General features: G+C 45.7%; 1 protein-coding gene across 1 annotated transcript; it reads left to right on the plus strand.

The window, feature by feature from the left end:
• Window positions 1-21,098: 21,098 nt before the first annotated feature.
• Window positions 21,099-47,608, plus strand: DMBX1 (diencephalon/mesencephalon homeobox 1). Its single transcript, XM_085067681.1, has 5 exons — window positions 21,099-21,220; window positions 34,820-34,985; window positions 38,430-38,608; window positions 39,784-40,138; window positions 40,942-47,608. Exons 2-5 carry the CDS (start codon window positions 34,832-34,834, stop codon window positions 41,340-41,342), a joined length of 1,089 nt encoding a protein of 362 aa, XP_084923807.1. The 5' UTR covers window positions 21,099-21,220; window positions 34,820-34,831; the 3' UTR covers window positions 41,343-47,608.
• Window positions 47,609-71,048: the final 23,440 nt, after the last annotated feature.

Consider the following 71,048-nt stretch of genomic DNA (forward strand, 5'->3'; position numbering starts at 1 on the left):
CCCAGGCGGAACAGCAGAGTCAGGGCTAGAGACAAGCCTGGCATATAAATCTGTGCCAATCTGCCCCCACCGCCACCCCAAATGCTCCCACAAGACCTGGAAGCTGGCACAGCAAGAAAGAAATTCCAGCACGTGCCACGCCGGGATCTCAGTCCCAGCAGCTGGAGGAACCCCCTGCTCTGCAGGAAGACAGCACAGCCACCCGTCTGCCCATTCAGCAATCCACGCTTCAGCATCCACATCCCACAGCTTTCCAAGGGGCTTTGCCAGGGCTCCCATCACCCACAGGGCTGCAGGGCTGGTTCTTGGGGCAGGAGGTGGTTTTTGGCAGGGGTACAATCCAAGTGGTGAAGGCTAAGCTGAGATAAGCATCTCTCTGGCTGTTAAAAAATAAAAGTGACTTAGACTGCACAGTGTGCCAGATCAGTGCCTGGGTCTCTGAAATTATTTAGATCTGTACTTAGTGCAAAATTCACTTTGTTTATATTAGTTCACCCTGCCATGAGCATCTCCCCAGAAATGGATGAAGTGAGACTCTATGTACTATCCAGCCATATTCTTTTATAAATATTGTGTATAGCATCAGCTGAACTTTAAGGAATCTAATGAGAAAGGCACTTTTTAAAAGTATTGAAACAGTAAAAACTGCAACTGTGAACTCTTCTGCTGAACAGCTTTGTGGAGTTACAGGGGAAAGAAAGCACAGGAGTATTAAGTGGCCAGACAGAGAGCATCAATCAAGTTTTCTATCCAAGATTTTTTCAAGAAATTTCTGAGGTTTAGACTGATGATTCTTTCTTTTTTCCATTTTTTTTTCTATTTTATCTCTTACTCCAAGTAGTCCAACTTTGTGTTTTGAGGAAAATATCCCCACACTCCTGGCTGGTGGATTGGTTCCTGCATGCAGAAGTCTTTACATTTCAGAGGCTGCTTCTAGAGGCAGCTTCCCAATTCCAGACACAGGCAGGCTATTGCAAAGCAAAGTGATTTTCATGCTTTTGTGTGCTCTGTCTGTCATGGGAACTCAGCTTTTTTTTTCTCTTGGAAGGACTCTGCTGTGACTAAAAATCTCTGCTATGAGCTCTTATGATTTGAGTCCCTGGCTCTCATCTCTTCAAACCTCAGCTCCTGTGAGACAGACAATACAGCTTGCTTGGGTCTACCCCTTTCTTGTCCCTTCACTGTCCCCTTCCCCTTCCCTTCTTCTTCCCCTTCTCTTTCCTCTTTGTTTTACTCGTGGTTGTCAAAAAAAGCCTTGCAAACATGACCTGCACACAGGACAGAGCCTCAAAAGCAGGTGACAAGGCAAAAGAGACCTTACTACACAGTATTTTTATAATCTCAAGATTCATTTTGAGACAACTTCATGTCACCAGCAGCAGCTCCATCACCAGAAGTTAGTATTACAAGTGGATACAGGTATTAAAATATAAAACTGCTCTTCATGCATGGAAAAACCCACCAAAACCTCTTAGATCTGCCTTAATATTTTCACCCCAAAACATTTGAAGTCCCATAAATGTCACGAGAGGGATTTCACAAGATTCTTTCGTTCTTTAAATGTGTGCTTAGGAGAACAAGGAGATGATCCTGAACCTCCAAAACTAGGAGCAGCTTAGCTCCCCTTGGGCTTCTCCAGCTCCCTTTCCACCATTCCCTGTGGATGCTCCAGGCTGGATGGAAACAGCTTTAAGTCACACTTTTTTACCTCTAATTTTTGGAGAGATGTTGGTTCACCTTCCTGCAAAAGAAAACACCCAGGCCAGCATGGCTCCACATGGAACAGCTTTGATGTGTCATTGTTTCTGTACAAGGAATGAGGCAAAATTAACAGAATGCAGCACCACACCCAAACGCTGAGACAGCAGGGGGAAATCAGCACCATGCTCCCTCTGACAGCACTTCCCTCCCTTCTCCTCTTCCCCTGCTCCCTCCTCCTGCAGGTCCCCCCATCCAGCCCCTCCAGACACGTCCAGAGGGATCTTTAAAACTCTATAAAAAACATAAGAAGCTGTTTTCGACTATTAAGAGAGACTGTTGATAACACAGTCCCAATAAAAAAAAGTCTATATATGTGCTTTCTACAGCTTCCCTCAGAAAATAATTCATTTCTCCCTGCATTATATTTCATGGCAACCTAGAGACTCAATATGTTCTGGATTACTGCATCCATTTCTGTTTCTGCTCTAATGGCCCACCAGAGTATGAACCTTCCAACCAGAGTCCCCTAAATCTGGTGACTGGGGAGCGAGTTGTACTTTCTTGTTTTCCACTTGATAACTAGCCCCTTCCAGCATTGCTTTTATGGCAGTAATCTTCCTAGGCTGGTTGCAGATTGCTTGTCCTGGCTTTTTTTCTTGCTTGCTTTTTTTTTTCTCTTGTCCTCCAGCCACTGGAGCCAGTGGTCACTGTGGACTATCCATCACGTTGTTTTTTATGTCAAAACTGGAGTTCCCCAGGTCTGTTTATTCCATTTTTTTTTTTCCTCCTTCCCATCCAAATACCACTGCAGTCTGGCATTTGCTTGTGTCAGTGAACTGCCCCTTCTATTTAGGGGAAGGGATCTGAGATTGCCAATGCCTGTCCTAGGCCAGTCCTAGAGATATCCTGGGTTTGATTTTATGGCTTCATATCACAAATGATGGGGCAAACAAAGGAGGCTAAGCAAACACCTCTTTCCGCTTGCTGCTTCAGGAAGATGTTAGAAAAAGCATGAAAGGTATGGAGGAAATAAATAAAAGCAAGCCCTGGCTGCCCATGGGTACAGCCTTGCTCAGGACCAGGAGACAAACCTCATCCATGAGTCCTGACTGTGACATGCAGTCCAGGTGTTGTCCATTATTTCTTAGTGCCTTATTTCTCCCTTGAAGCTCAAATATGAATCCATAATTTACATTTAAAATTTATAGGTAAAATACTTTGTCCCCAAATATGGGAGAAAAGAATATCTAAACTTTTCAGAAAATTAATTCAAAAGCGTGCAGCTTAGCATTTTTTCTCAGAGGCATTTCTAGGAGAATGAAAACTATTTCTTCTACAGCTCTTTTTAGCCTACAGATGTCACAACCCTTTGCCAGTCACCACAGATTGTATTTGTTTCACGTTTCCAATCCAGCAATAATTCAGATCTGCATCACTTTTACTCAATTTTAAGGTCAATTCTTGGGTTTGGCTTCTCCAGTCTCCTAATCCTGGTGCTTTTCCTCCTCAAGACACTTGCACGGGAAGTGTTTTCTCTGCCTTGCTGCCATTTAATTGTGCAGCAGAGAATCAGCTGAACTCCTGATAGCCTTGCTCATCTCTCTGCAGATTTGCCTTCAGGTCCTGCCGAGTTAAAGGTGTAAAAAAGGCCTTTGTGCAGCTCTTCCCGAGGCCAATTCCTAAGGTTAGACTGATCTTAGCATCCGTACCATGTTTACAACTTCCATTTTCTAGAACAGGTTGGGTTCATTGGCATTAAAAACTCTCTATAGTGCATCAGTCTTAATCCAATTTTAAAAGGCAAGGCCAGCAACTGTGTTAAAGGGATTAACTCTTATTAAATATAGTGTATTTGAGTAAGCCCTCAGGGAAGGACTCCAGTTGCTCCTGTTTGCATGGATGGATGCAGTCATACCAAGTTACATCCTAGGGACCTGGCAGCAAGCTCAAGCTACACATTACATCATATTACAGGAAAGTAATTTGTAAAGTATTGAGGTAATTGGAAAGCTGTGTCCTCCCCAGGCTGTACAAACATTAAGAACCAAAACCTTCCTCTCCTGTAAATCCACATGGGAGGAAAAAGGCAGGTGAGAAGTTGAAGTGCCATGGCAGAGAAGCTGCTATCCAGGTCTCGTTTTCAGACCAGACTGGCATTATTTTGGTATGTCCAAGTCTAGGGTTGGGAAACAAATTATGTGGATTTAAAGACAACCTCACATTGCCTAAGAAAAATTGACTTGGCAAGCTTGAATGTGTGAAAGTCCCTCTTATCCACCCCACGTGGTGTAAGCAGTACAAGGGAACAGTACTTAGTACCTCTAAAACAATGGTGAATTTCAGCCCCACTAACAAATCCCTGCTTATTAATTCCTAACGGGAGCAACAGAAGATATACGGATTTGTAAATATTTTAACCCAGCTAACAACTGCTGCCAGGGAGTTTCCAAAATCAAGGCCTTGGAGAATGACCTTAATTCTGATTCAAAAAAAGATTGCAGATTAAAGAGCAACTTGTCACCAGCTATTCCCTGTAATTAGTTTAATATGATCAGCTTTCCATGATAATGAAAGGCAGCATCAGAGCTGCCCAAAGAGAAACTTCCAGTGGATAATAAATACTGACAGATTTCAACCAGATGGCTTTACCAGACTGCAACTTTGCAAGTGATTTTGAAGCTCAAACATTAGTGCTTATTACTTAGGATCAGCCAATAGCCAAGAGAGATCTGCAAATGGTTCCAGCTGGGGCTTAAGGGCAGCTAAAACATATGGATAAAGACTTTGATTAAGGGGTAAAAGATCATTTTTGAAAATTACTTTCAGTGAGCACCCAAAGCATTGCAAGTACAGCACTCTCCTCTCCAGCCTGGGGCTTACCCTCTGTGTTTGGGGTCTTAACTGAGCACCCCAGTCCACTGCCAAACCCAGCAGGGGTGAGACAGTGCCCAGCAGCATCAGGGCTGGCCTCAGGGAGCACTGAGATGTCACTTCTAAACACCTTCACCAGATGGCTTGGGGTTGCCTTCAGTCCTGGGGAGGACACAAGGAAGGGGGAACAGAGGAGGGGACATTTCTGAGAGCCTCTTAAGGCAGAGGTACAGGGAGTCTGCACAGCAATACCCTTAGTGCCCACAAGTTGAACATCCTTGAAGACAATACCATATTACCTTGGAGTCGCTCCAAGAACAGGGTCACCATGAGAAACAGCCTGCAGGTTGGGTGTCAGCAGCAGAAAAACAATGAGTATAGGTCCAAAATCAGGGGTAGGAGATCAGTCTCATTTGCCAGACACAGCCACTGAGGGCTTAGTGCAGTTAACCCAAGCTCTGGGGCACTTCACAGAGTCACAGAATATCCTGAGTGGGAAGGGACTTACTAGGATCATCGAGACCAACTCCTGGGCCTGCACAGGACCATCTCAAAGAATCCCACCATGTGCCCAAGAGCATTGTCCAAATACTTCTTGAACTCTGTCAGGTTGGTGCTGTGACCATTTCTCTGTTCCAGTGAATTGGTGCTGTGACCATTTCTCTGTTCCAGTGCCCAACAACCCTCTGGGTGAAGAGCCTTTTTCTAATATCCAACCCAAGTCCACCTGGAGCAGTGGGGAGCTGGAGGCCCTGGAAGACCCACACTTGCCTCTCCCCAGCCCATCCTCAGTTTAACACATCCCAGTGCTCAAGCCCACAAGGTGCCACTGAGACAGGTATGGTGATCAGCTGCTGGCCAGGGAAGCTCCAGCTGCTTTCACTCCATGGGAACCTTGGGAATCACATGTTGCTGGTGACGAGAGTGACATCCACAACCCACACAAAAAAGGCAAAGGCTACACCCAGTGTGCCCCACCAGCACCTCCAGGCCAGATGGAGGACATACCTCAGACAGAGTGGAACCTGGTGGCACCAAATCCTCCATCCTGGCCACGCTGTGGGGACAGCCCTGAGCCACTGGCACACGTGCCACTGCTGTGCCAATGTGGAGAGATGGATGTGGGCAGGAGGAGGGACACCACAACAAACTAGTTCTGCCTGCCTGAGTTCAAAGATACATTTCAGCTGTCTACTTACTGCTCCACTCGGGTGAAAGCTCCCAGTGTCAGAAGGGGCTTTCTTGCTTCTCTCGGCATTATGGCCAAAATATCATTAAGACTTCTGTAGCTGGAACTGAGCTGTCAGTAAGAGAGAGAACTTGACTGAAGGCATTTTTGCAACCAAGGGATTTTAATTTTTCCCCCTTCTTTTGCCTTATCCAAGAGAAAGAAATATAACAAAAAACCAAGACAGGGATTTTTCAGCTAAATTTATTTCTTCCAGCATTTGCTGCAATGGGGACATGTTTGGGTTTGCTGCTTGCTTGCTGTTTGCAGGCGGTTTTGTGAGTTATTCACATCCAGTGTTAGGAAAAGCAATAGAAAGTAGAAAAGGCTGAAAGAGAGAGCTGGATGCTCCAGGCTTCAGACTCAAAACCTAGAGCTGAGAGTCAGCTCCCAGTCAATTTTTTAGGGTGAAAAGTAGAAGTGATATCCCAGTAGCAGTGATACGGTGAGCTCCATAGATTTCAGACAGGTTCATCTAGACAACAAAAAAGAGGATTTTACAATCTTACAAAATATCTCATCATGCTGAATAATTGCATTAAGCCTCAAAATGTTCCCACCAGGTTGTTCAGTGCCTTTGTTTATAGCTTGGACTTTAAAGTCAAGACATCATAAGAAAGAAAAATAAAGCATAATGTCACACATTTCCTTTCTGGCTTTTGGACTTTTGAAATGATACATAGGTCCCTTCCTGCAGCTTGATTAAAAGTCGAAGTGGAGAGTCTAGCACTATCACATGACTCCTGGACCTGGAGATTTAAGGATGGAGAACAAATGGGATTGCTCACCAGGCTGTAGGCTTTTGCAACTTTCTTTTCAGTGAACAGATTGATTACCAGCACTGAGCTCGAACTGGGTATTTCCACATCCCATCACTTCCCCCTTGAACAGAGAAAAAATACGGATTCAAATCTAAATCTAGGGGAAAAATATCCCCCACTCCCAGTCACTATCCAACTTCTGAAAACAAAGGAGATGCCCTCAGCCTACCAGATGCTTTTTGGGATAAGCTTTACCCAAAGAGCTGTCTTTTTTTTTTTTTTTTAATACAGATCAAACCCCTAAGACAGAGCCCCAGTGCAAATTCCCTGATGCTTGTTTGACTTCATTAGCACAAAAGCAAATGAAGGCGCTTTCCCCATTGTGCTGCTCCAGTGGAAGAGCACTGAAAAGGCGAAGTGCCAGTGACCTGTGGAAACTCTCCCAGGCTGCTCCATCAGAGGGACAGAAAACATCCCTTTCCCTCCCTGACTCTCAGTTGAGCTCTTTTGAACCCCCTTTACCTGTCAGCTTCCTGTGGCTGTTTTGGGAAGGGCAAAGTCCTCAGCCTCAGGGCTGCATCCTCCAGGGTCTGTGAAAATCACAGTTTTTCCAAAGGCCAGCAGGGAAGAGAAGCCTAGTGGGAGAAAAAATCCAGTTAGTGCCTTTCAAAAGCTCAGTCCCACCTGACATTTGATCTCCTGGGCCTGGGCTACAAGACCCAACCCACTGCCTCATTCCTGCTCTGCAGCATGGGGCTGGGGCAGGGGTGGAGCTGTATTTTCACTCTGCCTGTGTTCTGAGGTTTGAAGCATTAAAGTTTCCTGCTGATCATCGTCCTCCACTGGGGTTTCCCTATTCCATGTCTGGTGCTGAATACACAACAGATCAGCAGGTGACACGAGGTGCTATAAAATCAATCAGTCACTGAGCCGTCTAGTCCCGTGCTGGCCAAACCAAAGGCTTCTTCCAAAAAATCCCAGTCCTGTGCCATGACACTTCTGAGGGTCATGGTTACCTGGTGGAAAACCACTGCTACAGAGGGGAAAACAGGTCCATCAAATTCCCTTTGCATGAGCAGGATGTGTGCTCCACTCAGCACCCACCAACTCTGCTGCCTCCCCTTCCCCTCTAAAGAGGGAAGTGAAAAGCTCCCACCTTGCTTTGGGAGGAAGAAAAGAAAACAGCTTAGCTGCGGAGGGAAAGACAGCTATTTGCTATTCAAATCAGGAGTCACTTCTGGGCACAGGTCAATGAGAAAGGGAAACTTTAAGGCTGAAACTATATGGACTTTGGAGATTTCTGCCCAGAAATGGTGTTTACTGGTTTCATACACTGTCCATGGGCAAACACACCCCGCACTGCCGGGCAGACTTCAAAAGGGCTTTCAGTGTGGCTGAGCAGAGAGAGGCTGGGGGTCCTGGGGGAGCTTAGCCAAAGATTATACACGTCTCTCTGGTCGAGGACAAAGCCCCCAGGCAGCCAAGGGCCTCGGGGAAGCACACTCCTGTCACAGCTGCACAGGGAGTCAAGTGCAGCCAGCGGGTGCAGTGCCAGCACAGGGGACCAGGAGAACATCTGGGAGATCATCGGCGGCTTTCCTCAAATGGGATCCACAGCCCTTGGGGCAGGCTGGGCTGACTGGCAGGAAGAAGGGGTTTGGGGCTCCCCCACGAGCTGGATCCATGGGGAATGTTCCCAACAACTCGGGCAGAGCTGTTCCACATCTGGCTGCAATCAGACAACACGTGGCAAAAAGATGTCATGCTCGACAGCCTTTCATAACAGGAGAACATCCAAAGAATCTGCTCAGGCTTTCTCAGCATGCTGAGCATCAAAACTGCTTCATTTCAGCAAGTTTCCACACGGGGGGGAGTTTCCTCACTTTATTTAGCTTCTATATTTATACTATGTCAAAATATTCCCTCAACTTCAATTTCATTTAGTACCACGTTCATGCTGTATTTGGTGTTTGCTCACACCCTTTGACATCAGAATGCCAAAATCATCTACAGATAATTTTAACTTCCCAGTGGTATTTGCACCAAAGCACATTTCCGAGTGCTGGAATTCCCCTGGAAACAGAAATGTTACTTTGGGGTATTTTTTTGCTGCTCCCCAGGCATCTTGAAGGAAGGATCTGTGATGAGGAAAGGTCCCATCCCCACTCAGGAGCAAGGTCACAGCATGGGAGTAGATGGGTGAGCAACCCCATCCATCCCTCCCTTCCTACCCAGGTGTGCTGAGGGAACAGAGAAGTGCTGATGTTCCCTCCTCACATCAGCAAGGTGGTCAGGATGCACCAAACATGATGGAAAAACAAGGGTACAGATTTCTCTTACTCCCTAGGAGCAAAGCATGAGTGTGGATGGAACCATGATGCTGTAACAACCCTACTCTCCATCCTCCTCTCCCTTCAGGCAGATTGCTGGATGTCAGACTGGATGCTGATGGATAATGAGAATTCCTCATTCTATCAGGTGCCGAGACATAAACCAGAGGAACAAACCAGTGGATTTAACTGGTTTCCTGCAATGCCCAGGGAACATGATGGGAGTGAGACAGGCACCTGCTCACTGCAGAGGCTCAAACCAGCAGGGTCCCCAGGGAACCATGGTGGTTCCCCATGATTCCTCCAAGCCCAGAATTTTCCCACATTTGAAGCCAAGCAGCGCTAAGCCTCACGCTCACACTGAGCCCCCAAGTCAAACTGTAACACTTCTACACCCCACGAGCAAGAAAATTTTTAAAAGGAAGAAAAATTCAACATTTGGTTCATGTTTGGAGTGAAAGCTTGGCCTGACTGTTTAAGAGCTTGGTTTCTTCTCACTACCATACTTACACACACGCATCCTGAAATTAATAAAGAACTAACTCTAATGCAGTCAAAGTGGCTTCAGATGTGAGCCACTTCCACGGCCCATTATCAGCATCGTGTTTGTTTTTCCATATTGACCGTGTGTGTAATATAATCCTTGTTTATGATAATTGATTTTCCTTGGATGGCCTTCCTGGGAATAATATGCACACTTTTTAACTCTCTCTTTAAAGATCAAATGGCATTTAGGCCTGGTGATTTGAATCTGAGTTGGTCAGAGCATTTAATACAATAAAAGTGAGCTTAAAGGAAAGCAGTTAAACCCTGGATATTTTTCTTATTGCATAGCCTGAAAACCCTTGAATTGAGAGGAAAGTTTGCATCTATTTTCTTGTCTATTTTAAAAGCTGTCAGAGTTGGTTAGTCTCTCTTAAAATTAGTCCTTTGGATCATCTTCTTACTAAAAACAAAATCTGAGCTTTTTTTTTTTTTTTAAAGCGATAGCGGATTAGGGCAAGAAGCTTTGTTTAGCTAAAGCGAGGGATTAGAGGAGATTTGCCCCCATAAAGTTGTGGTTTGATGGTGCTTTTATCCCTGGATGTTGCTAAAGCTGTGTTGCTTCAGGATTAGGAGCATACAAAGAGTCTCCTTGTGCTGTTTCACAGCCAAGAGAAAGACGGGGGGAGAGGGAGAGACAGGGGAACACATGCAACAGAATTGGGAATTCCTTGGTCACACAAATCTAAAGTTTAAACCCCCTGACACAAACTTTGCTGGACACGTTGTGAATGTGAGATGGCCAGACCTGGAGTGGGAACAGTGGAGCAGAGAGGGTGAGGCTGACTGAGCTGCCACCTCCCAGGCTCCTGCCATGGATTCTCCTCCAAAATCAGCAAAATTCAGCTGGGGCTGGCAAGAGAAAAGTGGAGGGGAAGGCAAAGCCTCACCGGGGCTTGGGCAGCATTTCTCCTGAGTGAAACTTGGACCATCATCAGCAAACCGTGGTGAAAAGAAGCCACAGCACTGCTCCAGACATGCTGGAGCCCTGTGTTGGAGACAAGTGAATTTCATTTATTCAAACACCAGCCCGCTGGGTAAGGGAACAGTGATCCTCAGCCTTCCCACCTTTGGGAGATGTTTAAATCTTAGCATGTGCTGGTGAGATGTCCCCATCAGCCAAACCCAGCTCCTCTGCCATGACTCTGGCAGGAAGCAGAATAAACTGGAAAAGCCTCATGTAATGATATCCTTGTAAAAACGCTGTAAGTAAAATAGAAATAAATCAAGACCAAGTGGTGATGGCTCTTCATTTTCCCTGCCAACAGGATTTCCAAGCATTAGGAGACGACTGTGGGGGTTTTTGGCAGGAAACAGAGAACCTCCAAACCCCTAAGGTTTTACACTTATGGGAGATTTACCCCAACCCAAGTCAAAATACAAAGAGTCATTGCACTTGCCAGCATGACAAGATCATTTCAAAAGCAGGGATGAGGAGCAAGAAAAAAATAAAACCCAACTTAAATCCAGCAAAACTCCTGAATGACAACTTATTTCCATCCTGTGGCCATTTATATATGTCCCCTGCTCGCTCTTTATTTTGGGGGACATGGGATCATGCCTTGATACCCACAGCACTTGTAACAGAGCTGTGAGACTACAGATGTAACACCACGTTGGGCTGCAGGGTCTAGAGGATCCTCATCCTCTAAACCCCAGTGTGTGTGACCCTGTGCAGCTGTGCCAGAGTGAAAAAAGAAGTATCCTTGCTTTAATGGAGTGAGGGAATCAAGTTCTTCCATCTAAAATGGGAAATTATATCTTACTGAAAGAGATAATACCCATTAAAAAGAAACCTTAAAAATCCCTCTTGTCACAAGCAGACTATTATATCAGATTTTTCTGGAAAATTAAGTGACTCAGAAGGTGTTTGACTTCATCAAAAGACATTCCAGGTGATAAATGTTATCATCTAAAGACTGTAGGTCATACACTTGCACATGTATTTGAACATGGGTACACAAATATATCCATATGTACTTTTTAAAGTAAACACCTTTGCTCATTTGATACCAAATGGCTGATTGAGAAGTTTTGTTTGAACCAAAGGGATGATGAGCAAAAATCTGTTCTATTTTGCTTTTCCCTTTGCTTTGCCATAAGACAAGTCCTGTTCCTGCTGCTGGAAGGGAGAATGAGATGGGAGCAGGACCCTGGGTGGCCTGGCTGACACCAAAGTGACCACATGACAGGGTCTTGCTGGACCAGCCGCTTGCAGAGTGGCCAGAGGTAGTGGGATGGGTGGGAAGTGCATCCCAGGGTGGGTGGAAGGTGCTTGGAGAGATGGTTCTCTGGAGGAAAGGGTTTCCTCATCGTTCTTGATGGTGCCTGGCTGCTCCTCCCCACCTCTGCATGGGGGAATGTCCTTCTCCTTGGCTCACAGGAGGGCAGATAAAAGCCCAGGCTGATGTGGAGTGTAGATATTCAACTTTTTCTTGTACAGCTTAAGTCCGAGTTTTTATCCAAGCAGCCCTCACCTCCATGGATAGAGCAATGTCACTCATTCCCTCCGAATCCATCCTCCCAAGCATCAGAGCACGTGGATATTTCAGCCTGAGATTGTTTCCTTATTGATTAAGTGCTCTATCAGCTGCAAGAGGAGCCACAAACCTGAAGGATAACAAAGCCTTTGTGGATGGGTAGAAGAGGCAAAAGCCTCTCTCTCCTCTGCACCAGCCCAGTAGCATTTTCCTTTCCTTGTGGAGCAGCAGAGCACTGTGACTCAGGGATGAACCTCTTTAAACAAGCAGCATTTCCTCTCCAACATCTTTGCATCATATGACCTTCAAAACAAATCAGAAGGTAAAATAAACACATAAAAGCAGCCAGGGTATCTGGCCTGACTGAACTCCATCAGGGCTGTGGAGCTGGAGGAATGCATTATCAGTTCTGAGCAATTTTTGATTTTTCCCCAGTGTGGGACTGCAGAAGTGGCCTTATTGAAAGGCCAGAATCTGCTTCTATTTCAACTAGTGACAGGTACATTTATATTAAGTTGATTCCCCCTTGAAATTATCCAAGTTTAAAGAATTATCTGTCTGCAAGGAGAAAAAAAAAAAAGAGAAAAGAAAACTGTGCAACAGCAGTGGCTGCTCAGGATGATGTTCTGGGTTTGGAAATTACCTATTTAAGTCAATAAATGGGTTAGGAGGCAGAGAAGGAAAGGAAGGTAGAGTTTGGGGTTCTTAATCATAGCTTCGCAGGCTTTAGCTGCTCTCCCACTGTTGAAAAATGTTTCAAAAAGCAAAATAAATGATCTTCTAGTTACTAAAGTATTGATTTTGCCTACATCCAGTAATGAAGAGCAAGTCACCTGTAGGTAAAACTCTTGTAAAATATATTTGATACTATAATAGTCTGGAGATAGAGTTACATGCAGCTGAGAGAGGCAGAGGGATGACAAATCATTTCTAATAAGGTGTTTACCTAACATATTTCATGTCATGTGTTACACAAAACTGAGCAGGGCTCATTTTCCTTTCCCCTCCTCTGTCACCCCCGTGGAGAAACCCACTGAGGTGGGGTGCACAGGAGATGGCATGGCCTAGGCATCCCCAAAACTGGGACCAGTGCCAGGAAATTGGGTTGAAACCCTTTCTCCAGCTGCTCAAACCACCCAGCACAAGGGCTGCAGCCACTGGTGCACAAGTGCTGGTGGTGGTCATGCTCCTGATCTGGGAGGAAAACTTCCTTTTCCCCAGTCCTCTCATGTCCTTGAAATTTCTGCTGCAGAAAACACAGCCAGCCTGGCTGTGTGCCTGGGAGATGGATTTCATCCCCCAGGAAACGTATCTGTCATTTTGCTCAGAGGTAGGGACAAAATAAATGCAGTCATGCATTTGAGCATCCGTTACCGAAGGAGCGAACTTAGTGCTAAATGATGTAAATCTAGATAAATATCATCGCTTTTGAATAAATTACTTGGGGTTTACACCAGCAAAAGAGAGCTGAACTGCATGCAGCCTCACTGCCAGGACAGGCAGAGCCTGCTCTGGTGTCCAAGAGATCAACATTTGGGCTCCTTTCTGAAAAGATGGTTAGGAAGATCCAGCTCTGGGTCTGATCTGCTGGTGAGGGACTAATGGTCCCAATGGCAAAGCACATTATACAACAATGGCAAACCACAAATACAGCAGGGGCTCAAGGGTGCAGAAAAATCAGGGTCAGAAACACCTTCATTGCCCAAAACATGTTACTCAACTTGTGCCCAAAAAGGTGGGTGCACCATGTTGTTCCCAGAGAAAGCAAGTCTTCTTATGGATTTACTTTGTGCTCTTAAAAACAAACAAAAAGTCCCCCCAGCTATCAACAGCTGCCCAAATTATGGGATGTAGCAAAGAGAAGCCAAGCAGAGACTGACTTGCTACTTAACCACCTTTGCCACTCATATGGGAAGAGTCTCAAGCTAGAAAATCCAGTCTGTCCATGCCAAAGCCATGGGGAGGGCCTGAATTTAAGCAACTTTCTGGAATTTCTGTTCTGCTTGGATAACATTCCCAGCACCCCAGGAGCTGGAGAACCTGGCTCCAGGGTCTGTAACATCCCTGTCACAGCCTTCCTCCACATTCACATTTCTCTCCACGAGTCCCATCAGGGTTTGAATGACAAACCAGTTGCCACGTGGAGAGCTCTTCGCCTCTCAAACAAGCAAGGAAAGGCTTTTCTGGCAAGGAAACATTTGTAAGAGGAGAGGCAGCATCCCACTGTGCATCCCATGAGTGGGGAGAATATTAAAATTCCAGGCAGACCTTAGCCATAAAGGATGGTTGTGAACTATGGGACTGACTGAAAAGCGGCATGTTTTCAGATGTTTCATTGCCTTTTGTCTGTAAAACACAGTAAAATATATATTTTTTTCAAAATCAGCAAAATATGAATGTGAACAGTCTGCAATGACATTAAGTTTTCATTTCTCCAGCCTCACTGGGGGGGAAGAACATTTTTCTCAGAAGACCTCAAAACCAAGGAGCTACCAGGTCTTTTTGGCCATGTGTTGACAATTGGTCCTCCCACCCATGCAATGTCCCCCACATGACCTGGGTGCTGTCATCTGCAGAAGAGATGTTTCATACCCAAACTACAACAGCAAGGTCAACCCAGAACCACCCACATTTCTTCCCTGGTTGGATTTTATTTTCCAGGCTATTTATTTACTTGGAGGGTGCCCTCAATTTGCTGATGAAAACCCAAATCTTCTGTAAGGGGCACTTTTTAAAAACCACCTCAACTCATTTACACAACCTTTTTTAAGCAAATAATGACATTTCATTTGCTATAGACTGATGGATAAAAATTGCATGAGGATAAGGAGTAGCTTGGGCACTGGATGGCCCCAGACCAGCATAAAGCCACAGATAAAGGGCTCTGAATCCAACCAAGGTGTTAACACAAAGGGAATTTTTGGCGCATCAAGCCAGAAAATAAAATAAATAACATTTTAAATTAAACAGGAACCCTCCTGACATATTATTGCAAGATTTCGACTTTGCTGGTTCTTTCTAAGCAGCCTGTGAGAAGACAGGAGGTGAACCACCTGTGCCTTTGTGACAGAGCAGTCCAGAAGTGGAGTGTCCCCAAGGGAAGATGGACCCTGAAATCCATTTCCCCCAGGAGGGCAGGGACTGGGCTGAGGGAGATCTCTCCTCCCGACTCTGCCTCTGCTGGGCACATCATTCCTCTATTTATTTGCCTTTTCTCATCACCTTTCCTGCTTATCTCCTTTGCCCTGGATGCCCTCCTTCATCTGCAGCTCCTGGGCTGGAAAAAGCCCCCTGTTTGGCAGGAGCCTCTGAACACAGCTGGGATTCACTGAATAAATAAATAAGTAGATCTGCCTGTCATAACTATACTTTAAATTCCCTGCACGGAAGAGACTTCCCCTTTACATTCTCTCAGCTAACACTTTTACCAGGAACCACAGGCTGAAAAAATTGATCTTTTTGGCTGTTTTCACCTAATGCTCTTGGTAGATTTGATTCCTTACAGGTATTTTTTGAAAAATAGGCTAAACTAAGGAATGGCTTATTACAGTTACAAACTGCAGTTGATAGCAAAAAAAAAAAAAAAAAATTCCTCAGCTGCATTTGAGAGAAGGTTGAGATCAATGAGGGAATATGAAGCATTTTTTACTCAAAACCATAAAACTAGTTATTATCACAATTAAGGAAGAGCGGAAATGGGAGGAGGAGCTGAGCTTGCTCTGTATTTTGTAATATTCAGCTCACATTCTCCTCGAGGAGCAAAATTATAAACTCACATGCCTCTGTAGTCAAGGTATAAACTTCAGGTCTAGACAGAAGTGTTCTCTAACTCTTGTCAGAGGAATGAAGGGCTGGATGAAGAATTGGAGGAGCTGTAAGAAAGCAAGCAGGAGGGAGAAGGTGTTGGGTTCCCTTTAAAGCAGGTACCTAAATCTGAGGATTTTTTTTTTTTAAACCCTCTTTAAGATGAAGGCTCTGCTAATAACATGTCCAGAAGATGGCTCCTGGCAAATTGCTTTGTTATTCTTGTCAAAAAAAAAAGTCCCTTGGAAGCAGTCAATTTTAAACCATATATCAAAATGATTAATTGCCCTTAAATGAGCAGATGTTGAAGTACCCTTGAATGGGGCTAACGCTTTTTGGATTGCAAACATAATGTATTCATGGACTTGGAAAAATATCATTAGGGCTATTAATTAGCTATAAGCACCAAAAGCTTTGGTGACTCCAAGGTGTTCACTTTCTTTTTTTTTTCCTTCTTCTTTTTAAGACTTAAGGGGGAACAACTGGTTTTGCTGGAATAAGGTTAGCAGGTATTTTTTTGAATGCAGTGGAGAAAACCTTGTCAAGGAGCTTAAATTGGAAAAACTGTAAGAAATACTGGCTGACTTCTAAATATGGGCAGGAAACAGCCCCAACAGCCAGGACTTAAGGACGGAGCACTAGTGGGGCAAAGAAAAAGAAAGAAGGGAATAAAAGAAAGAAACCTGACATTGCAGGAGGCTGCTTAGAATATAATTCTGCCATCAGCCAAAGGAAAATGTGCTAAACCGCAAACATTGCATGAAGGTTTGAGTTGATCTGGGGGGGAAAGGTGCTTTGTGTCCTCTTAATTTGGGGAGAAAGAAACTTTTATTGCATACTTGACCCCAGAGGGAAAAAAAATATAAATTCCTCTTCCCACTAATCTCACTTTTCTCCAAACCTCCAAGAGCAAAAGGAGAAATGTAGCAAGCTGTGGCTTGAGACTTTTTAGTAACAGAAAATCCTTAACTGTGAGCCAACTGTGAGCCTGTTTTGGTCTCTTTTCAAATAGTGCATCAAATATATTTTCAATGAATTCATGGAGAAAAAAAAAAAAAAAGGAGGCAGAGAAGAGAAAAAAAACTTTTTAAATCTGTTTAAGTTTATAAACAAGATTAAAGAAACAATGTCAAGGGTCTTATGGAAATGGTGATAGTGCCCCTTTAAATAAGAGCAAGTGGAGATTTTCTATATCACTGTGCAGTTTAAATCTTTCTTGATGGACCGGACACTAGTCCTCCTTAAATCCTTCAGAAAGCTGCTTTAAGGAAAAAGGCTGCGAGGAATTTCTTCTCGCTTTAATTGCTTAAGAAACGGTTCCCACAATGAGCTGTGGCCTAGATTTGCCTCTCATTTAAGTTCTGATTTTTAAAAGTTCACAAGTTAATCCCCTTTCGGTCTCACACGAATGCGGTTGGCGTCGGGGACAAAGTACTGGACAATGTCTGGAACATTTCAAACCCCCAAAAGATGCCCCATACCAAAATAAAAAAAAAAATAAAAGAAAAAAAAACCGAGAGGTGTGGGGGGGTGAAAAACCCCAAAACAATCCAAAACAAAACCAAGCAGCAAAGTGGCCTTGATTTAGTTAAGTAGCTATTTTAAGACCTTGTTGCCATTATAATTTGAGGCAAGTAGAAATGTCTTGCACTGTATTTGCTGTAGATCTGGGGTAAGGAGGTTTGTCAGTGTTTCTGAGTTTTCTTCCTTGTTCAGCTTCCAAAGATGGAGCTTTATTTCTCTATATTCTACCTAAAATTAAATTTTCACTTCTGTAACACAGTTTACTGTCCTGGCGAGAGATATTATAAAATTCACCAAAAAAACCCAAAAAAACCCCACCAAACAAACAAACAACAAAAAAAAAACCAAAACAAAAAAACCCAAACACAAAGCGAGAGAGAGAAGGAGGGAGTTAATGCATTAGCTGTTTAAAACATAACCAGCTTGGCTTTGGTTTTAGTTGTTCTGGGGGAAACAGCCACGATTTCTGTGCAAATGCAAACACATAATGCTGTGTGGATGGGGATGAGGGGTGTGTGTTCAATACTCAAGATAGGGAAATTACATGTATTTCTAAATAAAATGAGAAGACCACAATTTTCTTCTACCATTATTCCCTGAGCGTTCCACCGTTTGTTTTGTTGTTTGGTTAGGGGTTTTTTGTTTTGTTTGGTTTTTTCCCCACAAAAAAAAAAAAAGCAGTTTTCAAGTTAAAAGTAGCAGCTGTCCTTCCCGTCATGCAGGTGAGGTGCTTAAAGTCTACGTGGAAACCTGAAATTCACGGTTTACTCAGGAAAGACATTAAAAATGGTCTTTGAAGGGGATTTTTTTTGTACATGTATAGACCCAGACAGTTTGCCAAAAATATTACCGTTAATATCACGGAAACTTAAAATATCCTTTCTACGTGGCGAACTAATAAATTCCTCCCACCCTGTCTCAAAGTCCGGGATCAAGTCTGGGTGGAAGATTTATTTATTTTCATATTTCATTTTGTTCTGTGAGGCAAAAGTTACAGCGCAAAAATTGCCCGATTTCTACCCTCTTCTCCCCCGTTGTTTTTTACTATTATTATTATTATTATTATTATTGTTATTCATTTTGGCAGGGGTAAAAAGAACCATTTCTCGCCCAGCCGAGCCGAGGTTTCGTGTCGGATCCGGTGCCAAACACAAGTTTGAGGAGCCCCGGGGTGGATGGGGAGGCTGTTGGGGGGAGCGGGGGGCTCCTGGCGATGTCCCCCCTCTGCCACCAGCCTCTTCCCGGGGCTGCCTTCCCTCTTCCTGCGCATCCCGCATCCCTCCCTCGCTTCCCCGCGTTTTGGAGGAGAAACCCCTGTGATCTGGACGCGACCGGTGCCGATTCCCTGATGCTTTGCCCCCATCGATACCTCGGGGCGGGGGGGAGATGTGATAAATCAGTTCTGCAGACAAACTGGGGTCACTTTTGCGAGCTGCGCTAAATGCGCTGTTTACTCGTTTCTGCGGAGAAGAGGTGAATTAGACGCAATAATTTATTGATGGGGGCCGGTTAAACGGCAGAAATCCCGTCGCTGGAGAGCTCGGGAAGGTATTCTGAAGACAGAGGGGAAACTCTTATTATTTCTTCGAGGGGTAGGGGGGAATTAAAACAGGCTTTTTCTTCCAAGTAATTTGCAAAATTTGCCGTGCTCTCAGCGAGCAGAGAGTCGAGACAATGGTGACACCGCGGTCGGAGGGGTTGGCAATTCGTGCCTGGCTGCAAGCGACAATTCAGAAACAACTGAGAAGAGGCGCAGCCCCCTCCCCGGACAGGCACAGCCCCCCCGGCACACGGGGAACCCCTTCGCGCTGCACGGAGCGCCGCAGCCCCGCCAAGTTTGCCGGCTTTGGAGGAGGTTTTTGCCCCCCGGGGTTGATGTTTGTGCCCCAGATGCCGAGAGCTACAGGTCGGCGGGGCTGCTCGCCAGCAGGTTTTGAGGGGCGAGGAGGAGCTTCCACGGGGGTCGCTGAATTTTGGGAAGCGTCGCCTGCCGGCTCCCCGCCGTGCCCTGCTGCGAGTCGTTGCGATTAGCGCAGGAGGGAGGGAAGGAGCTGGTGGCAAACTCGGGAGCGGTGGCAGTGGTGGTGTCCTTTGCGGAGTCACCTCAAAAAAAGCAAGAAGGGCCACTCCGCCTTGGTTTTGCGGGGTGGTGCCCAGGCCAGCCCGGGTTCGGGTCCCCGAAAAACGTCCCCGAAAGCGATCACGGCGATCTATGCGCCGAGTTTCGCCCAATCGGTTTCCTGACCAAAAGCGGGTGGTTGGTTTAGAGGGTGCGGGAGAAAGGCACAGGGCGAGGGGCTCTCCTCGCTCCTGGGGCCAGCGGGACTTCGGCGGAGAGAGGGCAGCAATAGGTTGGAATAGATTTCAATAGGTTCACCCCCTCCCTCTTTCCCGAGACGATCACTTGGTACCCCATAACCTCTGGTTAAAGAAGAAAAGAATAAATATATACAATAAAAATAAATACAAGAAAGTGGCACTTGGAGCCTTCTGGTGTCCCGAGCCAGACCAATCCCTTCTTTTTTTTTTTTTTTTTTTGGTCAGAATTTGTACAAAATATCAAGCTCAAATTAAAAGGTCCTCTCCCCCCCCCTCTTATTCTTTCTTGTTCCCTTAATTCCTGTCTAAACGGTTTTGCTCTGGGAGAAGAAATCTTTTCTATAGGAGGGAGAGAGGAAAAAAAAACCTTCAAGAAGAGAAGGGTATTATTGTTTTAATCCTCTTACCCGCAGTCATTTTAAAACAGGGTGTTTTGGAGCCTGAAATGGCGTCTCGTCTCCCAATCCCATCCTAAATCCTCCTGGGCTGGGAGAGAATCTAAAGGCAAGGAACTGGCATCTATTAGCAATCTCTCTAAAGGCTTTAAACTGCTCTTTCTGCTGCGAAGGCATGGCAAAGCTGAAAAGCAAACACAACCACCGCTCCAGTTAGTGAGCTCCGCCAGATAACCAGCCCGGCCGCTGGACGGGAAGGTACCTGCGAAAATCCCGCAGAGAGAGGAAAAGGGAAAGAAAAGGAAATGCGGGGAAAGGAAAAGCTGGTTTTCCACGTTTTACATACCGAAAAGTATTTCTGGGGAAAGTGTGAAAAAAAAAATCACGAGCGGGGAGATGCGTTAAGTGCTCGTTCCTTCCCCGTCGAAGCTCCGCGGGGTCCCCCCTGCCCGCTGTCCCTCCCTCTGCCTTCCCCGGCTCCCCTGTCCCTGCAGGGTCGCCCGTGCGCTCCCGGCTGCCGCAGTGGAGCTTCCCCGACGGGGCGGGAGGCGAATCCGTCGCCCACCGCTCCTCCGAGCTCCTTCCACGGCTCCTATTTTATCTCTCCGTGTAGTGACCGTGTCCGTTCCCCCATCCCCCCCTTTTAAAGAGTAGTCGAGGGGTGCAGCAGGCTAAGCTGGGACAACGAGACGGCCAGGAGGAGGGTGGGGGGGCCGCGGTCGCTCTGTAATTAAGGTTGGGAGATTATCCCCCACCAGCATCACCACCCAGGGGCCGTCGGGGGAAAGGGAAACTTCAGGGTCTGATCCAGCGTGGTGCTAAGCGGGGGGCGCGGAGAGAGGCACGGCTTCCCTTGCCTGTGCCTTACGGACCCCATCGCCCCCCCGGTCCTGGCTCTAGCCCTCCTCCCTTCACCGGCATCCCGTCCGCTTCCAGGGATTTAATTAGGCGTTTACACCTCGGCTTGGAGTAAATGACTAGTAAGAAGTGTTGGGGGGGGTGGGGGGTGTATCAGCAGCCCCGTTTTGATTGACAGGGTGGAGGACCATTGAAAATCTTGCAGGGTAGCTCCCGGGTCGCTATGAAGCTCCTTTTAAAAATCCTTCTCCAATGCTGACTCCCGGTAGATGGCAGCTCCGCCGGGCGCGCAGGCAGCGCGCAGGCAGCGCGGGCGGATGGAGTAGGGCGGGCCGGGGCGCAGCGCCGCGCTCCCACGCGTGTCCCCGCTCCCACGGCGGGCCGAGAGGCTGCCCCACCGCCCCAGGTAAGAACCCCCCGGGCAGCGCGGGTCCGGCGGGCTGGGGATGCCGACGGGGAAAGGAGAGGACTTTGGGGACTGTTTGCGAGGATGGGGGAATCTCTCCGTGGGAGAATGCGCGGCCGGCGGAGGGACCGCTGGCAGGGATGCGCGCACCGCCGAGGAGGAGAAGCCCAGCCCGGGCTCCAGCGCAAATCCTGTCTCCTCTTGTCCCTTTTTTTTTTTTTTTTCTTTTCCTTTATTTTGTTTTTTTTCTTTCTTTGGTTTGTTTATGTGGCGTCTACCACGCTTCAAAAAAAAAAAAAAAATCCAAGTCACCGCGAAAACAAAAAATTAATGCAAACCCCCACTACCAGATCGGGGCCTCGTTCCCTATTGACTCCAACTCCCAGCCCGCTCCGGTGAGGGTTTAGGCAGCTGGCGGGGATGCGAGGGTTGTAACGGGGCTCGGCGAATGGTGAGGGACGCGCATCCCTGAGCCGCGCTCCGCGGGAGGGGAGGGCAACTTTCCCCTTATTTACATAATGATGTTTTAGTAAGCTCCGCAGCCTGGAGAGAACTGCCGAGGGCAGAAACCCTCCCAGAGCGGGGCCGGGAGCCGGGGACCCCTGCGATGGCCCCGCTGGGGGTGGCTCCGGGCTTGTTTTTTCTTTCTGGTGCGGCTGGAAGTTGAGCGCGGAAGGGGCGGCAAGGGACGGCACGATGCCGGCAGCGCTAGGAAGCCTTTCTAGGCTAAATCACAGCCCCACATCACCTCGTTGAGAGGTTAGACAGCAAAAGGGACAGGGATCCTTCTGTGAGGAGATGGCAGGCCGGTCTTTGCCCCCGCTCCGAGCTCTCCCTCTTTAAGGGCTGTATAAATCCTGGACCTGCGCTGTCAGCCCTTCTTGATAAATTAAGGGCTTCGCAGTCGAAACCTATTTACACCTCCATTATAGGGCTAACCAAATGGGGATCCGCATGCATATTTTTACCGCAAGAGATCTCATACATCTCCGCCACAGTCGCCCCTCGGGCCATGGGATAACAGATAGGGAAGGGGGGTGGGTTGTGCTCCGCCGCGGCCAGCACTTGAGCGGAAAGAAGTCCGTGTCCCCCCACTCGGTGCTGGCTGCCCGGGGCACTCGGGACCCGTCCCCCTTGCAGGGGGCAAGGACGGGGCGAGGGTGACCTCCCCAGAAGCCTTGCGGGGGGACGGGACACACGGGCTGGTCTAGTCCAAAGCAAGGCCCTGGGGAAGTTGCTCTTCCGATGGAGATGGGGTTTGGCTGCGACACTTGCCGTGGCTGTCCCTTTATTTGGGAAGAGAAGGGGCAAGAAGTGCCCATACGGAGCCATCCGGTCCCTGCGGTCGGTTCAGCTTTCCATTTATTTCCAGGCGGCGACCTCAGGCTCCTGGTGGGGGAAAGGGGTCAGCGCATCCCGGGACAAGTCCTCTGTGTCCCCGAGGGTCACCTAGGCGAGGCCGTCAGCAGAAAGGAGGGAGGGGGCAACATCCCCCGTTTCCCGGTGGGATTCCCGCACCGAGAGCTGCCCGCTGCCTTTCGAAACGAAACGCGGACGGAGAGAGGTGGCACCGCAGCCCCAGACCCGGGGAGGGTTCGGCCCAGCAGCCCCGTCCCTGGCTGGGGCTTTGCGGGGCTTTTCCCGCACCCGCTGCTCCGGCCGGCCGCGCTCCGGCTGTGTCCCGCATTCCGGCTCCGCTTTCAGCGCCGGGGAAAAAGAAATGTCCCCGCTCCGCCTCATCCCGTCCCCTCCGGCGGCCCCCTCCAGTTCCACTTGGTTAGCTCAAGTTTTCCATGTAAATGACAGTAATAAATATCTAATCATGTCCCGCAGCTATCGGCGGCTCGCCGAGCAGCCGGCATTAATGAGACATCCAGGGGAAGTGGGGGAAAGGAGAGGGGGAAAAAAAATAAAACGGAAAGTTTTTCCGCTGTCCCCGAATGGTTTCTAGAGGCGAGGCCCGGCCGAGGTGACGGGGGGATGTGAGCCCCTCGATCCTGCGGAGCGATCCCAACTGCGGGGTCGCGCTCAGGTTCAAACCCGTCCCCTCTAATTAACCCCCTCCCCAAAATCCCAGCAATTCCCCTCGAGGGAGTGGCGAGTCCGGCCGCATCGCCGGGTTGGGGGCTGCTGTCCCGAAAGCCCCGCGGAGATGCGTGTGCCCATCCCCGCCGTGATTCCCAAACAATTAATGGAGCTGCGATGAGCTTTGAATGCTGATGGTGGGCCGAGGGGGGGAAAGGCGGTGGGAAGGCTGCGGCTGAAATTAAACCATGAGAGTTGGATTTGTTCGCCTAACGCTAAACAAATGGACTGATTACCTTCTTTCCAAACGCATCAGTCATACTACATTAAGTAGCAGAGAGCTAATTATCCCAATTAGGAGGCTGATTTATAATTAATGGCTTGGACCAAGTGATAATTGGATGTTAATGGATAACAGTTTTGTCTGAAGTAGCCTCCCGCTCCCCCAAAGGCAGGGCTGGAGGGTTTGGGGTTTATTTACCCTCTCTCTCCCTCACCTCTGCATGGACACAAAGCAAGAGAGAAGCGAAATCTGCTCTTAGCTGGGTCGGGTGGACTCTCTTCAGGCTGGGGGAGCCGCTGGCCTCTTCCCAGCTTGCCCGGGGCTCAGCGAGGAGGGTTGTGAAGTTGCCTTCAGCACCCACCCTCTCCAGCTTTTCGAGCAATATCTGCTCCATTCCCTGTGTTTCCAAGCCGGGGACAGCTGACCCTGCTGGGCTCCTCATCCACCCACAGGACGTGGGTTGTGCTCTCGATGAAGGGCAAAGGCTGAACCCCATGGGGTGATCTAGTGCAGATAAGGCTGTTCCTCTGCCCTGCCTGTCCTAGGGAGAGCAGGATGGGGCTCACCCTGAGGATGAGAGGTTCTACATCCTCCCTGGCCCACACTCCCCGTGCACTGGTGGCCAGGGAGAGAATATGCAGTTTCTCACTCCGTGTTTCTCTTGACCACATCTCACGACTGGCTCGCTGACTGTTTAGCTTTTCCCTTCCGTGTTCACTTTTCACCCATGAGTAAGTTGATGCAAGTCAATCCTGCTTCCTTGCTAGCCCCAGCCAGAGAGACTTGAACCTACAACCTTTAGGCTTTTGGACTGTGTTTCTAAAATCAGTTTTTCCATTCTAACTAAGAACAGTAATGGGCACAAAATTCCTGAAAGGATAAGAGTGACTTCAACTCTGAGTTACCCCATGACTGGGGAGCGGTTGTATTAAATTACACCAACATGCCTAATGCAAAAATACACCCAAAATTGTACCCTCAGTACACAGAAAGCCAGTTTAGATCAGCTCTCCAGCTTTTCCTGCTAATTTAAAGAGTACTTGGTGTCTAAATGGGAGACTCTCCTCATGCTCACACACATGAGCAGGCTCCTGCAGGGATCTTATTGCTGTATCAGAAGGCACAGCTCTGTTTCACAGAGCTGGTGCAGATATTGCTTTTCCTTAGTGCCGAAAGAAACGGAGTCAAAGGAGCTTCCCACAAATCAGAGAGTAGGACAGGCTGGCCAGGCAACTTTTGCACAATACAGTTGTAGAGGGAGTGACTGCAGAGGGTTTTGTTCCCAGTGTCCTTATCCTTTAAAAGAATGTTTTGCCGAGAAAGAGGGAAACTGGAGGAAAAGAAGCCAGAGTGAACGGTTTCTTTTTCCTCTGTCATTATCACAACCAGCTCTGGCAAAACAAAGGCGCTGCAGAGAAAGTCCAGGACCAAGCTCTTCTGATAAAGCTACCTGCTGGTTTTACTGGTGATGCTATGGGTAAACTCTTCAGCTTGAAGTAGCCTATGTTTTCCAAGATTCTAGTGGTTTTTCAGGGGCATCTCAAAATTGAGCTTGTCAAATTGAAAATGCTTCTACTGAGGCACTGAATAATGCCAGTTGGGCTTAAACCATTTCAAAAGGTTGAGTGCTGATTTTCACAACTCATGTCTGAACAGGACATTTATAGCTACCTTGCTTCATTTGGAAAAACACAGGAGTAGGGAAAATGCTGAAGAACATGGATTTAATAAATCCCAAATTTTCCAATCCTATACAGCTACTAATAAACTAACCTACTTCGGGGGAATTTCCATCAAAATATGCTGGTTGTGAAGCGGGTGGAGAATTTGGAAATGTAGCCAAATAGTCAGGAATTAATTCATGGTGCACCGGGGGTTAGCCAAACCCTAGGACGTTTCCCACCAGTTTATTTCACTCTAGGAGTTATTGAAATAGAATTTTTTTAAATCCTTTTAACTTCATTACGTTTTGGATCAGACTTCTTCTGTTTCCTAAAGCAGGTCTGGTGAAATTACAGCTCATGGGAAGGAGAGAGTCTGAGGGACTCTCAGCCTCTGTATGGTCAGAGCAAATAGTGACCTGAGAAAACGTGCTCTAAAACCAAAAGTGTGAGTGTGGTGCTTGGGAACTCCACTAGCATCTTCCAGGGAAAGAGTAACAGTTGCACTGGGGGAAATGAGCTGATAGATCTCGACAGGGAGACAATGATCTTCCCAAAGGAGCTGTGGGAACCTGATGTCTCCAGCTGAGCACCAGGTGGATCGAGCAGGGAGCAGCACACCGAGCTCTTGGCATGTGTTAGTCCAAGGTGGGTGAATGTGCCTCTGCTGAGGGACATCACATCTCCCCACAAAACCCACCAGACATTTAGCAGCTCTGCCTGCTTTACAGCACACAGCTCTTTAAAGCACAGATCACCTGCTGGTGGCCAAAATACATTGCTTGCCTTGGCAGCTGCACTTAATTCGGTGTAGGGATCCAAAGGTTTACAGGAAAGGAAGCCTTGTGAGTGCTCCCCAGCCCCTGGCACTGCTGCTGCCACTAACTCCGGTTTGTGGCCCTGTTTTAAGGTGGCACAAGTCTTCCCCCCACCCCAGCCCCTCCTTGGAAAAGCCACTGAGCTCAAAGAGCTTTTTTAGTGGTAGGATGAAAAATGATGTTATCAGTTGTAAAGAAGAAAAACCTAAAGCTTCTGGTTTATTCTTTTAATGTATTAGAAGTCCCCCACAATTGCATGGCTTGTGGAGCTGCCTTTCAGGACCTTTTTTTTTTCAGTTTTGACCAAAGGAGGATTGTTATTTTGCGTTATAGCTGATTTAAGTCTGAGCAGAAGCAGTTGCCACAGCGTGTTTTGTGAGTGTTGTTTTGAGTGCTTTAAGGATCATCTGCAGCGGCAGAGTCTACCTGAAGTTGCAGAAACATCCTGAGTTCAGGCTCTCAGCTTCCATTCTTTCAAAATTTGCTTGCTCTTTATATCTCTTCAAATCACCTTCGAGCAGAATTGCACTTGGCATCACAACCTCACAGCTTTCCATGTAACTAGCTGAAAGAATTCCTAGGGAAGTCCTTCTGTGCCAGCGGGGTTGAACTCCAGCAATGTGGCAGAAAGCATTACATTTCACAAAGACACACTGACTCCCCTCCTCCTGTGTGTACCTAACTGCTCCCAGCTCAACACCCAGAACTTACAGCTCCAGCTTTTTACTTTCTACTTGATGAGCAGTGGTCGTGGGTGGAGAAATCAGCCTCCCTCCGTGCCTCATCCCAGTGCCTGCCCATGGACCATCTGAGCTGTGGCATTGCCCTGGGAGTGTCTGCAGCAAGCTTGCATTCCCTTCTGCCAGCCTGGCTGTTGGGCTTGCAGCACCTGGGAGAAGCAGGAAGAACTAGGAATTCTTTAGGAACTGCTTCAGCAGATCTTTAAAATCTTATCTGCGCACTTCTTGCAGTGTTTGGTCTCCCTTGTTAGGGCTCAGTGCTGGATTGTCAGATCAGCACCATGGCTGTGGTGGTCAGGACAGACAGAGGTCCTTGCCACTAAAGGTCACAGGCTTAAAAACATATTTTGACACAGAACTGTAGATCCTTGTCTTCTTAATGAGACTGTCATGGGTAAAATCCTCCAGGATATTGCTCTGTCTTCCAGGGACAGGGGAGATTCCTGAACCAGAAGCCCCAAGAGGCTGCCTTCAAGACGGTGAGTTTGCTCATAGGAACAATCTTCAAATGTGCTGCAGGCAAAAGCTGTTTTGGGGGCAGAGAGCAAGCAGCAAGCCACCCTCATGATCCCAGCAGTCCTGGGGAAGGGCAGAGACTGGGGAGTCTGATTTGGAAAATTTCCTTTCCCAGCATTAGGGAAAACAAAAAGGTGCTTCTCAAGAAAGCCTTTTTCACAGAAGTGAGGCGAAGGGCTCAGCAGGTACTTCGGGTTCTTTTGGTTTTGTTTTTTTGTTTTGTTTTTTTTCATACAAATACCAAAGATAAACCCTTTAAGCAGTTTGTGAATTCAGTAGTTTGATTGCAGGGTACTCTGAGGCTACTCCAAGTCCTGAAGCCAAGCAGTCCAGAGGCAGGGATGCTGTAGGGTCTGGAGAGGGGAAGGAGGTTGGTAGCACAGGGACATGCGATCCTGGCTGCAGTGGGATGCAGCTGCACTTCATATCCATGGAACCATGAGATATATTCATAGCCAGCAACGCTGGCAGAGCTAGGCTGTAGGTTCAGTTTCCATTGTGGTGTTAATGATGAGAAACCTCAAATGCTTGCTTTTTTTTTTTGGGTTGCTGACTGATCCGGAAGCAGAATGAGATGAGAAATCAGAGTCAAAGTGGTCTTCATGTTAAAAGGTTTACTTGTTTAGCCAGGAAAATGCTCAACTTCAATATAAATTCCAAGAGCTTTTACTGAGGCTTGAGTGCTGCTCCGAAGGGGAGAAGGGAGGTTTGTCCTGGTTTGATCTGTAAGCACTGGTGTAAATTACAACAAGGGAAGGATTTAGCACCACAGTGATGTTTAGTGATGCCACTCTTTCTGGCTCTACACTGCAAGTTGGTGGGCTGCAAGCCCTAAAACTTATCCCTCACTTAAAAACAGAGACTTTAAGGATGTCTTTATTTTATTTTATTTTGGACCTAGTAGGTCTGCCCTCTGAAGAATGCCTCTGCAAACAGAGGCATTGGAAAGTCTTTTGCCAGGAAGTATCTAATCAATCACTTGGTTCTGTTGTCTGGGGCTTTTGGGTGAAAAACAATATTTCACAAAAGCCTTAAAAAAAAAAAAATCACAGCAGGTGATGAGGGTTTCCTTTGCCAGCCAGAGCCTGTTACCTCAGCCACTCACAACCCGGTGTCGAGAATTTGTAGGGTCCTGCAGAAAACTTCTTTGTCTCAGCAGGATGCTCTGAGGTTTGTTTTATAAAATCAACAAGCCTTCTCACATCCTATTATATTTCCACTACAAATAGATGAGCATTACAAACACAGTTGCTGTGCTCATCAGCAGCATAGACTCAAGGAGGCAGTTATTTGGCAAGATCTACCCAAAAAATAATGATGCTGTCCATGGCTGGAGGTATTTCCAAATTTCAGCCACTAGCAATCCTCCTGGTTTTAAGAAAAAGATCTCTTTATTTATACCAAGGTCACTAGGAAAAGCTGAGCGTGAGCTGCAAGAATTGGTGTAATTGGTCAGGTTTTGCTTTCAGTGGGTTGTGACTTGTTTAATTACAGCCCGTCTAATTAAGATCTGGCTCTGCACTAAGAAATTAACTCAATTTAAATCCAGGGATTTACACAGGTGTAAAAACATTTCAGGAAGACCAGAAATGCAGAGTCCTGGGTTTTTTTCAGGAGCTGTTCTCAATTCCTTATTTCAGTTATAAGGAAAGGCTTTTGGAAGCCTGTTTTTATGGTGCATGCTCTCGGACTTTGACGTTTGAATGAGAAACTATGATGTGTTGCAGTATTTCAAATTATTTATATTTCATCCACTACAAAGGTGAAATTGTTTCCTTAGACATTCGGTAATCTCACGTGAGGAACAAAACTGATTTATAACATGTTGGTTATTATCTTACGTGATTTTGGGCCTTTATATATCTAAAAGATTTAGGGATATGTTAAAAAAAAAAAAGAAAGATTGAATAAAAGCTCTTGCTAGGATCATTTATTCATAACCCCCCAGGTATGTAATTCATTTAGTACCAAATACATATAAACCCAATGTCTGTCTATGGAGTGAGCCTGTTTTCCTAGAATGTGAGTTACACAGAGTCAGAGATCTGTTATTTATCTTTCTGATTTGAAGTGCTTCTGAATAAGGAATTAAAGCATAAAATCATAACGCAGAACAGCTCTGGGGAAAGTGAGCTGGGATATTCGGTTGTGATTTTATTTTCAATGATGTTTATTGGTAGTGGTAATAAGGGGGAAAGGATGTTGCAGCACAAACTGTTTGCTGTTATTCTCTGCTAGTAATGAACCATAGGTTCCTGTGCTTTGCATAAACACCAGCAGTGATTTGTAGTACCTTTGCAGATGCTCAGGCTGAAGACCACAACTTTCTTTTTACCTGACAGAGCTACTCCTATTTTTTTCTGTTATCTGCAGAATGCTGAACACCAAACAAGTGCACCAGACTTCTGTTTCATGCTTGTTTTGTTTTTTTACAACTGATCCTTTTCTTGTGCTCCAGCTGTGCCTTCAACAGGTCACACACCCGAGGCTGTGCTGAGCTCTTCCAAACTTTAAATGCATCTGTGGTGAATCTCTCTTCATAAACAATGAACTATAGTGTTGAAATTCCCTTCTGAAAGTGACTTTCCAAAGTCTAGATTTTACCCTTTTTTTTTTTTTTTAATACAGTTTATTTCCCATATGAAAAAGGCATCATACACCCTCCCCACCTCCACCAACCCTCCCATTTGGGGAACAGCTTTGATAAAGTGATAAAGAAACAGCCCCAGGTGTCCACCAGGCAAAAGTAAACTCTGATAGCCTCTTCTTGAGACCTCTAGGAATAATTCAGTATTTCTAACTCATAGGTTTTATCACCCCATTCTTCATGATGGCACCTGAGTGTCTTGTGTAGATCAGTGAATTTAGTCTCAGTATTTCTTAGAGTTTGGGATGACTCACTGTTTGGAGGGAAAAGAGAAAATGGTCCAAAGCCCCTGCAAAGCTGCTAATCCTACATCCAGCCTCAGCCTCATCTTGCCTGGCAGTATTTGCTCAAGAAGGGGGAATGTCTTGTCCTAGGCATCTTTTGCTACCTGGGAAAACTGGTCAGAATAAGCTATTGAAGAAAATTCCTCCATCTCATCTCAGTTTAGATTTGGGGAGCAAAACCAGTGTCTCAGTTTAAATAAAGCTCCTTTCGTCCAGAGCAGTGCTGGCACAGGGAGCTGCTGTGGATGCCCTTGTTCAGGACAGCTTGGGATGAAGAAATTGGAAATTAAATTTGCCAGCATTGACAAGAGCTCTGTGGCCAGCACAAGGGACCCTTGAGCTTGCAGGCTGCGGTGGGGTAGATCTACCTCTCCTTTAATGAGTTTTGTCAGTTCTGTAATTTTGCTAAAGACTTCATGTGTGACTGGCAGGTGAAGCCAAGTACAGACTGATGGTGTTTTGATAGGGGAAGTAAAGGAATGAAATGGGGACAGGAGAGGGCAGAAAGTGGCCCTTATTTCAAATTCTTGGGTGTACTCAATACAGCTCCAGGGTGAATTCTGTGGTTTTGTTTTGGTGATTTGTTGTTTGTTTGGGTTTTTTACCCGAAGGAAAAATTTAGGTGTTTTCTTGCCAGCTACTTTTCAGAAAACTTCAAAATTTCCTTTTTTTAATTGTTCTCAGATCTGTTTAAATTCCACATACACACAGGCCACTAGGAACAGGAGTTTTCATCTGGCAAGGAAATGCATGCATCTCTCTTCACATCTTCTCAGGACAGATTTACACGGAAAATTATAAAAAATTAGTTACCAGTTAAATAGGGAAACCCAAAGTCTTGTACAAAGCTGAGAATATTAAAACCCAGGGTCAGATCTCCCCTCTGTGCCACACTGTGAAGTGTTGCACAGTAAATTGCACTGCTCCTGTGCCATATGACTTCATGGGAACATGACGGTTTCACAGCCAGTGCTGGGAAGGGGTGTATGGGATTCACGGTGGTTGGAGCAATGCAGCTCTGCTCTGGGATAACAGAGCTCCTTTTTCTGGCTGGTAAATGTGCAAATTGTTTTGCATCAGATTGAACAGCAGCAGCTGAATGCAGTGTCGGGTCCCTGGATTGGTCTGGGCTGGGCAGAATCCTACATTACCTGGCCTCAGAGCAATGCAGGGATGGAGAAATCTGCATTTCTCATAGACAGCAGCAGTTAAAGCTAAGGGGAATCCCACATCCTCACAGCTCCTGCAGTCTGCAAATTCTGCAGGCTTGGGAAGAAAAATAGGCACAGCATCCATGAGTCTTCCATAGTGAAAACATAAGTGAGAGGTAAAAGCCATAGGAGGGGTTTGGACTCTGAGGTAGCAATGCAGGAGTTCAACCTTTGGTCTCATCCTCCTTCTGGCTGTGGCTTTTCCTGAGGCCCTCCAGCCACGCAGAGACATAAAAGATGCATTTGCAGATTTTGAAAATTAAAACCATCTATACAGCCAGTGGGAAAGGATCAGCTTATTTGGTTGCTTAATGAAATATAAAGATTATTTTAACCAGTGTAAGCACTATTCGACAGCTTGTGAAACACAGCGGTGGCTTGATGAATGGCTTTCTCCATTAAAAAAAATTGCTGCATGATGTCTTTTAAATATTTAATTTATTGGGGTTGGAGTGAGCTCGGAGCTGACAGTTAAACAGGAGCTATTTGTGGTCTCAGTTAACTTTGCTTACCCGGCTGAACCGTCTCGCTCAGTAAATTCCCTCATTTTTTATACTGAATCTGGGATGATACATTTGCTGCACAAGTGAGTAAGAAGTTCTGCCTGTTGTCTGCACTGCAGCATAACAGGCAGTTATCACCAAAGCCGTGACTCCCATCCTGAGCCCATCCTTGTGAAATCCTTCTCTTTTTTCTTTCTTTTTTTTTTTATCTTTTTAATGCATTTTCTTCTAGGCCACCCAAAACCATACACGTACAATCATCTTTTAACAATCACATACACTGAAATATTCCTGGAGCAAGTGTTTCAGTGGAAACACTGGGCTCCAGACACAACACCATTGGCAGCATCCTTAGAAGACTGTATAGTATGGGAAAATTCCCCTCCTCTCCCTCTTCATTTTTCCTTTCATTTGCCAGCTTGCTACACAGCCGACGACATGCAAGGGGGATTAGAAAAGGAAAACAGGCATTTCTGTGAGTTGGGAGTCAAAGACACTTGGCCTCCCACGTATCTTCTGGCAAGGCTGAGCCCCGGTGTGGATTCTCCAGCATCTATTAAGGACAGAGGTCTGGCAGCAGCCCAGGGCAGTTAATAGGTTCTGTGTCCTCAAATGGTTTTCACGAAACACGCAGGAACTTAATAAGCTTTGAGACCTCCACCCCGCTGGCCAAAGCTGGTGCAACCAGCCAGCTGGTTCACAAGTGTGCCGGCAGGGGAAGGAGGCAGAATGAAGTTGCAAATCTTTGATTTGCTGCCTGTGCTGGCCAGAAAAGCCAGTCCTGTCCTTGTCTGTGACAGCAAGGCAGCAAACAACATCGTTGGGTGGGATGGTGCTCTTGGGAAATGAGCCACACCAAGGATGGGGTGAGGCTGCAGCACAGATCAGTCTTTCCCAGGTGATGGGAGATGTCCTCCGTGGCCATGTCAATGCTAGGTGTCACTGGGACATGTCCTTTACCCCATGCCACCAGCAGCAAAACTTTGCAGTCCAGGAAAGCAACATCACAGCTGAAATTTTGCTGTGAACCCTTTGTGAGGAAAACAAATTCAAATGCCAAAAATCTGCTGGTATGCAAAGTCCCTCACGTTGATCAGAGAACCAGCAAACAATTTTGTCATTGCTTAGATCTTCCCTAAGCTCCATTGGAGCAGAGCTATAGCATTCTTGTGTTTCAGTTGGCATCTGAACCAAAAAAGTCCAGTTTCACAGTTCAGCTTAGAATAGTGGGGAGTGAATTCCAGAGTGTGTGAACAGCTAGACACAGAGCAGATGAAGATGGCATCAGGGTGTCAGATTTTTGTGGTGTAACCACACCTGGATCTGCCATCCTCCATCGGTGCTCTCAGCGCTGAAATGGTGCAGTGGAAGAGCATGAGGGACTTGGGCAAACAGGAATGAGGCTGAGTGCTGAATTCCAAAATTAGGGGTTTACAGTTACTGCAGCCTCTTTGAGAAGACAATCCCAAAAACTGAATTCACATTTCTGCGGGTCATCCCTGCACTGGCAGAGCGTGTGACCAAACTCCAGCTGCACGTTTCCCTCCCCCATTCCTGGGCACTGCAATGGAGAGATGCTTGCAGGGATGAAGCCACGAGATGCCCCAGAATCTGCAGTACAAAATTCAGCTGCTTTTTCAAGGAATTCTGACTTGGTCTCTGGCTGTTAGAAAAGGTCACTCCATGCTTGTGCTTCTTACATCAAGATGTAAGAGAACAGGAGTTTAAAGCAGGAGGGGCAGTGGGAGCAACTAATTTCCATTTCTCCCTCTTCACCACGAGTCTGTCCCTCCATGTCATAAATCATTTACGGGAAAATATGAAGGTCTTTTCTCAGTACAGAAAATACAGCAGATAATTGTTCTTCCAAATTTTCACTGTTCCTCCTAAAACCATGGGCATTCCTCCTAAAATCATCACCTCCCTCCAGTGTTAAAATTGTTTTCTAAGAGGTTGCCTGAAAAGATGTCTGCTTTCCTTGAGTTAGTCCAGCTGACCATTTTTCCCTGAACGTTTGTTCATTGCACTGACTTTCTGATGTAAACGGTGGTTTAAAAAATTTATTTTGTGGCTAATATTTCACAACTTCTTTTCTGATGTCTTACAAACTGCAGAAACGACATCCTGGAGGCCCTCAGTCATTTACAACAGGGATGAATGAAGCATTGCTCGGCTTTTGAGATCAATATTAGCTCAGTTTTACAGATGGTCTGTAAGGAAAAAGAGCTTGAAGTTTCATGTAGAGCCCACACTAGAAAAAAAATAGCCATTAGTTTTCTGAAATAATTTCCTTGCTATTGAACTATGAAATGTCAGTATTTATTGCAAACCTTATTCCCTCTTTAGCCATAACATTTTTGGCGCTATTATGCTACAGATTTATTTTCTTTCACACCACATGCTCTTTTTTTCCCCCTGTATCATTTGTGTTTTCTTAAGGAGACTTGTAAGAAAAATGAATAATGAATGGAAACAAATTATAAATGAGTGAGTTCCAAAAAGAAACATCATTTGACATTCCAGCAATAGGATTACAGAACAGTCCACTGTAGGAACTGACAGGGACAAAATCCCAGCAAGCGCTGGGATAGAGCTAGGTCAATGCATTAAAAGCTACAGTAATAAGATAAATTGTATTGCGGTATGCAAAAAAATTAATTTCCCATCCTTTGATCAGCATATCATGGGTCAGATATGGGGTTTTAGACTTGGAATTCAGACTGGTGTTGGTGGTGGTTTAGGTGTACAGGAGATATTTTGATTCCCATCGAGAACCTGTTGGAGGTCGGACACGAGCCTCGCATGCAGCACTTTAATTTTGAGCTCAGCATTTCCAAAGCTCTGCTGAGACACCAGGATGCTGGAACAGCACGTCCCTAAGCCCCTTTCTCCTGTGGCTGATGTTTTGCAGGTTTATGTCACCATGCAGCACTATGGAGTGAACGGCTACTCGCTGCACGCCATGAACTCGCTGAGCGCCATGTACAACCTCCACCAGCAGGCAGCTCAGCAGGCACAGCACGCCCCCGACTACCGGCCCTCGGTGCACGCCCTCACCCTGGCAGAGAGACTGGCTGGTAAGAACCACTCATGGCTTTTGCCCTTCCCTAGCACAAAAAAACCCACCCCCCCAAAAAAAACTCAAAAAAACCCCAAAAACAAAAACCCCACCACAAAAAAAACCAAAAACCCTTGTTGCTTGCATTGAGTGAAACTCTTCTGGAAAACCCATGGAAGAGATGGGATGTGGCTCCACTACATGGCATTTAAAAGAGAGAATTAAAAAGATGCTGAAATGTAACAAGCAAACAGAAAACAGCAAAGAATTTTACTGTCTTGTCAGTAAATAAGGGCAGAATGAATGTGATCACAAAGTAAATTGGATTCTCCAGCCACCTCCTACCAGCCCAGGCCATGGCTTGTTTCTCCATGCTGTCCCTTCATGCAACTATTTTCCACTTCTGTCCTAAAAAACACTCTTTCTCTATGGGAAATGATCTTCATTTGGATCATCTTTGCATTTCACCTTGACCTGTTTCTTCCTGGGGATCCTAGACCTTGCCTTGGGTGACACTTTCCTGCAGATCCCGTCGTCTTCCATAAAGGAGCCTTTTTAGCTCAAATCAAATCACATGTGACTTTACTGAGGCAATGCCATTTACACAGCACTGTTGATGGTGGGACAGCAGGACAGAAGCTGCTGGTCCAGAGCATCTGAGCTGGTTTTCTGTGTTCAGCCATGGCTGTAACAGCACTGCATCGATGCTCTCCTTAACAAGAAGTGCAAAGCCAAGATAGTATTTTTGATTTGGTAGAGGTAATTGTCCAAAAATAATGGATGGAGACCTGAGAATATTCAGTATGGTAGGGCACATATATCTGCTCTAAATTTCAGCCTGCCACAAAATATCCAGAGCTGGCTGAGATCATCAAAGGTTCCTGCAGTGCAAGAGATCAACAGCTGGAGCATCACTGTTTTGGTCTGGACTTGGATGCAGTGATGTAAAGCAGACCTGACAACCAGGACAAGAAAGCTAAAGTAAAAAGTTGCCATACATGTGATTCTAGAAACCTTCCCAGAATGGAATAATCTTCCTCGACTGAAAATGTGTATCTGTTCTAAGAGAGCTTTCTAGTTGTCTGATATTAAAGTAAAAATTAAACATATGGGAGAAGATGACCCTGAACTCTGCAATGTACCTTGCAGACCCTGTGTCTCAAGGTGCCCCTTTTCTAGCTGCAAGGATCTCTTGAAAGTTTGTGATCTCCTGTATCTTTTAGAGTAGAGCATGGAGGACTTAATGTCTTTGACCCTAACTAGGCTAAAGCGGAGTGAGATAAAAAAAGAATAAAAAAGCTATTCTCATATTCTTGACCAGAAGATTCAATTGGTTGCCTGACCTCTTATCTTTAAAATTAATAACCCACTTGGAAGAATTTCCAAATTAAATCCCACAGTCCCCTTGTCTGCTTATCATTGGCAGGGTAGGCATTGTATACCTACAAGCTGTTTCCTTTGCAGTTGCTTCACATTCTGTTACTTCTGAATATCTTTCAGTGCAGGTTATAGATCTCATTTGCCTTCCAGGGACAGTCAGAATAAAGCACCACAAAAGCAAATGACCTTAAGTCAGAAAACAGAGGTTTCTGATTGTAACTGCAAAGCCTCACCTGCAATTTATATTCTCCATCTTGCACAAAGCCTGAAAACATAGTTAAAACATTAAAATAATTGCTGGCTGCCTCTCGTTGGAGTGGCCAAACTTAATGCATGAGCTGCTGCCTCTGGGGAGCTGGTAGGTCTAACCTCTACTCCAGAAATTTGGGAATATTCCAGCCTGCAGGTAGGGTGTTTAACCAGTGCCCTTTCTCCTGTTTTCGTGTACTTGAAATTCAAATGTTAGCTTTGTAAAATGTTTTGGGGCAGCTTCAATTTGATTTCTTGTGCTGGAACATCCCTTCTCCTCACCTGGCTGCACAGTGAGCTGTGCCTGGATGCATCAAGGATGGTCCCTTTGCCTCCAGAGGGGCAGCTTTTTCACCAGCGTTTGAACTCCCCGAGGAGCTCTGGTGCCTCAAACATGAAAGTTTCTTGTGTGCAACCAGCATATATTGTCAAAGACCTTTAGCCTGATCACATCTTTGCCAGGCTGCCAAAACCACGCAGCTTTGGCAATCCCCCAGAAGGGCGCTGCGAGTGCTGACCTAGAATGGAACAGCTGGAAGTTTTGGAAGAGGAATGTTTGAGTGGTGCAAAGCTGATTTGCTACGCTCGTTAGCCAGTGGATCTGGAACCTGGCTGTGTGGTGCTGGGGGTGGCCCCGCAGCAGGTTTTGGTTTGTAGTTTAGATTCATGTCACGATGCTCGTGACAAATGCGCAAATAAACAGCAGCCAGAGCCTCCATCGGGCTCCTCATGCTGATAGTGCCAGCTTTTCTCCCTGTTAGGTTGTTTTCTCGTGTGTTCATTCCTCCCTTCTACTGGAAGTCACATTCTTAACCGAATTAAAAATGATACCAGACACTGCTCATTCTGCATTTCCGCTTTGAGAGCAAACCTCTTGCCAGACTGTTTCATTCCAGGGCTGTAGCACAGCGTGTCCCAACTTGCATAATAAAGGGTGGGGTTTTTTTCATTTTCAAGTAACTTATTTTCATTGATTTAAGATCTTTCTACTCCCACTAACTGTTGTGCAATAATATCGCCTCTGGTGAAATAATAAGCCCTTTACTGTTGGCCTCAGATTTTCCCCAGTCTGAATTTCTTCTCTGCCCTCAATTTTCCGAGTTCTGTTTGTAAAGTCAGACTTTGTGAATAGGTGCTCTGCTGAGAAGAGCTCAGCACATGAGCTCTGGGCTTGCAACCAGTGGGGCTGGATGTGGCCCTGGCTAGCATTTCCACCCCAGATGCTGAAGTGTCCGTGCTCAGCAAAGGATGTGCTTTGGAGCTAAATGCACAAAAGCACGTGAGCTTAAATGCTCTCTGAACTGGAGCCCAGAACAGCTCTCCAATATCATGCCTTGAAGACTGCAGTGAGCTACATATGAGACATTAAAGAAGTGCAATGGTGAATGTCCCCACAGTGTTTTTAATTGTGTTTCTTAATGGAAGGTGCTTATGCCATGGTGGGGTCTGGACATTTGCATGTCCGGCCTCGCTGATGTTGGAGCAGATTGACTTATTTCAGCCAAATTCAGTGCTGGAGTCTCAACAGCTTCCACAGCTGGCACAGAAAGAAGTTCTCTCTCCAGAACAGGCTTTTAGAATCATAGAATGTTTTGGGCTGGAAGTTGTCTCAAAGGTCATCTAATTTTAACCCCCTGCTATGATTTTATCTCTTCGACCACCTCAATTAACTAGCAAAATCCATACATATGTGTTTTATTAACTCCAAAGCAATGGCAAAAACATTTTGTAGTTTTGTCTGATGTTAGCAAGGGCTTTACTCGACTGTCAGCGTACAAATTCCAATAATTAAATTGGCCACTTTTCTTGTCTTCCAACGGCTGTACATTTCAAGACATCATTTTGGAGGCACGTTATGGATCCCAGCACCGCAAACAAAGGCGAAGTCGCACGGCCTTCACCGCCCAGCAGCTGGAGGCTTTGGAGAAGACTTTCCAGAAGACTCACTACCCTGATGTGGTGATGAGAGAGCGGCTGGCCATGTGCACAAACCTGCCTGAAGCCAGAGTCCAGGTACTGATATTTTGTGGGTTTGTGAGTGGGGATGTTTAAAAGAACACAGTGGTGTTCCCAGTGGGTTGACAGCTCCCTTGACCTTCCAGGATTCATGCAGTGGAACCAAAGATTTTGGAGCAGTGAAGTTGTTAGAGTTGGGGGCGGGGAGGATAAAATCATCTGAAGTCACACATCTTCTTAAGAAACTTATAATCCACGCGCACATTTTTTAAATTTAGGATTGTCTGAAGTGTACACTGGTTTTCATTTGTTCTTTCACATTTCTTTGGAGGAAATTTCAGAAACAGCAACAGAAGTCTACTTATTTATTTATTTGCAAGGCTTTTCTGGCTTTCTCAAAAAAATAGAGACCCAAGTAATTCCAGCTGCTCTTTTCCACCAGTGTCAATATTTGTAACATCTCGGGCCAAGGTTTGGGTTTGCTTTTTGTTTTTGTTTCCTTTTCTTTTTTAGTTTCAACTAGTGAAATGTGCTAGTTCATAACCTGCTGGTGGAGAGACTCTTGTCTGTTAAAAGGCAAATAGCAAGTTCTTCACTGTGAGGAGAAAAAGTAGTCGAAAAAAATTTGTTCTTTTATATATCAAGACATTTTGATCTAAAAAACAGTTTGTTGCCTTATCTAACCAACCAAACAACATGAACAAGATTTGCAAATATATTTCTTCTAATCCATGTCTCCTCTCCTCCTTTCCTAAATGCTGTTCCCAGATAACAGCCTATGCTTCTAATTTCTTACTTTCAGTGTTGCCACCATCGTTTTGATACACTTAAAACCAAATGGTTTTAGAAACCTAACAGACTGTAAGCCAATGCAATGTCATCAGACATTACAGACATTACAGCTGCAAAACATTCTGTTTGGATGCAGCTGCCTAGCCAATTTAGGGGGAAAAAAAACTAACAAAACCCAAAAACCACCAGCAGTGGAGCATCTTAAAGAATCAACAGAGACGCTGGATATTTTCTAAAATATGTTTGATATGTTATATGTAGATGCACTGAGAACAGGAGAGCTCTAAGGTCCAGCAAAGTGGAATGGCCTTTGGGCACAGTGGGTCTGCAGTACCTCATTATTTGGGGTTCCCCTGAAGCTCCCTGGCTCAATGGTGATGAATTTGGCACTAAGCAGGATTCTCACTGGTTTCTCTCCCTTGCTGCTTGTGGCACTGAAGGTCTGGTTCAAGAACCGGAGAGCCAAATTCCGGAAGAAGCAGCGTAGCCTGCAGAAAGAGCAGCTGCAGAAGCAGAAGGACTGTGAGGGAAGCCACAGTGAGGGAAAGATGGAGCCACCCGTGCTGGAGACCCAGGCTCCCACCCCAGACACCGAGAAGGTCCAGAGCCTCCCCAGCGAGGTCGGCACAGACCTCAACCTGACCCTGTCAGAGCAGTCGGCCAGCGAGTCGGCACCTGAGGACCAGACCGACAGAGAGGAGGAGTTCAAGAGCACCTTGGATGAGGCCAAAGTGGACAAGAGCCCTGGTGTGGACAGCAAGGCCTTGAACTGCAAGAGAGCGAGCCCAAAAGCAGGTGAGGGCAGCATCTTGGTGGGGTTGGTGTCAGCACCTGGCAGGTTGGTGGTCAGAACCCTTTTCCAAGGGGGATGCTGGTGGTTGGGTACAGTCCCATATTCCCTGTGGGGTGAATGCGTCCAGATAAGCTGCCCAGGCTTGTCACCTTGTCATCACTGGACAGGCCCCGCAGAGGACATGATGTCCATGGTAGATGGAGCACTGAAAGAGAAAAGGCCTTCTGCTCTGGCTAGATCTTGGGGAGAGCAGTGCCCAGCAGCAGCAGAGAGCTCAGCCCCTGCGGTGTTAAACACACACTCTCCACGATGCTATGGAGAAGACACTTTATTGCAAAAATCCAGGGTTCTTAGACTGTTAGTTTGTTATACTTGTGAGGCACAACAAATGTGCTTAACTAACCACCATAGACCATGATAGGAACAGGCATCAGGTGTAACCAACCACCAGGCCCACAGTGCAAGCACTTATTGGTTCCATTAATTGTTTCACAATTATGTAACTTGTTTTTCACCTCTAGTTTAGCTGAGTCGTTCCCAGAATGCTTTTCCAGTTAGCCAAAGTAACAGAAGTGAGCAAGGATTTTACAAGGGTAACAAGGCCCTCACTTTGCAAGGCCTTTCTGCCCCACAACACACCCCATTTCTACACTCTGAGGTGCTGAGTGTGGGAAAGGCACACATTTAGCTCCCATTTGTCCTCCATTGCAAGAGAGAAGCCCATGCTGCTGCCCAAACCTTTCTAGGGTGTGAATAAACATCCAGCCTGTGGGAATAACCCCATCCCCTGTGTCTCCTGCCACAGAGTCCCCTATCAGCGCGACGGTGACGCCTTCATCCAGCAGCGGCCTGGCCCAGACTCACTCCTACTCCTCCTCGCCCCTGAGCCTCTTCCGCCTGCAGGAGCAGTTCCGCCAGCACATGGCAGCCACCAACAACTTGGTGCATTACTCCTCCTTTGAAATGGGGACACCGTCTGCCATGCCCTACTTGGGCATGAACGTCAACATGGCCCCGCTCAGCTCCCTGCACTGTCAGTCCTATTACCAGTCGCTGTCCCACGCTCAGCAGGTCTGGTCCTCCCCCATCCTGCAGGCCTCCAGCTCCCTGCCAAGCCTGAACAGTAAAACCACGAGCATTGAGAACCTGAGGCTCCGGGCGAAGCAGCACGCGGCGTCGCTGGGGCTGGACACGCTCCCCAACTGACTGACCCCACGGGAAGATGCACCAGAGGTTGGCACTACACACGGCACTCCTTGAATCCCCATGCACCCCACACCTCTTCTGGAGTAAGGTGCACCCTTGCAGGGAAAACTTTGCATTTATTAACGTCTCGTTAGCACCACGGTTGTGTCAGACATTGCTACTGGCTTGGTCTTCACTAAATATTTAATGAGGAAGGGGGAAAGGATCTATGTTTAGACAGATGAACTGTCCTCTGGACTGCCATGAGTTAAGCCTGTAATGTTCAGGAGGAACTCCCTGTCCTCATCCCCTCAATAAGGTGCCAACTGTGTTATATTCACCTGTTTTTTTGTTGTTGTTGCGTTCCTTGGGGAAGAAAGAGTCCTGCTTTGTCTTGTATATAGTTTATAATGTTGACAGCACCCATCACCTGTGTGTTACTGTCAGTGTTACAGAACTGTGACCTCTTTTGCTTTTATTCCCCTTTCCTTTTCAATTTTAGTAGCTAGTATCAGAGTTACAAACCAGCCATCCTCCCGACCCCAGCTGGAAGCTAGTTGCTCTTCTTGGGTCAGCCTCCTAAAGGTGTTCACGAGGAAGAGAAATGATTGTGCACTTCACCACTCCACTTCTCCCTTCTCTGCTAAAGCTAATTTTTTAACAACTGGGAAATTATCTGAAGGTGAATTTCCTGTTTAAGCACTTCCTATAAGGCAGGCATTTTCCGTTTTCTTTTTAATAGCACTTGCTCAAAGAGGGTGAAATATTGGCCAAATGCTGCTGGCTGAGAGAAAATGAAGGCCAAATTTGCAGGATTATTTTGAATCTATATTATTTCCACTTTGATCTTTAGTGAAGTGTAAACTTTATTTACAAATTCCAGGGTTTTCTTTTTGGAGAGCATTTTGGTCTTACTTTGACAATAGATAATAGTAAAAATTTCATATGGACTCCTGGTGTGTTCATACACCATGGATTTTATGGTTCTTTGACAAAAAAACTTGATTAATGCAAGCTGTGTCTAGAAAAAAATCTCTGATCACCAAATTCTGTCCTCAAGCCCTCAGTTCAGAAAGTGGTTATCAAGTGAAAATGTAACAAGTGAAAAATGCTGTACTGCTGGAGGCAAAGCAGGTGTAAGCAGGGGCTTTAAATTCTCTTCAGAACTGAGGGGGGGATAGATGAACTTGCCAAAAATGCTGGGTTTCCAAGTAGCCAAAATGCACCAGCTTCAAAATTATTGCACTGAACAGTTTCAGTCTCGTTTCATTAGAATGACCCATCATTCACCCTTGGGTGGTTTTCCTTGTTGAGAAGGAATGTTTCTGCCAACTTAAATCACCTTTTTTTTCTTTTTCTTGATTTTTTTTTGGTTTTTTTTTTGTGCCAAACCAAATAAACATTTTGGACCCACTGCTCTTACTCTGAGCCTTAGGGAGGGATGGTATCCAGATCTAATCTCTAATATTTCCTAGGACCAAAAAATCCAGAGTGACTCTGGGGCAGGTGGTATGCTTGTAGCCCAGGAGTGTTGACTGGGTGTGTCATTAACAGGCTGGGCAGAGCTGTGCTATCTCTCTGCAAATAATCAGAATTTATTTACCCATGAAGAGCTGACCCACAGCCTGTGGCCCCTCTCACTCCCACCTTGCTTCATACTGGGGCAGCAGCCAGGGGTCAAATTACCTCTTCAAACATGGAAGGAAAGAGTGTTTTCAGCTACATTAATGCTTCTTGAAAAAGCATCAACTCCTGCAAACAGAGACGTAAGAATAGCCAAGTTTGATGGGAAATAGTGTTTTATCCCTCATAAAGCTGTAGCTGGAGCAGACCTCCGGAGGGGGCAGCTCATCAGCTGCACCAGCTTCCAGGGAAAATGTAGTGTCTTCCATAAATATTTCTGTCATGCCAAACACTTCCGTTTGGGGCTTTTCTCTCATGCTTTGGTTTTCCTGACTGTGTCAAATCAGCCCCCGTGACCGGCAGAATTCTCTGCTTTGCCAAAACCAAATGTATTTGTAAGAAGCAGATTTTTGGCTGATGCTTTCAAAGGAATCTGAATAAATTAAAACCACCAAAGCACATTTACTCTGTCCAAAAAAATAAAGTCTCAGCTTTCATTTTCTGAAGCCTGTCACCCAAACCAGGGACACTCAAACAAAGCTTTAATTTTCCTCCTCCTTCCTTGAAAGGCTCTATTCACCAATATTTTTACGGTGCCCTGCTAACCTCTGCACCTATATAGGCTGTGGAGCTGCTTTACCAGAGCAGGGCAAACACAAATTTAAATAACACCCCTTCTGATGTTGTTCCCTGATGCCAGGGAACAAGTGATGTAATTGGGTGTGAGATCAGATCTGCACTTCAGCTCTTTTTTAATTAATAAAAGATGCCCATGAACCTGCAGCTTGTGTCAGTGGGTGTTTCAGGCAGAGAGCAGAGGGTTACAGTTGCTCTTGTGCCATCCCAGGTAAGACAGGCATCTCTTCTCTGCCCAGGGGCTGGAAAGAGAGGCATCAGCTCAGATGAGGGCAGATACAGCCTTACCATAGTTCACAGTGCCACAGCACCTGCCAGAGGAAGGTCAGAACAGATGGATTTAAGGTCTGCTCCTGCAAGGTGAGGACAGGCAGCACAGCAGATAAGCTTGCTTGATCCAGCACTAGATTTGCCATGATCCTCCTGAGGGAGACAGACCTTCCCCTCTGAGCCAAGGAGGGAAACTCTTCCCTGTGCCTGGGTGCAAAAATTCATTTTAACATTCACAGCCTTCACACATCTCAGCCAGCCCTGGAGCATGACCCCTTCCATGCCCCGTGTCACTGCTGATATCCTTCTGCTGCTCCTGGGAGTTGCCCAATGGAGTATCTCTCACACCATTAAAACCACCAACATCAGGATGAGGCCAGCACAGCTCAGGAAGCAGGCTGGGACAGGAGACTTCCAGATCTCCATCAGTCCATAGGAGTGTCTGTTTAGCATCATCCTCGTCTGCCTCTGTGAGGTGCAGCAGCTGAGGTGCAGCTGGTCCTGGACCAGGGCATGTGAATAATTCCCACCTGGAGGTCATTTCTCCTGTTCTGAATCAGGATGAAAATATCTAAAATTTAAAAATAAACAGAAAAATAAGAGATTGCCTTAAATACATATGAGCCCCTGACATATTTTATATAAAGTTTCAGTTTTACCTTGTTACAGTCAAACTTGAACATCAATGAGGGGAGTGAGCTGACATGAGAAGCCAAAATTGATTTGGAAATGCAAGATTTTAGGCTCACGGCTTGCAAAAGATTAATAATCAATTTTCTGTCAAAATGGACTTTTTCCTACATATTGTTGTAAAGTCTCTGAGCTTTTGGGCTATTTCTGACCAAAAAAAATTTAAAAAGTTAAAAAACATAGGGAGAAAATCCCTATTCAATTTAATCCTGTGTATGTGTTAGGAAGACTGAAGGGAATGCTTCTGCATAATTCTTCTTTGAACTTTGCAAAGCTGGATGTTTCTTCAGGTGGGCAGAACTCCAGCGAATCTCCCAGTTTATGATGTGAGGTCTGCTTGTCCCCTTTCCTTCCACCAGCCCCAGCTATTTAGGAAAATGAGGTCACTGATGAGTCTCAGAGTCAAAACAGATTGAGGATCCCCTCTCCTCAATTCCAGGCAGAGGTCTGACACTTCTTAATAAACACTGCAGTTGGATATAGTGTGGTTTCTTCCATTACAGGCATAAAATGCTTGGGGTGTAACACAGAGGTCCTACCTCGCCAGACAGATGAATTATTATAGGGGAGAAAAAGAGTTATCCACCCTCTCTGGGTGCTGTGCCAGCCTGCTGCCAGGGCAGAACATCCCTGAGACAGCTTCACCCACAGGGAGGTTAAAGGCAAAAAGGGAAGCAACATTTTGTGCTCTGTGATGCAGATGATCAAGTTGTGATTTTAATGTATGGAAGGAATGCCAGACAAATGCACAGCAAGACATGGAGGCTGGGAAAATAATATGCCCAGTCCTTTAAAAACAGTGATAGAAACTCTGGAAAAAGTCTCCCTAGTTCCTGTTTGGAAACAGGTTATAGATCTGGAGATTTCCTCTGCTGGTCTTTTCCCTTTCCAGTGGCTTTGTTTAGTTCGCCTCCCCTTAGTGAACCAGCTACAGCTCCAAAACCTCCTTAGCAAATTTTTAAAGGTTTTATAAATGGTCCTTGCAGGACCAAGGCCCAGGAGAAAACCAGTGACAATAATCAGGACAAAAGTTTGCAGTTAAATTTCTTCTACCATGCAAGAGAAGTCTAGTAAAAATTTAAAAAAAAAAAAAAAAAGTTTAAACAGTGCAGGAGAAATGCTAAATGAGAAAATATTCAATAATGATGCTGGGAGGCTGAAAAGAAACATATTTTTTCCCTTCTTTTTTGTCTTTTTTATTTTTTTGGCTAAAAAGGGGAAATGTCCTTGATGGTGAATATGAGAATAAAGAGAGATTTTTTTTTCCCTATGTTTCCTCCACAAAAATCATCATTTGCTGTGCAGGAAACACAAAAAATGCTGCCAAATATGAAAATAACCATCAGCAAGCAGATCCCTCCACATTTCCCTTCTCATTTAGGTATTTCACCATGTGAAGAATTTTAACCAGCTCTAGGTATGTTGTTGCCACTGCAGCCAACTAAGGAGATGTTCATTTTTGCTGAAAAATCACCAAAGTAGGTGGACACAGAGGAGGGAACTATAGTTATTTCTGTCCCTGTGTGCCTCATGTGACACTTCCATTGACATGACAATTCTGAGCAACATCAGGACATTTCTGAAGAGTTCATACATAAAAGATTAAGTAAACCTCTGCAGAAAAGGAATGCAAATTAAAATCCACCATATTCTATTAGTTTAATTACAGTAGCTATGAAACATAATTCAATTAAGCTTGAAAAAAGTCAATTACAGAACTTTCCTGCTGGTTTTTACAAGCTGTGTTGATTTTTCTTTTCCTCCCTTCTTAGCCCTCCATGTGCCCCTTGCTGGTTTTTTATGATCTGTTCTAGAGCAGCATAATATGTCTCTTGCATTTTTTTTTCTTTTGAGTGAAGAAAAAAAAAGCTATTTCTCTGTGTAGGTCTGCTCTCAGCCCAAATCCAGAGTGGAAGGATAAGAAGAGGTCGGTGCAATAAACAACAAAAAGAAAAACCCCCAAAAATTTCAGCAATGCAGGATCAAACAAACAGAAAACCCCCTGCTCTGCCGTGCGGCTGCAACTTTCCCACCGTGTTACACAACAGCCCAGCAGTGATTAAGGTTCCCTGTTTTCCACAGACTTTGCAGATGCTGTTTGCTTCCCAGATGGCAGCATCCACATTGTCCCTGCCTTCCTCGGGCTCCTGGGGAAGAGATGCACAGGCTGAGGTGCCTCCTCTGCACAGGGGTGAATCCCATTAGGGCAGGCTCTGGTCAATGCCAGCGCTGAGTTTGGCCCCAGGACCTTGTGCAAAGGTCAGGATGTGTCCCAGGCCTGGCTGGTTCCAGAGGAACCTGCTGGGATTTGTAGGGTGAGACCCAGAGACTGCACAAAGACAGAGCCTCATCACTGCAGTGATGCAAGAGTGGAGTTACTGCACCAGCTTCAGTGGAGCAATGCCACAGCTGAGGACAACCCTTAACCCACGTTAATTTGGAAAGAATGTATAGTTCTTCACATGCAAACAAAAACGTCATTATATTTTTAATAGTCTGGGTTCCAGGCTGGAAGTCCTCTGCAAAATCTCTTTCAGACATACATTAAACACACAGCAAATTAAATGGTGCAGCTGGTGCCCTGTGAATGGCCAAAGCCTTTTCTAACTGCTCTGGCAATTGAGTGGGGCCATCGCATAAGGCAGAACTTTAGATGTGTCTGTACGATGGAAAATAACTTTTTGGTTTATTTTCTCATGCCAGGAGGCAGTCAATTTATTCTTTTTTTCCCAGGTTCTGACCCAAGGTGTACAGTTAGCTCCAAAGTGTATCCGTGTTTGTATGTCAAACCCATCTTGCAAAGGAACAAAGGCTTTTAAATTGCAAAAAGGAAATCAAAGTAATATACTGTACAGATCGCTGTAAAATTGAGCTGTAGTGTAAGACCTTGTGCTTTAGAATTCACTATTGAGGAACTCAAACATGTATCATATTTATTTATTCTGGTAGGTAAAAGAAGAAAAAAAAAGAGTTTATATTCATTTCTGAAAAGCTGCAGCATGATGCTATGTACCGATTGTGCCAGTCCCGCTTTCTGTAAAATTATTGCCTGTTTTCATACTCCACTAATAAAAAGGAAAAAATCAAGGAAAATGTATTTTGCGAATCATTCATTAACCACTACCTGAGGCTGGGACCACATGGAAAAAGCAGCAAGGAAAGGTGCTGAATAACAGCTTATTGGTTTTGGGGTCAACATCCTCAGCTGGGGTGGCAGGTGAAAAGTCTCCCTTGGCCACAAGACACTAAATACACAGTGGCTAAAGCACCTCTCGTCACCTTCCAGAACAAGCCAGGAAAAAATTCCTGTCTGGTGAGGTGATGATAGGAAAGACCTGACAAGAGAATGCATTTCTAAAGATGGTGCTGCAGGATAAATTTGACCATTCTCAAACAGTTGGGGTTTCCATGTGATTTTGAGGATGTTTTGTTCTTTTGGTGGAAAACCTGTCCTCTTTTCTACACCTAGCCATGATGGGCTGTGCTCCAGAAGGTGGTAGAGAAGCTTCTACAGACTTGTTCCTCTGCCTCCTGTTCCTTCAGGGTTAGTTTGAGCCTGGAAGGTGAAAGTGCTCCTTGGGCAACAAGTTGGCAGTAATGGCATGAGGTTTTCATCTTGGCTGCAGGCCCAATTTGAAGCCTGATGAAAAAAAGTTCTGAGTTTATCTATATTCTCCTGAAGTCATCTGACAAAGCTCTTAAAAAAACCCCAAATTATTCCATTTCAGATTGTCATCCCCCATTAATACTATTCCCTAATTTCTTTTCCCAGCTGTAGAAACATTGTAGAGGAAAACACATAGATATAGAAGGGAAAAAGTAATCTAGAGGGAAATGCAAGTGCATTTGTAACAATGATTAATAATTTTTCAGACATTCTCAAGGAAAGTGACTTTTTCTTAAACCAGGCAGAGAACCAGAACAGTGGGAATGTGGGCAGAGACTGGGAACACCCCTACCTGCAAAAATTTTAGTGCTAATAGTGTTGACCCAGTTCCATCAGTGCCTTTGAAGACTGTTTGATCCCATGCACCCAAAATATCAGCCAGCCACAGCTGCCCTACGCTGCAGCCGTTGCTATTTTTTTTACTCCACAATAAGGGAAATATTAATCATTAGATCTCCTTTTTCACTGCATTTACAGGTCTGCTTTGAATATTAAAAACCCTGTGGGTAAGGAGTGTCTGTGACCATCAAGGACACCAAATAGCTCAGAAAATTCCTGCCTTCACAAAGAGGGAAATGAATGGATGAGCTGTGATCACATCCTTGCATGTGGTTATCTTCAATTAATAACTCAATTTTTCCCTCACACAAGGCTGATGAGGTAAAGTGAAAAACTGAAACCCAAACTTGCAGGAAGTTTAAGGTGGTGTTTTGGCCTTGAAGACCATGTCCTAAAGTTATCAGGAGGTTTGTTCCAGAAAAATACAATGTGAGGGGAAAAATAAGATTTGAAAGAGCTCCAGAGCTCAGTATTAACTGCACATGTGGCATTTTGATCCATTTCCATAAGGCATAACATAATATTTGCTAAAGAAGGAGGAGGAGGAAGGGGAAAAAAAAGACCACAGTTAATATTCTCCTTCGGATTCCCCATTTGCTGATTACTCTGCAAGCTGTGTAATTGGGTGTCTCTGGCAATATGATGAAATGTGCCACAAACATCAAAAAACGGTGCTATATTAAATCTGCTTTTCATAATCTCTTCTCATTTCCCAGACCTGAGACATTTTATTCAATTTTTCCTGACTAAGTTGATATGTAAAGCCATATAAACATATCAATGCAAATAAATACATATATATTTTTCAAATGCTCATCGAAATGCACTCATTACAAAGATTTGCATCAAGGCTCTCTCACATGAGGGGTAGCCAAAGAAACCAATTTTTTTTTAATATTGCATTGTTTTTAAGAATAGTTTACAAAGGTACAGGCTACTTCTTTGTATTTCATTAACAAACCACACTCTATCATGTTTCAGCCTTATCTTACCTGATTAGAAAATCATCTCCCTATTTGCATGAAGGGCAAAATCTATGCAAAGTCACCATAATGTTATTCAAGCCCCAGAACAGCAGTGAAGATCCTATTATACACTGGGGCTGCCTCTGTTTTCAGGAGCTGCAAGTCCAGCAGGGACCATGCTGGTATTTTATTTTAATCTGCTGCAAGGCACATGTCAGAGAAACCCATCTATTGATAATGCCTAAGTGACTTAAAAACCTGCAGCTTTTGTCTGTATATCACTTGGGGCTTTTGCTTACTTTTTACCTGGTGTCTTCATGATTTGTATTTTTTGGATGAAAGCTGGCTTTTAGCTCAGCCCCAGGAAATTCTGCAGCACCAACCCTCCAGTCTCTCCCACCACCAGGAATGGTCAGAGCAGCACCCCCAGGTGAGGATGGGGGATGATGGGGATGGGAATGATAAATCCAAGCCTCTCCTCTGCCAGGCTGCAGCCTGTTCTTTGCCTTTTGCAGCTGATGGAGGAAAATATTTTCATTCCCAGGGCGGTGGAAGAGTGTCCAGCTGCAGAAATGGTGGGATTGCATCTTGCCTGCACCAGCATCACCAGACTAGACACAAAGCCTGGAAGGTGTCTAACTCTCTGACTTCCACAGAAATCAACAGATGTCAGTGAAAGAGTTTCCTCCAAGCCCTGATTTCCCAAGGGCTGATCCAGGTGGCTCAGCCAAGTCCAGTTTGTCCCAGGCTCACATCCATGTTGCAGGACCAGCAGCAGGGTGACTGCATTGACCTGGCAGCCCAAATCCTGCTCCTCTTTCACAAAGCTGCACCCCAAGTGGTTTTCCTGCTGGGAGCAGGGCAGTGCTGGGACAATCCAAGCCCATTTCTCAACTATGGTTTTTCTGGGAGCCACCAGAGCAGAGACCATATTCACAGACCTTTGAGCCTCCAGCAGCATCCACTCCACATGGTTTTCCAAATCATCTTCCCTAACAAGTGCTGAGCAGGAAATGCAATGGCCTGAAGCAAAGTTAGTTCTCTCACACTCAGATGCAAAAAGCAAGGCAGGGATTTCCTCCAGCTTGGCTTTCTTTCCAGCACATTCTCTCTGCATTAGTGAGGTGAAATATCAGTGCTGGACTGCACCATATCCACAGGAAAACACATGGGCAAACTGATCCATGGCAGTGTGAGGTTATTTCAGCAGAACTCAAGCTCCAGTGAAAGGTGATGTTGGTTGGGTTTTTCATCTCCTGAGAGATCAGACTTCCTCCTTATGTTTTTATTGGCTTCATACTGGAAAAAACACATCACACAATGGCTGGTCCACTCTGGGACACGACAGGGAAATAACAGCCAGCCTGAAATGATGTAAATGGACTTAAAGTGCTCCGTGTGGGTAACACTGTCTGTGCAGCACTGTTCTCCACTCCACACCACCCCACACTGTGACTGCCCAGCTCCCAGCACTGCTCATGTACACTTTGCAAAGCCCCCAAACCCTGGGGCTGTTCCTCTTGCAATGGGGACAATGGGGGCACTGAATGAACAATCCCAGGGTCAGGCTGTCACCTGAATGGCAATCTAGAGGGGTTTCATTTACAGAGAGCATCATTAGGTAGGGCAATTCCTTCCTGCAGGACATTGGGAGGCTAAAAGTGACATGGTTTTGGGCATGGGGATGGAATCTGATTGGAGTTCTTCCACATGGAGCGATGTCCATGAGGTGACCCATGGGGCCACACCACCATCAGGGAGCTCAGTTGAGGCACCTGCTATTCCCAGGCTGACCTTTTAGCTCTCATTTTTGCACAGTAAACTTTACACCACCCCTCATTTCAAAGGCAGCTGCAAGCAGTTTAATCTGACATGCAATACTTATGCTAATTTTCCCATTATTTCTTTCTTATGGAGTCCATTAATAGGTCATGAGCATCACAAAGTCTCTGGGAGTTAAGCCAAGTGTCCATCTCGGTGGTTTGGTGGCCATGGCCAGCGTGGAGACAGGTGACCATCCCTCCAATGACATCATGAAAAGAAGCAGAGAAACACAAAGCACTTCCAATGCCACCTTAAAATCTCCATTCAGGTCTCCACAGCTGCCCTGGGAAACATGAGGAAAACTGAAATACGCTGTGCTACCCTGGAAAAACCTTTGCTGATGGATTTTCATGTGCACAGTCTCATTCTTTAGTTAAAAAATGAACTTTCCTATAAGAAGATAAATCACTCGCCTGGTGGAAGCAGCTCAGCTCCCTTCAGCTTGGCCTTGTTGAAGGCAAAAAAAAATACTCAGAAGTTATTTGTCAGCTTCAGTTTTGCTTCATGCCACCAAAAAAAAAAAAAAAAAAATCTTGTCTGATGCCTCATATAGTGCAATCCTCTCTTCCCCCAGTAGAACTGGGAGCTGTTTAGTAAAACCTTGGGATTGCCCTGTGGAGACCACCAGAGATAAAACTCTTCCCCCAAGAGATTATCTGCTGTAGGAAGACCCACATGTGGAATTAAGGACATATTTATGGCTGTGTCAAGAGAAGAGAGATGCACCACAGCTTCCTAGAGACCAGCCCTGCTTCACCCCAGTGCTCTCAACCCAGCTAAGCCATGCAACATATTTGCCTCACCTCCCCATAACAGGCACCTTAAAGGAGAAAAAAAAAAAAAAAAAGCCCTCTGATCTACTCTGAAACATGAGATATCTCTCAAACCCTCAATAACATCTTAATTTCCTCTCCTTGCTCTCTGTGCTGGAGATGATTACACAGGCAGGAATGTTTCTGAAGACAAAAAAAAAATTACATTAGTGGGGAACAATAGAGGGGGGACCTGGTGGAGCAGAAGTGAATTAGTTTTGCCTTCAGAGACACCCACAGAGAAAAGAAAGGTGTCTGAGTTACCTCAAAGTAATTCCTTTTCACACAGAGCTCCTCTAAACAGCTTAAGCAAAGAGAGACGAGAGATGTGCTTTTGATTTCAGCCCCATTTCACCAATTTTGTTTGTTTGCTTTGCTTCCACCTGGGTTTTTAAATCCCTGCACCTCCCAGGACGTTTGCAGGGCTGTTCTCTGCAGGAATGTGTCACATCTCCATCAGGTCAGGGATGGGAGAGGGTTTCACCTCTGCCCATGTTCCTGCAGCTTTCAGCTAGATCAATTGCATTTTCCAAATAAAATTTAAGGACAAATTGAGCTGGGGTATCCAAACACAGCAGGGAGGGCTGCAGGCTGAGCAAGGGGAAAATAGGAAGCAAGGAAAGGAGAAGAGCTAGAGCTTTTCACACAGGGAATCTGGAAGGGCTGAAATCCCAAATACTTAGAATTTTATCTAAATGCGTTTTAGGTTCAAACACATTATCACATATTTTTCCCCATTTCACTTCATTTTTAACTTGAAAAAATACCTCCAAATACTTCTTTTTAGCACTAAGTAGAATCTTGCTAGTGGACCAGTTTGGCTTTTTTTTTGTTTTAATTTCCCAACAATACCTGCAAAAATCTTTTCCAAAAAACAAACAAACAAACAAACAAAAAAAAAAGAAAAAAAGAAACCAAACCAAAAAACTAGCGACTTGCTTTTCATTCATTTTTACTTGAAAAAAATGCTGAGGTTAAGCCCTCAAAGCCTGAATCAGGACCTCAGTTTAGGCCTTTCAGTTGGCCTTTAAAACACTGATTTTTGCCACATTTCTGGGGGCACAAGGGGCTCCTACCTCTGAACTTTCAGACTGTCAGGCCAAACAGAAGTGAGCACTGCTTTCTTTTTCTTGAGGCTGAAGTGGAACACACACCAGTCAGGATGCCTCATACATTGAAAAATTCCTGTGCTGTCACACCTAACTAATAAATTATCGAGCTGTGTAAACAGGGCCAGGGATGCTCTTTATTTGTTTGTTTAAAAAAGGGGGGGAAATAAAAAGTAGGTTGTCCATAGGTTGCTTGCAAAATGCTTGTCAAGTGTTGGGGGGAGGAAAAATCAACAACAAAGCAGTTTAAAGACAAAATATTAAGAACCCCAAATTGGGTGAAAATTGCTTTCTGACAGATATCACCTCTTGCAAATGAGACAGAAATACAAGTAATCTTGTAAAATGAAAGCCAAGGACAGACTTGTACCTGCCTTAGATGAATAAGTATCCCATTATCTTGAAGAATGAGGGCCCCAGGCTGTGATTATGCCACCATTGTATTCTAAACAGCATGGTTTGTCAAATGGAATAAATCCTAGCAAAATCAAATTTTAAAGAAAGGGATCCAATTTGAGGGCCAGCACACGATTTATTATTTTGTTTAATGTCGCCCTCTCCATGTTACTGATTATTGGGCAAATAGTGCCATGTTTAAACATGTGTTTAGAGCCTCCTGTCCCCCTCACAGGCTCCCAGCTGTCCCCCTGAATGTCACCTGGTGCTGGCCAGTTGTTTGCTGCTGCTGATTGCCACCAGCAAGCTCAACAGCCTTAGAATGGCTCTAGATGGCCCAGGCCAGCACTGTGGGGAGAGAAACTCAGCATTTGGGTTTCTGCTTGGATGAGTCTCGTGGTGACACTGAGGGACGCAATGAGGAGCACTTTGCACTGTGCTGGCAGTGGTAAAACCAGCTGGAGCTAAAGGCAGAGAGTTGAATCAAAAATCTATGAGGTGAAAGCAAATTTTTCACTGATCTTCTTGTCCTTTATGGATTTGGGATAACAGTCCATATCCCCGAGTATCTTGAAAAGGTTTCTCCTCTTCCAAAAGTGCTGCTTCTTGCTTTATAATGTCTCAAGATTGTTTAGAAAAAAAGAAAGGTGGTTAAAAGGGCCAAACAGATTTTATATATTATGAGGTGTTCTATGAAATACTTGATATTGTTTTACCTGCTTGAGTCACAGGGTGGGACTTGACATGAATCTGCCTCTGCACAGGTGGGGGCATTGCTGCAAAACTGGGATTATGGGCATTAAGGTGCCAGATCCAGAATCACAGAATCATTTAGGTTGGATAAGGCCTCTAAGATCATCTGGACCAGCCATTAACTGAACGCTGCCAAGTCTAGCCTTGCTTTGCATTCGGTCGACTTCCAAAAGTCGGAAGAAGTTTTCAAAAGTTGGAAAATTCCTCGGGAAGCTGACCTGACATCTCCCACTTGCACTCAGAAGTGGATGCTCAGGAGAAGCTGTACAATTTGCCTGTACAATCACAGGCAAATGCAAACAGGAGGGAAAGTCCTGGAAATATTCCTGGGGAAGAGTTTGCTGAGGAAGGAGCATTCCTGTACCCTGGGTCACCTCAGCAGAGTTACTGCGATTTATTGATGCTTCTTTGACAAGGCTCTGATTTCCTGAGCTGTGAGAGGAAGGGAATAACACAGCCTTTAACTGGCATAATCCATTCACTGTGTATAAACCCTCAGGTTACATCAAAAACACTGAGCCAGGAGCAGAATGGGAGATGGAACAGGTAAGTGATACCTGTGGGCATCGACCTCAGAGCACCTTCTGCTCAAACAGCCCTTGTGATGATCCCTTCTCCTCCCATAAACACTGTCTCCTTGAGCTCTGCATGAATATTGTTCATATTCTGGTACTTTAAAGGACCAAGAGGTTTTGGAAATGTAAGTTTTAAATGCAAAAATAGGGCAGTTTGTGAGGTCTTTGGGGCAGGAGCTCTTGGGGCATGAAAGTAGATTGGCCTCACACAAGAAGGGCTGATTCTAGCAAGGAGTGAGCTGAAAAAGTCTAGGAATAATAGCAAGAAATAATGGATTTAAAGAGTCAAAATAAATTAATAAAAGGCAATATTTTATTTAGGCAAAGTTACAACTGAAATCAATAGGAACTACAAAATGTAGCCTTGTAATTTGACTTGAAAGCATTATTTGTTAAGGTCTGTGAGAAACAGTAAGAATTTTAAAAATCTAATTTATTTTACATCATTTTGTGTGGGCTATTTAACTTTCCTGAACCTCATTGCTTCTGGACATGGTAAAGTCACTCAGCCTCTGTTTCACTCAAGTTTCATAACACTGCCAGCCACAGGCATAAAGTTACTCTCATGTTTCTAAAATTATTAATGAGATTTTGTCATGTATATAAAGGACAACTTGACTTCTGTAGTCAACTGTCAAATTTCTGTAAGCCACAAGGCAGAAACCCATTTAAAAGCAGAGGTGCTTCCATATTCACAGGTCTCCAGGAGTTGGATTTTAACCCCTTTGGCTTTCACCCCCTCACTCCTCAAACAGTGCAAATTCTGGGCAGAGTTCTTCTTGCTGAATTTCTACAGCTTTGGGGAAATTCTTGTTCATCAGCAGGTCACTTGACAAAGCTTTCCTGGTGCTTTTAATCAGGCAAAGGCTCCAGAAAACCACAATCCCTCACTATAGAATAGCTACAGGTGGTCATGATCCAGAAAGTTGAAAAGAAAGAAGTTGTTCCTTTCCCCAGCTATTTCCAGCAGCCCAGAAATGACATTACCTGCAGGACTTCCTTTTCCAACACAAACCAGAAGCGATGGCAAGGTTTCTGTTTGCTTTGTGCAGAACAAGTGAAAAACATTCCACACCCACAGAGTCAAACGAAACCCAGATTTTCCTAAATGAATCTGAACATTTTACCAGAAACACTTATTTTCTACTGAAACATACGGATCTGAGAGGATTCACATGGGGCCATTTGTCATGTTTCAGGCTGGGAAAGGTGAGGACATTGGCCCCTTCAAAATCTTCTCTATCATAATGTCCTAACCTGTAAAAAGACAAAATCATCTTCAATGTGGAAACATCAAAAGCCTGCATGTCCTTAGCTTTCTGAAATGAGCACACAGGGGAATTTAATACTACTTGATTCCATTGCCCAGGAAAAGTCAGTGTGCTTGTGTTTTTGTTTTATATGAAAGTAGCTTCAAAAGTTTCCAAAATTTTTTCTCTTTCGCAACTATTTTTGCCTCTCCATTTTCAAAACACACTTTGAGTTTTTGAAACACACTTTCTGGGTTTTTTCCCCCCTCATTAGTTCAGAATTCTGCTTTTCTTGCACTTCTGTTTCATATCACCTGGAATGTTCATAAGCAAACCCCAAATATTTCCAGTTAAGTTCCCACCAGGATTCCAATTCCACCTTAAGAAAAGAAGGAGAAAAAGAATAAAATCCAACAACTAAAATGCCCAATGAAAGCCATGAAATCCCATGCCAGAAAAAAAAAAAAATCAAGAAACCAAGCTTGAGACATTCAGAAGGGAATATTCTCCCTCAATATAGAGATTTGCACCTAAAAATCCTCCAGCCATTTCAGCATTAACCACCACCACTTTTTTTTTTTTTAATTTTTATTTTTCCCAGGCTACCGTGCTGGCTGCCCATGAGACCCACAGCAATGCCCTGACCTCCTCTCCCAGCTCCTGCTCCATGGGGTGAAGCTCCCCAGAGCCCACCTCCCCTTTCAGGGCCAGAATTGTGCTTTCCCCACCATGCTGAAAGCCCTGTGCAGAGGGGAGGGAAAGAGGGGAGAAGAATCCAAAGGCATTCTGGCACCCTGGCCCGATAAGAAACTTTAGCCCTATTCAGCGACTGACAACCGCTTGTAGAATATGATCTTAATCCTGTTTCTAACATTCTCTCGCCCTTCGGCCGCCCTATTCCAGGCTATATTCTTCTAACTGTCGCTCCAGCAAATCCCCCCAAAGAGAATTACTGGGGGGAGATAAACATCAAAGGGAAATTCAAGAAATCTACAGTAGGTTCACACAGTGGGGGGAAGAGGGGCAGGTGGGGGCTGGTGGAGAGGGCTGGCTCTCCCCTCGCCCTGGTTGCATTCCTGTCTGCAAAGCAGCCCCCCAAACCTGCTCAGCAGAGTGCTATTTTTAGGGTTTATTTATTTTTTATGCTGTTTGAGGCTTTTTTTTTTTTCCCTTGGGAGTAAGAAAGGCCAGTCATGCAAAGCTCTGTACACAGCCACAGTGTGTAAAATAAAACACCCCTTCCCCAGAGAGGTGCATCACCTAAATGGAGTAGATGGAGGTGAGAGAAAGTGGATATTTTCCTGGTAGGAAGCAGAAATGGGGAGAACCAATGGATTTGCCCAGCAGCACATGAGAAGTCTGCTGAAGAGATTAAATGAGAGAACATCATTTGGAAGCTCCCAGTAATTCCCATCAGATGCAGGAGACGCTCAGAGACACAATCCCATTACCTTCCCTAAAGAGCTTCCAACAGGTTGCCAACACCAGCTTGGGAGGAGCCTCCATGTGAGCCCATGGGAAGCCATTCATATTTGTCACAAAACTGTGGGGCTCCTCTGATATACAACCTCCAGGACTCAGCAAAAGGTGGGATTCTGAGGACAGTGCCAGCCTTTCCATCCTGTCTCACTTCAGTCCTCTGGAAATCAGGGCTCTCTGCTCACTGTGCAGCCAGTGAAAGAGGATGAGCTCCTACCACTCCCAACTTCACATGATGTCTGACATGACCAAGGTGATATCTGGACCAGACATCCTCCAAAGACCCCTTCTAACCCAAATTACTGCTGTAAACACTGTGGTTCAAGAGGAACTGACTTACAACAGGGCACAAAAAAATTGAATTGGTAAAGAGAGTGCAGAAAATTGAGAGAGCTAACTTATTCCCATCACTGCAAAATCATCCCCTTCCCAACTCTCCTGGGATCACGATCCTTCCTGCTGGCCCAAGTTCACAGATATTTTCACACAAACTCCATTTCTTCTCACCCTTTCTAGCAGTCATGAAACTTGGGTAAACACAGCTTTGACCTGGATTGGCAGCAGGGTGGGTTTGGATTGCTCAGAGGTGCCCTAACCCCACCCAAGCATGCTCGTCAGTTCCCAAATGTTCAAAAAGACGTTTTATTCTGGAAGGAAAAAAAAAAAAAAAAAAAAAGCTGTTGCAAGAGGAGCATTCTGAGACTGCATAGCAGCTTCCAGGAGGTAAAAATCTGATGAGCTATAAAAGAATAGAGACCTAAAAATAGAGCTCCCACCACCCACACTAAAGGATTATCTTTCTGTTAGGAAACAGGACAGCCTTGACCTTGAGCAGGGCAGAGATGCCTGGCTTGCTACTGTCATCTCTGCTGCCCCATTACGTGTGGTTTGGAGAAAAAGCTTCATATTCTTGGTTCTGGTTTTCCTGTTTGTCAAAGGAGGTTGAATATCCTTGTACATTCATTGATGCAGGAGATTCACAGCATATCAGATTTACCCCAAATCTCAAGGGTCTACCTGGATTGCCATGAATCCTCACCTGTTATCAAGGTATGAGCTATGGTGGAGTCCTTTCAGCTCCTTTCTCTTGCAATTCTATGTCAAAACCTGTTTTGTTTGATGCAGAAAACCTTCGAATATAGCACACTGATGAAGACGTTCACCTTACAACAGTTTTGTTAAACAGTTTTGTTAAACAGTTTTCTTTTAACTCATTTTGTAGTTTTGGCATCTCACCTATGCAGAGAAAGTTGGGGGTGGGTGGGAGGAGACACATTCCACATTTCCATCATGTTCAACAAAAAAGAAGAAGTCACAAAAGAGTGTCCCATTTCCAACCTACACAGCCCCTGTCACAGATTTTTGGTGTAACTGCTTGATTAAAGCCATACAACACCCACAAGGTGCTTTTGCAACCATGGACAGCCCTGGGAGAGCCCATAGGATATGGGAATGCATCTTCTTTCTGCTCATGTCTGGTTAAACCTGAGATGGAAAAACATGTCTGGTTTTGAGAACCAGTTCAAGAAAGATATGTATTAGCTGGAGAGAGTCCAGAGAAAAATAATGATAATAACTGGAAAACAGCATCCATAATAAAAAATTAAGATTATTGATGTTGTGTAACCTGGAAAGAGGAAGCAAAGGGAGTTTCAGATGCACGGATGCTGTAACTACATAAAGGGCTGTTTTAGGGCAGGAACTGGTCCATTTACTATGTTCTCAAAAAATGGGGCAAGATCCAGGCTTAGAAATAGAATCTTTGAATTTTGCTATTCAGGATGCATCTCAGGCTTACTGCCCTGTTAGCATTTCCTAGGTCTCCTGTCTCTCTGAGATACTCTCTCTCTCCCAAGTTATTTGATATGTTGGGAATAGTTATATTTACTTCTGACACTTTGTGTGGCCTGAGGACTCAGCTATTGCTCGATTGGTCCCCAAACCTCTGTTTCATCTTCCTAATCTAGTCTGTCACTCTGCACATCACAAGCCAAAAGACTTCAGTGAATTGGCTCCCCCTTTAAACAGGGAATCCATCCTCCAGTCTAAAGTCTGCCAACAAGGAAGTACCCCCACCTCACCTTCAGCAAATAATTACTGTGGTTAATTACCCTCTCAGCCCATGTTAATCTCACTATGAGATCCTGTCTCATCCTAAGGCTCATACCTCCTTCTCAGGTTGCTTGAGATTTCACCCCTGATTGCTGATGGCATCCATGGTCCTGATGGATATGAAAAGCTCAGATAGATCAGTTGCACAGGGAGGCTTAAGTGTTTCCAAGACCATAATGAAAATTCCTTTCTGTAGAAACTATGACCCAGACATGAAACCCAACCCTCAGTGGGAGACTTCTGGTTTCATAGGAGACAAAAGCCAAGCATGCTAAAAAAATTGTCACTCTCTTGGAGAACAGGAATTTATCATTCGGGTGGGAAGTGCTCCATTAGCCTCTACACATTGGTTTATTTAGGGATGTTTGTCTTGGGATTTATTTTAAATCAGCAGAATGGCTTTGGGAATACTTTGTGTTTGGCTTGCCTGGACAGCAGAACAACAAAAACATTGTGAAGTTTTCAGTTTTCAAGGCTCCTTTCTTGTATCATCCTGGAAGTGTTTATTTGGACTTGAGGACTAGATTGCTGAAGATTTGGGAGGTGGAGTGGTGAATACTTGTGACTCAGCCAGATGGTGCCACCAGGCAGAGGAAACAACAGAGGGAAGCTCATCCTATCCATAGGGATGGGTTATCCATCCATGTGCAACTGCATTCTGCACCAGAGTCTGCTCTCCATGGCCAAGAATTATGTCCACACCTGGCTTGGTGTCACAATGTGTAGGAGCCCAGATCCAGAACTCCCATCCCATGGGAAAGAGTAAGGATATCTGGGTAGATGCACTGTTATTTGATTTCACCCATGGCAACATCAGATCTGATTTAGATTTAATATTCCCACAAAATTTGTGCTTAAGGAATAAAGAGCCCATGGAAATCCTCACCTCCACCCCCATGGGTTAGAAATGGGCTACAAATTTGGGCTAGTTTGTGTCCAGAGCAAGAGATGTTTCTCTACGGCCAGGTTTAGGATGAACCTGCATTTTCAGGCTGTGCACCACTTCCATGGCCAGATGAGTCCCAGGATCCACCATATTCCTGCTCCCCTTTTCCAGGGAAAACAGTTGAAGAGGAGAGTCGAAGGAGCAGGATTTGTGAGCCACAAAGTGCCCACATGCCATACAATGTGATCACAGCCATAAGGATGTCCTCATGCTGGTGAGCCTCTTGCCCTTTCTCCATGCCAGACCATTGCAAAATCAGCTTCTGGGAGGATTCTGCTTCTCATTTATTTCTCCTGGGTCTGTCCATGCTTCCCCCCATTAGCTTTGCCAAGTTTTAGCTCATTCTGCATTCTGAAAACAGTTCAAATTAAATGGCTTTTCAATCAGTTTGATCACAAGTGCACTTGCCAGAAGTGCGGCATGTCCATGAAATCAGGAATTTCCTGCAGGACAGCTACTTTCTGAAAAAAAAATCTTTTTGGATTTTTTCTTGGAAAATGATCAGTTCAAAAACTATTTGGCCTTGTAGCCAACATTTTTTCTTTTTATTTCTTCCAGAATTCAGAGCAGATTCTCCCCCTCCCCCTAAAATTTTGTTCTCAACAAAATATTTCATGGATAAAAAACAAACCAAAAGCACTCTATCCTGGCTCAGAGTTCAAACAGGCAGGAATTTTCACACAGCCCAGACCTGGGGCTTGGAAATACTCTGGCTTCTTGACAAAGCCCATTTGGTAAAGTAGCTCAGAGTGCCCATGTTTGTCCAAGGGACACCTCCAACCACTTTAACACTGGAGAGGCAAGCCCAGTTTGAATAATTCCTAACACAGACCTGCTGAGACATCCCATTCCAGTAAATATTTGTTTTTGTTAGCAGCAACTATGCAAGAGACATACTTTTGGGGTTGGCTCTTTCCCCTTTTCTCAGCTTCTTGAGGACCAAGTCATGATTTTATGTGTTTTTTCCCCTCATTCCACACTCACCCGTGCAGAGCATCGCTGTGATTTATTCAGCAACAAAGGTGCACTTGGTGGTTATTCCCCAGACCAGATTGCTGTGAGATAGAAGAGCTGGGCTGTGCTCTCCCCCTGCTCCTGATGAGGAGATATTTGATGGGGAAGCCTGATAGCTCTGGAAGCAAGAAAATGAGCACCCCTAAATACCTTCCTAGACCCGGTGACCGTAAGTCCTTGGTGGTGACTGGTCCTTGTGGGATAATGCCAGGAATAGGCATATTAAGCACATGAATGTCAAGTCCTAATTCATCTCTCTAATGTTGTACAGTAGCAGGACTGTACCCCCCTGCTGTGGTGTAATTTCACGCTGAGGAGTCTGATGGGGCTTCCTGCAGACTGATCCTTTATGGATCAGAAAACTCACTTTCCCTTTGTGTTGGAGGGTCCGGAGATTATCTTATTAACCACATCCATGCCAGCTCTGATAAAACACTGGGCTCTGCTGCTTCTGAGGACTCTTTTTGTGCTGCTTTTCCCCTCCTGTGGGTTCACATCGCAGAGGTGAAGAACATCAAACCCAAACCTCTACCAGCAGGTTTCACACTTGCATGAGCAAACGGAATATTTTGCATTTTTTTGGCTCATATGTAACACTGACCTGGCTTGAACCCTAAATCACTTTAAAAAGGTGGGTGCATCCACATTATGGCTGCTGTATCCCCTTTCCAGGCTCTTTTCTCCTCTTCTTACCCCAAAAGAGGCAATGTTTAAACTACTTGGGGGTGATGCCCAGCAGGTACCACCTGCACCAGAACAGCAAATTTGAATGCAGGAGTGGGTCCACCTCAAGCACTGCCCTCTGTAGGGCCTGGCCACCTGGAGAAAAGGTCTCTTCTCTTCCACCATCTCAGTCCACCAGACTGCTGCTTCACACACCTCCCCAGACCATGCCATGGGGTCAGCAGGGTGTGGCAGTGACCAGTTAGGATGTTCTTGTGGCCTCTGAAGGTGTCAGGCACTGCACACAGGCCAGGAAAAGGCTGCAGGAGGGAAGGCAGAGCTGCATGCATTCCCAGACACTCCTCAGGATGTAGGCTTTTCCAATCTGATGAGACAAAAGCCTTCTGCTTTCAACACCAAACCACGGCTGCCTCCCCGAATGATGCCAGAGGGCCACCCTGTAGCCATGTCCCAGCGTGTAACAGGGGATGATAGTTTATAATCTCATTTTCTGGGCTGGCTGCCCTTCTGGTGCCCCTCATGCTCCATGTAAATCATCTGGAGTCTGATTTCTTTGGCTCACAGGGCTGTTCTTTCCTTGTCTGCTTCTAGCAGGCTCCTGGCTCAGCAGGGACCTTGTCAGTGAAGACAGCACCAGGACAGTCCCACCAGAAAAACTTCAATTCAGCCTTGCTTGGACAGAATGCTGCAGCCAGGGCAAGGCTGCCATCCACACCCAGTTCAAGCAGACTGGGGTAGCTCTGGCATGCTCACATCTCCTGAACAATGTGAATGCACTTCCCAATCCACTGGCACTATTTCTTGAATCAGGGTTATCCCACTCCTTTTTGCTTCACCTGATGCACTTTAAAAAGGCAGCTCAACAGAGCCCTTAGTGGATTTCAGTTATTTTTATGATATTGCTCCTATCTGCTCGTGTTCTGTCGAGCTACAGACCCGGTGGCAAGCTTTGGCACCACCAGCAGCATTTTGCAGCTCATGAAAAATAACCTGCTTTTTATCTGCAGAAAATAGTAACGCCTGGGTCTTACCATGGCAAATTATTTAATGGATCTCCAAGCAAAAACTCCTTCCCTGTCTATAGGGCTGTGTAAGTCTCCTTCCAGCTGTTATCTTGCTGCATTGCTGAGCACCTCAACTTGCAAAGCTGAGCCACAAACTGCAGCCTTTGCTGTCCCATCTCCTTCTAGGCAGGGAGCCAGAGTTTCATTTGTTTTCAGAGAAGGGAAAGCCACTGATCCCACCCCAGCACCTTGCACACAACCACAGCATCCTCAGGAGAGCCCAGGGCAGGATCCCAGCCTGCAGCTGCCTCTCCCTCTGCCACAGTGGTACAGTCAGAAAAAAAGGATCTGTCAGAGGGATGTTGCTAAGGCAGGAGCTGGTTTTAAGAATTTTATCATTAATAAGGTGCTTGGGTTTTCTTTCCTACTGCAGGGAGAATAGTGAAGGATTTGGTTTTTTAACTGCAATATTCTTCTTGTTCTTATTTTATTTTCCCATAAGGGAAGAAACAAACCCTTCTGTTCTACCCCAGCTTCCCTTTACAGCAATATGGCAAATGGACAGCAGTAAGAAATGTCATCAAGTTCTCCAGGAGGACTGAACTTTTCTTTTTTTTTCTTTTTTTTTTTTTTTTTTAAACAATCTGCTTAAGAAACACCCCAAGGAAAATGTTTTACTTGCTTTCACCCTCTATTTTTGCATTTATAATTTGACAACTCTCTCTCTCCTTTGCCCATATGAGCTGGGTCAGGTTTGGCTTGGGCTTGGGACATTTGGGCTCTTTCTAGCTAAGCCTGTAAAGGTGATGGGGAAAGGCATTGGAAGGTGATGGGGACAGGCTTTGGAAGGTGGTGGGAGAAGGCTTATAAGGATGATGGAGGAAGGTGTTTGAGGCTGTGTGGGTCCTGAGATCCCACTGGATGGGAAGCAGCTGGCAGCTACAAGGAAGGCTCTCCAGCCACAGTGGCACAGCTGAAGCCATCACCAGCAGAGATCACTACAGGTCACAGGTGAAGCCAGCAGGGAAGTCCCCAAAGGATGTCAGAGTGATCTGGTGCAGGCAGAGCGGCCCACTTGCAGTGGGATTGGAGCAAAAGCATGGGAGAATTTTTGCCTCCCTGTGCTGCTACTGCCCACACAGCTGCAGGTAGAGCTGAGGGGACAAATGGGGACGGCAGCATCCCCGTGGCACAGAGCAGGGAGAGCCTTCATCCTGCAGAGGGGAAGATTTTCAGCCTGAATAAATGCAAAGCCCCCTATTCTGCCTGGCACAGTAGGTTTCCCTGAGACTCAGCCCATGCCTTACCGAAGGACCTTTTCCAATCCGCGAGCCGACAGATCCCAGAGCAGAAGGATGGGCTGTTTGTTTAGACCTATGTGGGTTAGGCAGCTCAGACTTCATTCTTGCACTTTGATAGGTTCCTAAATGAAAATCCAATAATATTTTAAGCAGAACGAGTTCCCATGAAAGTAATTTCTAAATCGCTCGGCTCATCCTACCTGTCGGCTGGATTCTCCATCCCCACTGGCCTAAGCCTGGTGTAACATCCCTGCTGCCAGGGCTGTTACTCCAGGAGCTGAGTCTGGCCCTGCTGCAGAGAGCAGCGCTGCTGCTGCCTTTAATGAACATGTAAATAGGCAGGAGGCTCTGGAGCACAGCAACCCTGCAGTCAGGAAGTTCTCCAAAGCAGCTCGGCAGAAATAATACTTTATTCCTGGCGGTGCAAATAACTGATAGGGACTGGCTAAGAAGGGTTCATGCAAATACTCCTGAATTAAGCTCCGTCTGAAGTTAGAAAGGAAAGATGATAAACACACCCGGCTTTAAAACTGCAAAATATGCTTTGCAGGCATGAAACCGGAGGAGTAACAAAACTATCTGACATCACATTTAACAGCAAAGCATTTCTTATTCTCAGGGATGCAGTTACCTAAACTAGAGTCCCACTAAAGAGTCCTACCTATTATTTACATTTCTAAGTCTTAAAACCATTAACAAAAGCCACTTAATTCAATTAGTTTCCCTGAGCGCTGATGTTATTACATTATTGTCACGAAGATGAGTTTTGGCTCTCGGTTTCTCTTTTTTTTTCTTTCTTTAAATTCATTCCTCTTTTCTCCACGCCGAGTGCCTCCCCGCCACCTCCCCGTCTTTCTCTCCCCCGATGTCATTGTGTAGAACTAATGGGGTAAACTGAAATGGTATCTGTCCTCATTGACAGGTTTATGAGAATTTAATAAAGCGTGGCGCGGATAAAATGAGATATTACAAGGCCACACAAAGCTGATTGACTTCTCCACGTCAGCATTTTTATTTGGTTATTTATTTATTTATTTTCAGCACAGGGGTGATCTCACCAGTCTTTCGGTGGTGCTGGCCCAGGAGGGATGAGAGGGGAAGGGAAGACACAGGCAATGGGAGAGGCTGATCAGTCAATGGAAGTGTTTGTTGTGAACATGAGCCATGATGCTTTGTGGCTTTCCAATGGCTCCAGGAAGATGCCATGGCAGGAGCCACCAAGGGCCTCCCCACCACTTTCCATGCACATGTCTTCCCCTAAAACCTCCACAGTGATGGGATGAGCTCACCAAAACCAGCTTGACATGGGCAGGGGTCCCCACCACTGCTCCATCAGGGGTCTGCAACCAGCTGCTGGTTGAACAGACACTGCAGAGACACTCAGCATGGACGGGGCAGGGGATGCCACTCTGTGGATGCCACTCTGTGGTGCACTGTGTGTCCCTGTAGAGGTGACATCTGTGGTGATGCTCTAATGCACCCCCCAGACCACCTGAGGACCCACCTCAGACCACAGGGATGTTTGCACTGGTCAACACAGAGCAATCCCAACCTGCAGCAGGGCCAGGAGGTCATCACAAAGGATGCCACCAACCACATCCCTCCAGGCATGGTCCTGCCCCATGCCTCAGTTTCCCCTCCTGCCCAGTGCCCACCTTGCTTGGGTCAATGTAAATTGCAGGTCAGCTGGGAGGGCTGCACAGATCAAACCTTCCCCCCGGGAAAATCGGTGAGTATATTTAAAGTGTATTAGCTTTCATCCCACGGCAAACGGGGAGAGCTGGAAATCTGGGCTGTGCTGTAACTGGCTGGCTGTCTCCCTCTCCTGGCCTGTTCAGAAAACAGGAATCTCGAAAAAGCAGAGGAGGGGAAGGGGAAGGGGAAGGAAGGGGAAGGGAAGGGAAGGGGAAGGGGAAGGGGAAGGGGAAGGGGAAGGGGAAGGGGAAGGGGAAGGGGAAGGGGAAGGGGAAGGGGAAGGGGAAGGGGAAGGGGAAGACCTGAGGCACGGTGCTGTCCACGGCAACAAATCCTGGCAGCAGCAGAGCTGACAATTTGCAAAATCAAGCTCTGCTGGGATGTTCTCCTGAGCAAAAACAACCTGGCCCCAATGGACCAATTGCAGAACAGAAGAGCAGAACTCCCAGCGCTTTACAAGAGCACTTTAAACCACCTGAAATCACAGCGCTGCTCCCCACAAAAGCTAGGGATGTCTCATCACCCAAAGAGCCCGAAAATCGCTTTCTGCTAGTACAATACTCCAAGTTTAGAGCATGTAACACAAGGTTTAGGGCGCAAAAGTCTCCCAGCAGGCGATTCCTTCCAGGACCGCAGCTCAATCCTGCTCTCTGGTGGCTACACCCGAACGGCCAAACGCATCCAGCAGCGATGTGTCCTCGGTGCAGCAGGGAATGCTCCCCGGTGCTCCACCTGGACTGGAAACGTTCTATTTTCTATATTTATTTAGCTAAAGGTTCAGCTCAGAAGGCAGCTGTGCACAAGGAGATGGAGATCACGGAGGGTTTTCCTTTTCCTGAGAGCATGTGTCCATCACTGGAGGGGCTGCAACCCAGCACCCTGCCTTTAAAAGCCCTTCCAAAGCCTTTGTACCATGGAAAGCACCCTGCTACAAAGACTGGACTCATTCCTTGATATTCTGAGGAGCATTTAACCATCTTCTCCATACTGGCTCCACCCTATAAAGTTTCAAACAGAAATTACCCCCATTTTTCTCTCTGTAATGCACAATAAAGAAAAAAGACAGGTGAAACTTGTCTCCCTGCTCACCAGCTTTGCTGCCCTGGCTCTGCTCCCCCCTGCCCGAGCTGCTCAGTGTGTAAGTGTATGTAAATCTGTGACAGTACACACAACACCCCCATCTCCTGCTCTCCTCCTCTGAGCAGACAGAGTAATTACAGTGCACCAGTGCCAGCACAAGGCATTTCTGCTGATGAATGCACTCAATCTAAGCACAGTTTTATGTATCATTAATTCCTTTAGCGTTCAAAAAAATAACTTTTTTGATGGTAGATAATACTGTAATCACTCACAATTGCCAATAAAATTATCTTCATTGAGCTGTGTAAAACAACTACAGGAGTAATTTTACTCACTTAAAATTTCTTTCCCCCCCCCCCTTATTTATTTTTTAATGCAAAGCTGTTTGGACTCAGATCACTGTAACACAGATACTACTAGAAATAAGTCCCCACTCCCTCATTTACATAGAAAGAAGCTTTTGAGAGGCTATTGCTTAAGGTGTCTTCAGCAATCTCAAGGATCTCCCAAGGGGTCCCTTCCATCCTAGGGACCCTTTTGCTATGATTTCTTCAGCTTTTCTTTCAAGCTACCATGCAACAGCTGCTACATACACAAGGAGCTAGAGAGTTTGTGCAAGGGCAAGTTGCACGTGCAAGTCATGGTCCTCTTCCAGGGCAGCTCCTCCTCCACTCTGCTGGTGGAGAAAACATGTGAGCATTTCCTAATCTCCTTCAGAACAGAGTCTACAAAGCTGGCACAAACCATGTGTTCAAACTGATTATGGTAACTCACATACTCCAGCTTGAAGAAGATTTGGGAGCAACCAGCCCTTGCACTGACAGAGCTCTGCAGCACAGGGAGTGAGGAGGACAAGTATCTTTTAAAGGCAGAAGTGACTACAAAGTAGAAAATAAAAGCATCACTGAGTGAGCAACTAGGATGAAACATGCAGTTTTCTTGCAGGGACAAAAGAAATCACTCCCATGTGGCACTACCTCTTGCCCAAGCTGCTGAACAACCTTCTTGCAGGGGTTAAACTCCAGCTCTGGGAGGAGTTGCTTCACCTTCTTGCAGACCATGTTGACTAATTCCACTCAAGAGTCAGGAAACTGCAAGGAGAGGAGAAAAGAAGCAAGAAGGACTGCTGGCTGTTGGAAATGTAGCTTGGATCTTTTTCCAGAGAGCCAGATCGCAGGAAGCAAGTGACTGGCAGATGGTGGCAGGAGAAGGTTGTTAATCTCTAGGAAACAGTCTAAAAGCAGTGAGAGGAGATGGAAGAACAGAAATGTAAAATCCCTGGGTGAATAGTGAACAGTCTCTTATTTCCTCCTTGGAAATAAGGAGAGTGAATTAAATCAGCTGTGGAAGGCCAACAGGAGATGCTGCTTCCCTACAACACATGGATAAACCATGGATCTCCCTTCTCCAGGATGCCGTGAGTGCCAGAATCGGATTGCTTCACACAAGAAACATCTCTGTGAGCACACAGCTATTAGTCACTCCAACCTAACTCTGGCTTGAGGAGTCACAGCATTCCGGATGCCAGGAGACAGTGCTATGGAAATCACAGCGGCATGTTTACTGTGCTCTTGGCACTGCTCTGGTGCCAGGTGAACAGGAACTAGCTGCTCCAGTCTGGCTAACCGTGTGTGATTTGTCACACACAGAAAAGGATGACGACTTTGTGCCACTCCTTTGGTAACTGTGGGGTTCCAGCATCTCTGGGGTGTGGTGGCACCCACCCAGCCACAGCTCTGTGGACACAGGGAGGTTTGTGGGCAGTAGGGAGAGAAGCCTTCACAGAACCAGCTGATCCTTTTGTCCTCTCTTAGCCACAGGCTCCAGCCCTGCCAGGCAGTGGAGGAGGAGCAGGGGTAGGATCAGTGCTCAACTTCAGCACTCCAAGATTCAAGCCCCATTTCAGCAGCCCATGGGCAGCCCTATGGGCACAACAGCAGAAAAGTGACACTTGCTCATCTGGTAAGGACACAGCAGTGTTACAGAGAGATATTAGGGCATCACTTGCCCCACAAGCCAGCAGCTGGCCACCAGCCCAACCCATGGGGAGCAAGATCAGACCCATTTTACCTCTCTAAGACAGTCCCAGACACATCCTCCTAGACAGGGCATCCCCAGCCACCACCTGCATACGCTGCAGCTCCCCATCCACTGCCCTGTGTCACCTGCTGGACCATCTCTGCTGGCAGGTGGGCCACAGCATGGACCTGCTGTGTTTTGGGATTTCCCATGCCCTGAGTTAACCTCCTGGAGCTGGCCAGCCTCAGCAGAGACCCAAGTCTTACCACTGTTCTCCCTGATGCTTCAACCCCACATATTCACCCCATACACTTCCCCAGGAAAGGGGAGAAGGAGAGTCTCTGGCAGCAGCTCCTGGAGCTGCAAGTGTTCCAGGCATAACTCTCCTACTTTGTTTTCTTCCCTTTCACAAAGCTGAACTGCAGAAGGTGAAAATTGTCTCTGCATGAAAGATTTTAAGCAGGATTTAAATTAGGGTAAAGAAGGCTGGAGAAGTAATTTTTTCTTCCACAAGAACTAGCTCTAACTTCTGTTTCTCCAAAGTTCCCCACCTTTCTTGCTCTCACGTGTTCTCAGTGCACGTGGTTTTATAGCCTGCAAGGGAACAGCCCCATTTTGGCACTGTGCTGCCATGGGGTGAGATCAGTGCAGGGGGCCAGAGCCTCCAGGGTGAGAAAGAAGGAAAAGGGAGTCAGAGATCACAGACAGCATGTGCTCTGCCAACCTGGAGCTGATCACATCCTCTTGACTCACAAGGGCACTCCTGCCAACCTGCTTCTCTCTTGTGAGCACATTGCAGTGCCCTTGGGAGTTTACAATCTTGTATTTGAACCCCACAGTCTGAAAAAAATGGCAGGGAGGGGGAAGGAAAAAAAGAAGTAAAAGAAAAAAAACTGCAGGGAAAACTGCTGTTCTTGCATGTGATTTCCTTGACGCAGATACCAGGCAGCTGCATAACCTCAGAGCAAGAAGGCCATTGAGTTCATGGAGGGCTGAGTATTTTTCAGGCTTCAACACCCATCAGCAAAGAGCCCCAGGACATGGAGTACATCCAGCACCCCCCAGGACATTGTGGATGTACAGCACAGCAGCTCCCTCCGAGGGAGCCAGGCCCTGGCACAAGTGGCTCGGGTGCTGCCAGAGTAGCCCTCAGATCCTGAAGACTGAAATAAATAAAGCCAGTGGCCTGGAAAATCAAGTCCGGGTGCATCTAACTCCACCATATTTTCTAGTTTAGCATCTGCCCAGGGGTGGCATAGGAACAGCTCATCCCTCTGGGAAGTGAGGAAACACCCCAGGTCCTTCCCAACAGGTTTTTCACAATCCTATGGGCAGTATCTAAACTGAATAGCTTGAAATATTTGCTGATGAACTTTTGGAAGTAGTGAGTGGGTTTTTTTCAAGGACAGACCCCATGTGGGGCTGGTGACACAGGAATAATTCTGGAGTTACCCTCAAAAGGAAGTGCTTGGCCGCAGAGAGCA

The sequence above is a fragment of the Lichenostomus cassidix genome, chromosome 8 (genome assembly GCF_008360975.1).
Source record: "Lichenostomus cassidix isolate B80296 chromosome 8, HeHo_3.0, whole genome shotgun sequence".
Taxonomy (NCBI): domain Eukaryota; kingdom Metazoa; phylum Chordata; class Aves; order Passeriformes; family Meliphagidae; genus Lichenostomus; species Lichenostomus cassidix.

What these genes read in the sequence shown, in the direction of transcription:
- DMBX1 (XM_085067681.1), top strand. Translation starts at nt 34,832, where the DNA reads ATGCAGCACTATGGAGTGAACGGCTACTCGCTGCACGCCATGAACTCG. An exon ending in CCTGGCAGAGAGACTGGCTG is followed by an intron (nt 34,986 to 38,429) that starts GTAAGAACCACT and finishes GTACATTTCAAG; the next exon opens with ACATCATTTTGGAGGCACGT. An exon ending in TGCCTGAAGCCAGAGTCCAG is followed by an intron (nt 38,609 to 39,783) that starts GTACTGATATTT and finishes GTGGCACTGAAG; the next exon opens with GTCTGGTTCAAGAACCGGAG.